At 37.2% G+C, this 71,306-nt stretch overlaps 6 protein-coding genes across 10 annotated transcripts in view; 5 read left to right on the top strand and 1 right to left on the bottom strand.

The window, feature by feature from the left end:
- Positions 1-615, bottom strand: part of flad1 (flavin adenine dinucleotide synthetase 1) — an 8,559-nt gene extending 7,944 nt beyond the window's left edge. The window contains exon 1 of one of the 3 annotated variants that reach the window (XM_089117638.1): positions 226-615. In XM_089117638.1, the coding sequence (XP_088973764.1) occupies positions 226-510 (285 nt within the window). In that variant the 5' untranslated portion in view covers positions 511-615. Of the gene's footprint in view, positions 1-207 lie in introns of all 3 variants that reach the window. The other 2 variants (XM_039679830.2, XM_039679832.2) reach the window with 2 other exon arrangements.
- Positions 616-17,262: 16,647 nt separating this feature from the next.
- On the top strand, positions 17,263-38,173 carry shc1 (SHC (Src homology 2 domain containing) transforming protein 1). The gene is made up of 12 exons (XM_039679470.2): positions 17,263-22,595; positions 24,519-24,589; positions 25,789-25,852; positions 27,044-27,163; positions 29,358-29,411; positions 30,625-30,676; positions 30,947-31,073; positions 32,255-32,414; positions 32,986-33,043; positions 33,405-33,527; positions 35,007-35,242; positions 35,339-38,173. Exons 1-12 carry the CDS (start codon positions 21,996-21,998, stop codon positions 35,465-35,467), a joined length of 1,794 nt encoding a protein of 597 aa, XP_039535404.1. The 5' UTR covers positions 17,263-21,995; the 3' UTR covers positions 35,468-38,173.
- A 138-nt stretch (positions 38,174-38,311) lies between these two features.
- lenep (lens epithelial protein) lies at positions 38,312-40,780 on the top strand. The gene is made up of 2 exons (XM_039679474.2): positions 38,312-39,302; positions 40,407-40,780. The coding sequence occupies exon 1, from the start codon at positions 39,102-39,104 to the stop codon at positions 39,291-39,293; it is 192 nt and encodes a 63-aa protein (XP_039535408.1). The 5' UTR covers positions 38,312-39,101; the 3' UTR covers positions 39,294-39,302; positions 40,407-40,780.
- A 1,539-nt stretch (positions 40,781-42,319) lies between these two features.
- pbxip1b (pre-B-cell leukemia homeobox interacting protein 1b) lies at positions 42,320-52,868 on the top strand. Of its 3 annotated transcripts, none has more exons than XM_039679652.2 (10): positions 42,320-42,459; positions 44,016-44,104; positions 45,072-45,284; positions 45,479-45,761; positions 47,162-47,386; positions 48,086-48,109; positions 49,617-49,660; positions 49,770-49,886; positions 51,069-51,333; positions 51,495-52,868. In XM_039679652.2, the coding sequence occupies exons 2-10, from the start codon at positions 44,042-44,044 to the stop codon at positions 52,811-52,813; spliced, it is 2,553 nt and encodes an 850-aa protein (XP_039535586.2). In that variant the 5' UTR covers positions 42,320-42,459; positions 44,016-44,041; the 3' UTR covers positions 52,814-52,868. The 3 variants fall into 3 exon arrangements, with proteins under 3 accessions (XP_039535586.2, XP_039535584.2, XP_039535587.2); XM_039679650.2 differs by having other exon boundaries at positions 51,066-51,333; XM_039679653.2 differs by lacking the exon at positions 48,086-48,109 and having other exon boundaries at positions 51,066-51,333.
- A 6,014-nt stretch (positions 52,869-58,882) lies between these two features.
- Positions 58,883-65,843, top strand: LOC120484479 (protein S100-A13). The gene is made up of 3 exons (XM_039679657.2): positions 58,883-59,021; positions 64,135-64,256; positions 65,179-65,843. The coding sequence occupies exons 2-3, from the start codon at positions 64,137-64,139 to the stop codon at positions 65,341-65,343; spliced, it is 285 nt and encodes a 94-aa protein (XP_039535591.1). The 5' UTR covers positions 58,883-59,021; positions 64,135-64,136; the 3' UTR covers positions 65,344-65,843.
- A 2,281-nt stretch (positions 65,844-68,124) lies between these two features.
- Positions 68,125-69,897, top strand: s100t (S100 calcium binding protein T). The gene is made up of 3 exons (XM_039679656.2): positions 68,125-68,442; positions 69,148-69,310; positions 69,391-69,897. Exons 1-3 carry the CDS (start codon positions 68,363-68,365, stop codon positions 69,565-69,567), a joined length of 420 nt encoding a protein of 139 aa, XP_039535590.1. The 5' UTR covers positions 68,125-68,362; the 3' UTR covers positions 69,568-69,897.
- The last annotated feature ends 1,409 nt before the right edge of the window (positions 69,898-71,306 follow it).

Raw genomic sequence — 71,306 nt, 5'->3', positions numbered from 1 at the left:
TTTCTGTCATTTTAACAGTAATGTGTAAATTTATATCAATAACGGGCAATCTACGTATACCAAACACTAAATGCAATGCATTATTGTACTGGGAATTTATGATGTAGCGTCCATTGCACCAGTTACATTTTTTAAACATAAACGAAAGTCGATCCCACTTGAGATGCTCCAAGTACGTTTATGCTAAATCTTTATTTACACACCTACCTTAGTTCGTTGCCGTACGAAATGCTTTGGTACAGCTGTTGATTTCAGTCGTCTTTTATTTCCTTTGGCTACACTGAAATCGACTGGTGAAAAATGTTCGCTGCACACCCTCAATCCACGGACAGACTGAATGGGTGATCCACTATCTCGACGCAGAGCGAGTAGCCACCGATTCAATCTCTTTGCATCATTAAGGGGCAATGTGTGAAAAGTCAAACTTTCCTCCTGCATCGATGCCCACTGGCGGAGTCTCAGGGATTTCTCTTGATTGAAGCATCCAGGAAAAGCACACACGCGCACCATTTTGAAAAATCTATCGCCACGGGCAACCAATAAAGTTTGCGTGCTCTTTCTTCTGTGTTGTGAAAAAACTATTCGGTTCCTTGTTCAGTTTGTAGTCCTCAAACCTAGAAAAGAAATAGCAGTTTCAAACCATGGGTTCCCTCTAGCGGTGGAGATTTTAAATCATTTTAGTAATTCGAATCTTTTGAATCGGTTCATCACAAAGATTCATTGTCTGATTTCTTCATTTCAGTCTGCATGTTACATCAGGAGGTGGCGGCACGACACGAGTGTGTTTCATTTGACGTATCTTTGAATTATTCATACCAACTATTTAAAATGCAGTTAAGCAGCATATGCATTTCATAGCAACTAGCAAAACATCAGATGTACAAAAAAAATCTCTTCATTTCTTCTCTAATAATTATCGCCCAAACCTGGCATTGCAAAAGCTATTAAAATATTGTTGGCTCACTGACTAATTGCTTGCTCCTCTCTTGTAGGCCACTTTGGATGCTGCTGAAGACCCCTGACCTACTTTATTCAGTTTGAGTTCTCAAAAAAGAAAAAAGAAAGTTATAGTGCTGTTGAAAATGTGGTTTTGACTGTACCACTTTCTTCAGCATATTAAACCAATGCTCCATCACATCCCTCACTCAAATGCTGGTATGACTCATCAGCGAATGATTCATTCCCATTGGCCACTTTTAGACTAGGCCTATTTGTTTTATAGTATTTTGTTTTATGTCCCCCGTAATTTAATTACAGCTAGTTCCTTGTCATTAATGAGTTAATGAACATAAACGCCCGGGAAAGTCCATGAATGAGTTCATATCCTCGTTTAGGGACATTTTAATTCTTCTTCAACTGTAAATCGCCGTCTTTTGAATGTAGAAAACAGGTCAAGGCCGGGCGCGCGCTGAGAGAACCAGGTGCGGGCGCTCTCGTGGACGACAAACCACATGATACAAGCAGCCATCAGATCGCGGAAGTGCGACTTTTTTTGGACCGTGGAAAAAGGGGGGGTTAGACTGGGTGAGGAAAGGAAGGCAGAGCCGAAAAGAAAAGTTTCATGACATTATTCGTGTAAATGAGCCTGGCGAGACCCGTTCCTTACCCGATATCTGGACTGACTTTGTTCCTCAAATGTGATATTTTCAGGAGTTGATCTGAAAAGTGCTTCGGAGCGCAGGACCGGAATCGAGCGGCCGAGAGGAAGCGAGAGGGTAAGTTCAGGCAAAAGTTTACCACAATCATGACTGTTTTATGCGGGACAGGAATCCATACTGCTCCGTTCTGGAACGAGCTCGAATGCCTGTGTCTCGTGAAATCAAGCAGTTTCAGTTTATTACAGCGTCTTAGGTTTTGAGTCAGACGTGACACTTTACTTTTGTTTGAACTCTATTTATCGCCCGTTCTATATCCTTTATTGAGGATCATTTTGTCTCATTATTACCCAGCGTGCTTACTGTAAGACCACATGAGAACTTTTTGACTTGAAACCAAATGCGATCAAGTACTTAATTTAGGCTTTTATGCATATTATGTATTAGAAATTACGTTACACCGATATGTTCTATTGTGGCTTATAAGTTAGATTACTCTGGTATCTAGTAACGTTATACAATATTAAAATTAATAGAATATATATATATATATATATATATATATATATATATATATAACAATGACAAAGTGTTGGACTGTGTCAAATGCTAGACACTTATTTTACTTAAGCTAAACCACGTATTGGCTCCATCATTAGACTGTTTATATATATATATATATATATATATATATATATATATATATATAGATTACTCTATATATATATATTGATCAGACCGATAATCTCTCTACCCCTGTTATGTTGTATTGTTACAGTGACAGACACTAATATATAACTCTTGTTGTGAAAAGCAGTTGTCCTTAACATTATGGCCGTTTATCATGGACTGATCTGACCAGCTGCGAATCCTACACCAACATCACCAACATGAGCTCTTATCGGCTGCATGAGCAGCTGTCGCAGACATTTGGAGCAACTGAATAATGATTCAGTCCAACACAAAGGACGATCCTATGTATTCCTATCAGATTCAGATGTCTGACTGCGACATCAGAACGAACACTGTACACGAGATCTAGATTGTGCAGTCATTTATGGAACAATGCCTATGATGTCAGTCTAAGGAAACTGAGTCAGTGTTTTTTTTGTTTTGTTTTGTTTTTTTCACTGATGGAATAGTATTCGAGATGAGTCTTTTTTTTTTTTTTTTTGAAGGCCTCTATTTCATCTTACATCATTATCAACAGGCCAGCTGGCCTCATTCAGTTATAATTTGCTTCATGGCCATATGCATAACTTAGGAGGAGCTCTTTGAGCGTTTATATTACTTTTTGCAGACTGTTTTGAGCTTCCGTGAGAAAAGCTGTGGGACAGTTAAAGTTCTGATTATTTAACTAGTAATTTTAGAACTTTGTAATCAGAAGGTTAATTTCTTCAAAATTAGAATCAGTTGATTTTGTTTTCCCCTTTTTAGAGCATGATATTTGTAGCAGGATGAATAACGGTGGTGTCATGACAGACCCATACAGGATTCATGATGAGCTGACAGGCTTTCTTTGTAACTTTCTCTTTTTTCTCTTGTCTTCTAAGTAGATATGTTATCAGATTGCCTATGAATGACACTAGCTTGTGAAGGAAGCAGTAGATGGCTAACAGTTTCACCTGATCAGAAGCAGGATGAACAGGCTGATAGTGAATATTATTATTACTGCTAAATTGACTTTTTGAGATGGCCTTATATCAACACACACATGCTCAATCTCAGATGAAAAAACCCTGTGCTCATTAAAGAGTCATTTTTGTTTCTGAGAAGTATTGATGTGCATCTGAGCCAATCTATGAAAACACAGTAAACTTTTATGTTGTCCCTTTTTTGAGGCCTCCTCCAGACTACTACTTTGTAAATTTGTGAACTTTAAATAAATTTGTGCACATTAAAAACTTGCTTCTGAAATAAATAATACACACTGAATGATGTTTTGCCAGTGAATTGCATTGATTAAGTGAGAGCAGGGCAGCAGACATTTTATGTAAGAATGTGAACAATTCATTCTGTTTGTATTTCATAACTAAGGCCCAATGTGTGTTTGGTTTTTGTGATGTTATTGATGTTTTCCACTGCCTGACTTCCTCTATTTTATATCAAGTTTAGAAATACGCCACTTTGAGCCACTGTCCCAAACTTCCCATCTATTCTCTGAGGAGCACGCGACAGGATATCATGTTCCTGTGCTATCACAATGTCCCACTGAGTAGTTTATGTTTTCGATGGCCCAGATGACGCAAGTGTTTGCTAGACAACAGAGAATTATAGTTGGTCTGGTCAAGTTGTTCCCAGATCTAGTCCTTTAGCCTGGGCATGGTAAAGGACTGTCAAATGGGGTTTTCCATGGGTTTCAGATTCATCTGTGGCATATCTGAAGGAGTATTCACCACTTTCAACTGCTGAAGGCAATGGCTTTATCCCAGCCTGCCCTCTGTCTCCTATCATAAGGCTTCAGTGTTGTGATCCTGAAGGTTTCTTTCTTTGTGAAAATAGTACCTTTGTGCACAATGTGCAGATGGTTGGTGAGAACTTTGGTCAGACCTAGGAGAACTACAGCGGCAGTGTGTAGGTGGTCAACTCTTGAGTCAACAGGATGTTGGTTTGGTTTGCAACAATGCGAGTAGTTCAGCTGTACTTAGAGGAACATGGTCAGGTACTGACGCCACATGGACGATAGACATCGATAATTCGTTACATGTGGTGTGTATAGTTGAAATGTCACGCAGCATGCATTGTCTTTTGCTTTTTTATCTTTCTCTTTCTCACCACTAGATTGGTTGTCGTAAAAGTGGGGAGGGGGCATTTCCTGTTCAATTCTTACCATGCCCTCCTCTATTGCCTTCAACACACACACACACTAGCTGTTTCCAACGTTGTAAACTTAATTTATGGCAAAATTCTAAAATTATTTGTTTAAAAATTCTGTAATTTTAAATAATGCACATCAATTTAGGCTATAATGTCCAGTATATTGAATTGATTTGATATTCATTTTGAAATAGTGTCTTTTTAAAGATTAACTTTAATTGGCCATGGTAATCAAAATATAAAAATATAAATTAGTATACGCAATTACAATCCAATATCAGTATTGGCATTTAGCTTACCTTTTTTTTTTTGTTGTTAAAAATGGATCATGCCTTTTCTCATACTTTTCTGATGCACAATCACATTTAGGAATTTATTTCAGTAAATGTGTTTTTATTGTAGTTTATGGACAGAAGTCGTTCACCTCAAGTAAGCATACAAGTTATTTATTTTTTATTTTTTTTTGGATAAATTTCTTGTTTTCATTCTAGCAATTTTGATTCGATATTTAGTTTTTTATGAAAATATTACATTATGACCCAATAATGTGTGACCTAACTCATCTACTGTCACAATACAGATACAACCACATTCTTTGTTTATTACCGAGTTATCTGTCTCTTTATGATCCACAAGTAGGTAGTAAAATAGACCAAAGGTTCTTTCCAGTCTGTCTGTCTCCCTTCGTGTCCGGCACATTAGTCAGCCTGTCTCTTCACAGACCAGCTTGTCTCCTCAATTCACACTCTGTCGCTCTTATTTGACATGTTATGTTTTGTTGTGGGGGTAGTGACAATATTGTCAGGTTTTTGCTAAAATTCACAAACTGTGAAATTTCACTCCTGAAAGTGAAGAAGATCAACTGAATCTCATCTTACATGATGGTAGACCTCTAAATTCCTTTTAGAGATGTTAGTTTACATAAATTCCCATAAGCGATCATTGTTTAAAGTAATGATCAGTTAATTGAATAATCATTAACCAACCTCTTCACCACTGCTAGTCATCATGTTTCTTAACCAACAGAAAATAGGTGTTAATTTAAAGCTTGAAGCGTGTCTTTACAGTTAATATAGGGAATACAACCATCACTTAACAAGTGTCTTCTTCACTTCTCTATATTTGTTTAAAAAACGTGTCCCTGCTTGATATACAACCACTAATAATAAACAATTGGCTTTGATGAGGAAAATAAACTATAGGCTACAACTATGCAGGTTAGAAGAACCTAGGACCTCTGACACACTTGCAGAAGTTCTGCAACTGGACCATTAAAGCACATGAAGATAATAGTCGGATCTATGTTTTCAATCACTTGAAAATTCTCACCACTAACAACATATATTAGATCTCATTAAATGAAAATTAAACACAATGTACTGTTGTATACTATGTAACACGTCACGCTCTGCGTGAGTGGTATTTATGACAGTAACGTTAAATAAAAGTACACCACAGCGACTCTGTTTAGTGCCCCTTTAAAAAGTGTACTGTTGATTAAAATGCTTACTTTGATATTACAGTGTGGGTTTAAATGAATAGGCTTGGACCAGAATAAAAATATTCATGATTCTGAAGCTGAAAATACAGAACTAATTTAGACTACGAATATTCTTGCACTTTTTCTGACTAGATATATTTAAAATAATGTTGGACACTTAAAAGTCATTTGGCATTATCAGGACCCACAAATATTGCCCCTTTGTATTATTATACACTATGCTCAACATTATATATAGTAGTTTAATGAAGTACTGACACTAAAACTTTTGTGAGAATTTTTTTTTTTACACAGTAATTTTTATTTTGGGGAACTATCCACGATACATATTGTCACACTATCCACGATACGTATTGTTGCATTTTTGTATTGCGATGTATATTGTGGCACGATTGATTGTTACACCCCTACTTTATTGCGGCAAGTTAGTAGCTCTTATGTTCAGTAAAATCACTTGTTTGTAAGCTTTTATTTGGACCCTTGGTTAATTATGTTTTGAAACGAATGGCTAGCCTATGTAATCCATTGCATGACTTGAAGACATTAGGTGTGTTTGACTAGAAGTGGCAGTGTTTGACATCAAAGTTCTGCGAGAGCAATTAGAGAGCAGATGGCTTAATAGAGACTATTTATTTTCCATGTGTGTCAGCTGCATGTGTTTGCTTATGAGTTGCACTCACCTAAAAAATATCCGCTCTCTAACGACGAGCTTTCGATTAAATGATTATCGACAATTAATCGATCGTCAATTAAGCATTAGCATCCCTAATTTCAATAATTTTTTACCCCGAATTTACAAATTTGTTATCATTTACAAACCCCAATTTCATTCCAGACCTTTTTTGTGGATAGTATAGTACTGAAAAGTTAATATAATATCTTCTGAAGCCCATTGTGAGAGGAACATGCTCGTATTTAAGATGTTATTCACTGATAATCTTCCAGTCTGACACAGTGCTCAAACATTTTATGAAAGAAAGAAAATAATACCTGCTCAGAAGGACATAAGGGTGACTAAATGAGCACGATGTTCATTTTCACCTAAACTATCCCTTTAAAATTCACTCTAAAAGTTTGGGTGTGTTGAGGAGTGTTATAATGACCCCTGACTACTTCCAGTAGTGGGATTTTCTCTGGTATCACAGATATCCTGCTCAGTCCTGATGATGCCACACACACACACACACACACCCTGCTGGGATGCGACAACCTTTTGTCCAAATGGTTTCACTCTGAGTAAACCCACACGTGGCATACCCAATGCGAGAGACACACAAGCTGTTTCTCAAATCCTGCACTTGTGTCGCTGATGGTCAGGCATTTGGTAATGTGAGCTTGCAAATGTTTTCCCCAATTGAGATTTTAACAATGGTCCAGGGATGACCGTTAAAATTTGGGAGATTTTTGACCCTAAAGAAATGATTTAATGCAAATCATGTATTTTGTTGCTCGTTTTAGCATGTGGTTAATTGGTCTAAGATCAATCCCACTTTTGGTCTGTTATAGTGTCACAATATTTGTGCTTGTTGTAGGTTTAAAGTAGCAAATTATTAAAACATACTTTGGTACTTATTCTTTTTAACTATATAAACTATACACAATGTTGTGGTTTACACACATTTTACTGAAAGGTGTTGCAGAAAGAAAGCCTGAAAAGTTTCAAAAGTTTGGTTTCAGTAAGTTTTTACAACACATTTCTGTTTAAAATAAATGCTGTTCTTTTGAGTTTTGTACTAATTAAAGAATCCCAAAAATATTCAGATTTGCATCAGAAATATTAAGCAGCACAACTGTTTTTTAACATGAATAATAATAACTAAGAAGAAATGTTTGTTGAGCTGCAAATCAGCATATAAGAATGATTTTTGAAGGATCATGTGATAATAATGAGTAATAATGCTGAAAATTCAGCTTTGCCATCACAGGAATATATGACATTTTAAGTAAAAAAACGGTTTTGAATTGTAATATTTCACAACATTACTATTTTGTCTGTATTTTTGATCCAATAAATGCATGTAAGCTTAAGAGACTTCTTTCTGAAATCTGACCCAAACTTTTGCATGGTATTATTGGGTAGTGTACCTTGTAGAGGACAGCTGATGAATTTAGGCAATATCATAAACGGGGTGATAAGCAGCTGTTAGTTTGTAGAATCAAACTCTGAATGAGAAGTTTGCGTGCTGCCAAGAAATGTTGCCATTTCTTATATATCTAGTTTTCCTGTTACAAAAGTTTACAAAAAAGTATACAAAAGTTTCTTGTAAAAGACTTTTTTTGTCTCATACGGGCTCCATAGTATATTATGGAAAATGTTTTGCCCTTTTGTTTGATCACAGCGGTTTCTTTAATGAAAAAGAACAAGATGTATTGTGTGATCGAGCAGTTCTTTAAGATTGGCTAAACAGAACAGTGAGTTTTTTTTTAGATCTATTTTCTGCTGAAAGAGAGGGGAAGTTGGTGTTCGGGGAAGTGTCAGCACTGTGTATTTGAGCAAGACAGACTGCAGTAGTAGTTGGAAAAGAGAGTAGAAGGGAGAGAGTCCTAAAATAGATAGCTCACACTTCTGTAGTCTAGAAGCCTGAGTGAATGCTAATCTAATGTCCACTCAGAAAAGCCATTGACAGATTCCCACAATTCATGCCATAATGGCTTTAATCTTGTAGACTTATTATGCCGTCACATAGCTGTGCATTGATAGATGTGCTGTATTTATCTTGGTAATTTTGTCAGTGTGTGACCGCGAGAACCATAGGGCTATTGTGTTTTATTTGGGATTGCTAATAGTTCTGGTATGTTGTTAAAATAGTATTGCATGTCATTTTTGTTGTCTTCAGTGAACAGGACACCTTTGTGTGTGAGTGTGAGAAAGATGGGCTTTTATAGTGTGCATGCCTGAAAGAATCAAAGATATCATAAGACCAATATGAAACCACATGTAAAAGTTCAATGGGGCTTTTTATGTTGGTTTCCTGTTTCACTTGAAAACCTTCTGTTTTTTTTGTTTTTTGTTTTTTTTTAGGCGATAATTTTTCTCCTGTCATTATTTGCTTTGGATCCCGCAGAGGTCACACCTGGGTCAGAGGACTCCAGTTCGGTCTGCATGTATATATGGGTGTGAGTCAGACAGAAAGTGGCATTACTTGCATATCCAGGCCTTTACCTAATGTTTTATGACTAAGACTTGTGGTTTCAAGTGCATGTATGGGCTGCTAAGTCTGAAACATTGAGCTTCAGTGTACTTCAGCTCAGTCCTCCGGTCAACCCTGTTATTATGGAATGCGAAGAAAAAAACCTGAGGCTATGTTGGGTCTCTGTCCACTCCCAGAAAGAGAAATGCAAACATGAACACCTTCCCCTAATATCAACAGTCGACCTCGGGCTGATGCAGAACTGTGTGCCTGTGGGACTGGCAAAACAAGTGGCTTGTCACTGCAGGATTATTATAGTTTTAAATTTAGAATTTCTGTTTATTTTTAGGTTTAGTTTGTCCTTTTAAAATAGCTAAGTTTTGGTTAAAGTCACACTTTGGAACTTTTCGACCTTTATAATATATTACCAAAACCCATTGAGATGGTGCGTCGACTTACAATAGGTTGAATGTCACATCTGCCGTATCCTGAATGTGTCTGTATCGCTTTTACTAGCACTTTGTAACTTCGGGTTTCGGGTAGGAGCCCGAGCACAAAAATAACTACAAAATTCGACCGCTTTACGGCATATGTCACTTCCCCCACCACCCACAACTTCCTCAGATTCTGACATTAGTGCTCAACTCGCGTCTGATTGGCGTCTGTATGTTTTCGTCATGGCCGAACAACAGCTACAAGGAAGAAGGCAACGGTTTTATCAGAGGAAACTAAAAAAGAAAAGGGGAGAGTGACAAATTAAAAATTAAAAGCTAGGACGAGGATTAACATTGCTCCCGCTGGCGCGAGCTAAAAGAGGAAGGGTGCTCGACCGATGCGGATGCTTGCCTGCACACAAATGCCGTTTCCAAGGTAACCCAGATAAATTCATATCCACAAGTTTCCGAGGGGTGCTCCTGTAAAAAATAAAGTGGGTGAAACTTCCGGTGAGGCGGCGGAAGTAGCATTCCAATGGTATTTTGTGTGTAAGTTAGCGAAGAGGCTAGCTGTTTTTCTGAGAATTTTTTTAGTATTTAAAGACGCAAATCTTTATGAGAAATGTCGTTACGGAGCTCAGGGACAGCGTGCTGTTCACGGTTGTATGTATAACCGGACTAAACTAAATGTGATTGTTTTGAACATAAGCTGAAAACGAAATCAGAGTGATCCTGACTTAGCCCGTCTCTGCCAACGACTGTAGTTTCCATCACCTCCCAAAAGACGACGAATCTTCCTGTGTACATTTGTTTAAATTCTTAATATTCTATAAACTCTATCAGCATGTGATACTGTTCGCTACTGATGTTACACCTAAACTCAGGATCAAAGCCTGTGTTGACAGAATACCAAATGTGCCAGTAATGTATTCAAGTAGCACATTCATTTATAATTTTGAATAAACTCCAAAGCACAATGACTAAGTATTTTTTTATTAATTGTTTGTCAGCTCGCACAACTGTCTGCCACCATGCCTTGTCTTGATGAGTATTGATTATTAATGTTATTATAATACTCCCAATCAACTACTGCGGAGGGTAAAGGTACTGTTATTTCACCCTTTTGAATTTCGTTGAGGTTGTGTTTCCACATCGTTAGCTAGTTTGGATCGCTATAACTTGAATGACCGTCAACTGTTGAATGAACGAGTGTCAAGCATGTCAAATCACGCTTTGTTTACTTCCAACCGGAAGTCGCGCCCACTTTTGACACAAGGCCTCATGGGGCGTAGGAAACTTGTGGATAAGCAGTGTAGCATTTTCTTGCATTCCGGCCACAGCCGATGGTGTTATGAGTGTAATAACCATAGCCCAGTGTTCATTTCTACACACATACACAGCCCCCCCTCAGTGCAGGGCTCGCACAAATAAAATCGACTCGTGTCAAATGTAACGTTACATTAAATCTAGTGAACGTTACCACGACTCAGTAGCACTCACAAACACTACACACCACACATCCCACGGTTTCTGTAAAAATAAACCAACAACATAACGTTACAGTCAGCTCAGGCCGACGGTGTTTTCAGTGCAGTGAATGTGCCCGCTGTCCCGCACCCACATTCACTCACAGACATGATAAGCTCCACGGGGCTCACCCTACTCGCTCTCTCTCAGCAGACTGCTATAAGGGAATCGAGCAGGGCAAGGCTGCCCGGCCCGCCTCAAACACTGCAAGCACACACAATCTAAAGACACGGGAGGCTGACTGGTTGACTGTTTGTTGACTTTAATTTGCGACATTGCTACAGAGCATGTGGCCTCTAGGGACGCTAGACGTCACACAGAGTCTTCACACGGACTCGACTTTAATCCGTTGCGGAGACACTATACGTTTCGGTGAAATCCCAAAGTAAAATGCACACAAACGTGTCCCTGCTTGATATACAACCACTGATAAACAGACCTATACGACCTAAAAAAAACATCCTATACGAGTAGGATTGGAAACCAGAACCTCTGACACGCTTGGCAAAAGTTCTGCCACTGGACCATTAAAGTACATGCATGTAAAACTCGGATCTATGTTTTTCTTCACTTGAAAATTCTCAGCACCAACAAATATTAGATCTCATTAAATGACAAAATAAACACAATGTACTGTTATTTAAATTGATTGCTGGACATCGAAATGGCATTGTACATACATAGGTACATCTGATTTATGATTTAGCATTGTATTTAATGTAGTTAATTGAATAATTTCACATTTCAAACTAAACTAATGCCTATGTCCCTGACTACAATTAAAAAAAAAAATTTAACTAAAAGCATAGAAAAACAATTGTCATCAAACTGACATTTTCTGTGAAATCCAACCCAACAGCTCAAATTCTAAATTATTATTATTATTATTATCATCTTATCATGGTTTTGTGCACTCTGCAGGGCAGTATCATTGATAAGCAAAGAGTGCATTGTTACCAAAGTAACACAAAGTGTTCCAGAGGAGTTGCTATTGGTTACTTGCCACAGGAACAGTTCTATTCTGGGTGGCTGCTTTAAGAAAAAGTTACCTGCTCTGACCAACTCCCAGCAGGCTGGAACATGTGCGCACTGTCAACGATTCAATCTGCTGTATATTGGAGACACAAGCATACATGCCCATTACCCGTCCGGCCTGATCATTCCTTTCATTCCATGGTTTGTCTGAGCACGACCGCAGACATTCTTTAATGTGATTTTCTCTTTTTTTGAGAAGTATATTTTAATCTTGAACGCACATGCATGCGTGCACAGTATGAGTTGTAGCCAGATGCACTTGGGAATTGGCTCAAATTAATTCGGTTTAATGCCATGTGATGTTTTTCTCCCAGGTGCTACAAAGAAGAGCAACTAATTTAGAAAGTCGTTTGTAATAATCCTCGATTGAATAATGCATAAACGCTTACCTGACCCAACTGAATGTTTTAATGGCAATATTTATTTATTATGATTTTACCTCTCAGGCTAATCAAAGGCTTGCTGTGATTGGTGGCTTTGCTGATGTGTCATGTGATTTCGTGTGAACATGCTAATATACGTTTACATGCACTTTCTAGGAAAAGTGGCACACAAAAGAGTGTTTTCCCATGGAGTATGTGGTAAGCGTTCCCAAACACACCTGCACGTACATATCCTGAGGCATGGAGGCTGGTCATACATTACCGAAGAAAAACCTGACACATTTCGGCCACTTCTGAATTTGTAAGCCAGTGGGTTAACTTCTAAACCTTGCCGTATGCTATTACTTAGTCGGAGACCCAACTGACAGGAATTTTTGTCATTGAACATTTAGGTGAAATTACATTAATTTGTTGGGTGTGCCTTGATGAACTAGTTGTTAATTAGTTATAAGCCTCGTGCTGATTCTGAATAATGCTGCACTGTTGCTGTGTACCCTGTAGTCTATTATAGTTAAAATAGGCTTTGGTTATTTTAATCTAGGAGTCTGTTCTTTGCAGTTACATGGCAACAAAAGTTAGTTTAAAAGTTTTAGTACAGCGAGCCAGGTCAGGAGAGAACATCTAGTGCCTTCTATGAATATCTTTTACTGCATTCCGCACATGCACGCGCACTGTGCTTTATACACAACATTATGTTTCTGCAGGGAGTTAAAAATGTAGGTCATTAGATTTACCATAATGCCTGGCTCTGCATTGCCTTGTGTTAGCTCACTTCCTGTCCTTCCCTTCTGTGGGTATCTCTAGGAGGTAAAAAGCCTTCATGTTGTCATTTAATGAGAATCATCAGCCTCTATGCCAAGGGATACACTCCCAAAATGCACCAGGTGATGGGATGGGTTTCTGGATCTTCACTTCCCCACACGTGTACTCGCCTATTCCTTTCTTTCTTATTTATTCGTTCTGAGGCATGAATTTGCTTTTTCATATCTGAATGTGTTAGAGATCTTCATGGCACTAGAATTGTAAATTAAAGGGGGAGTTTGTTCTTCAAGCTTGGATTTATTGTATTTCTTCTATCTGGGTTCCTCTTGGGTTTCTCTTTGGAGAGATACATATTCAGTATCTTTTTTTTAGAAGCTTGCATTATGATGAAAAGTCTTGAAATCTTTTTAGTGTGGTTCTTGTTTATCTCTCACATTTAATATTTGCAGCTCTCACAAGATGGTTCTCAATGCAGAACACGAAATCCACCTTACATATACATATACACCTAAACCTACCAATCTCCACCCCCTCATTCCTAACCCCACCCCTAATCCTACGCATCTCCACCCCTTAAACCTGGAACACACCAAGCCGTCGAACTAGCGCTGATGAAAGCCGACTGTGTTGTCGCCTCGCATCGGGGTAGAGAAAGCTGCACTTGAACACACCGACAGAACTACTGCCGACGGTCAGCTAGAATACGCGTTCTGCACCTGACTGAGTGTAAATGAGACAACTGTCTATTTCTTCTGCAGATATATTCGTCTATATTCGTCATTCAAAAAGGAGAAACTGACGCTGCCCCCTGCAGATACACAAACCATAAACAAAGCACTGCATGCTTACCGTTTTAAATATCAATCCTGCTAAACACTTTCTTTATTCCACTCCGCTCGTGTCAATATTGAAATATTCGCCTAGGAACACTCAGGTAAGAAGACGTAACATAATAACAGCCTACTATCTGTAGAGTTTTAACTTCTTTGCTCGCTGTTTTGGTATTATTCTCGTGCATTGATTCTTTCACTAAGCTGAACAGCCAATCAGAGTTCCCTCTTTCACCAACGGCCCGACACCGATTCAACATGTCGAATCGGCTGAAAACAAAGCTAACGAGGACTATTTTCAGCCGACCACACCGAGGAAACTTAGTCGGCCGATGCACAAAAACTGCCCGACCATTAGCTTGGTGTGTTCCAGGCTTTAGATCTGGATCTAACTCTCCCCTGGATCTCGTGTACTGCAATGAGGTGCTACTGGCTCTCACATGGCTCAACAATAAGATTTTTTTTTTTTTTTGCTTACCTCACCCCAAGTTTTTAATATATATAAACATTTTTTGTGTCAGGAAAAAAATATTTGGACTTTTCACATTGGGAATTCTGTTTTGAACTTTTCACATTGGGAATTCTGGCCAATACCGACAAGCTGTATTATCATCTTATGGCTCATAATCGATAAATGACTGATATAAAAATTCTGTTGTATTTTATCTAAATAAACTAAAAATAAAGCACTATTTATGCCTCATAACTTTTAAATGTACAGTATGAAAAATGTATATTTGTTTAGAAATATGCTAAAGATTTTAAGTTTTTTGATAAATTAGTGTTTTTAAATACTCATTTATTAAATGATGGCAAAGGTAAACTAAATTACTTTTAAAGTAGTTGGTTCACCATAAAATGAAAGTTACTCACCCTCATGTCGTTCCAAATCTATAAAATCTTCGGAACACGCATAGATAATATTGTTTTATGCATGAGCGATTTCTGTTCCTTAAATGATTGCCACCCAACTACAACTACAAAAGTTCATAAAGAGTCAAGTGATTGTAAAATTAATCTATATGGATTTTATGAAGAGACACGATCACTTTATATGATGAAGCGATTTTAATTTATGCTTTTATCCACATATAAACATTCATCAACAAACTTACACATTTGTTATAATAAATAAAAACTCAAGCATGTTTGCTTAACGTGCGAGAACCAATGAGGTTTGTTCTTGTTATGCAGCACGTCGGAGCTTCCAGAAGAACCAATGAGGGTTGTTCCCGCGCGTCAAGCAAGTTCATTTGAGCTTCTGTGTATGTCCGCTGATCAGTGTTTATATATGAATAAAAGCCTAAAGCCTTAAATCTGTTCATCATATAAAGCATTTGATACTCTTTTGGAGTTTTTTAATGATCAAAGTGGTAATTACATGGACTGTCAATGGAGGGACAGAAAGCTCTCAATGTGATGATACATTTTGAGCAATGTTGCTGGGCAATCTTGCAGGGTGATTGCTGCTTGGTCACTTATCCATTGAAAATAGGCTATACTGTACATTTCTATCTGGATAATTTAGATTGGTCATGGGCCCTGTGACTCGTCTGCTTGTTTGTTGACGGCAACATTGCCCAGCAACATTGCTCAGAAAGTTGCCCTGTGTATCATCACCTTCAGATTTTATTTAAAATATCTTAATTTGTGTTTCGAAGATGAACGGAAGTCTAATGGGTTTGGAACGACATGAGTTTGAATAGTTGATGACTGAGTTTTTTTTTTTTTTTTTTTCATTTTTGGGTGAATTAACCCTTACAAAAAAAGACACTAATTTCAAAATTGATCATTACGTTATACCTATAAAGAAATCATTTGTAATATTGGCTCATAAGATCGATATATTGTTCATCCCTAACTTTCACCAATGATTGTTGCAATTTAGACAATTCCTCATCTATGTTAAGAATCTATAAAAAAAACCTTTACCCTTTTTACATCAGCACAAGAACAGTTTTCAAAGCTTAAATCATGCACATCACCAATAAACATAATATGTATTAGCTCGAGATTGCACTTGAAAGTTTAATTAGTTCACTTGAAAACACTTCCTTATTGAGCCCTTGCCATGTTTGTCCGTCTGTTCTCTTAAAATTTAAATGTGTGAAATTCAATCTGTCCTTTTGATGTGATCATGTTTGATTACCCTGTTGTCTGCAATAATTATTTTCTTGTGATTTGTCTAGCTGTGTCTCTTTCCTATATTTGTGTTTTGCATACTCTCTCTTTCTCTCTCTCTCCCTCCCCCTCTGCCTGTCTGTCTGCTCCGAGTGTGTGCGCTTGCCAGACATGCCCATGCCCTGGAGCCAAGGACCATGATGCAACCGTGTTTAAGCTCGAATATTCCCTCCCTCCAGACGTTACTGACGGACATTTTGGCACAGAGAAGTGACAGGAAAGAAGCAGCAGAAAGAAAAAAAAAATGAATCGATGCACCTTTGCAGCATTTGCAGTCCCCTGTGTTTTTTAGAAAGCAAGAATACGAACAGAGTGCACTCTGGGATTTGTAGTTCAGCTGACTCTTCCCCATAACCCTGAATTCAGGTCACTCGACTGAATGAATAACAAATCAACCCTCTAGTTATTTGCACACATCGATTAGACACTTATTGGACGGATGATCTGAACGTCTAAACGAGTACACTAAGATAACCTTGAGGATGTACCATATGACCTGCGTTTTGTTTTTGCATTGGTTTATTGACGTGATTGAGGTTGGTTCCCACAAACATGAAAAGTCTTTCATCATTTGCTCATCCTCATGTCATTTCAAATTAATTTTGGGAAATGTTTCAGTTTTTGTTTTTCACACAATGAAAGCCAATGGGGCCCAATGTTGTTTTTGTTTTGGACCCCATTGACTTTCAGTGTATGGATGAAAACAGTTCTTCAGAATATCTTCTTTTTTTTCCACAAAAGAAAGGTAGTCTTACACATTTGGACAGACATGAGGGTGAATAAATAATAAGGGGTTTTGGGGGGATAAATGTTAAATTGTCATGAAGATGAGGAAAAGTGGTGGTCTCCGTTGAGGGCAGACTTTTTCACTCCATCCATGAATTCTCTCTCTCTCTCTCTCTCTCTCTCTCTCTCTCTCTCAGCCCCATCATAATTGTGTGCATTACAGAGAGAGGTGCTCAGCTGCTTGTGCATGCATGCACACTCTCATAAATGCATAGATGACTGATGCTGCCAAGGAGAGAGGAAGGGAGGGAGGGAGAGGGCAGGAAGGCAAAGGGAATCAGCGCTAGCATCAGTGAGAGAGAGAGAGAGAGTGAGAGCGATAGACCAGACAGGGAGGAGAGGAGAATAGAGGACAGTCGGCTGCATTGCTCCTCACACACAGACGGAGGTGGAGAGAGGAGAGGATGAGAGACTGTGGGGGAAGGAGAGGACAAAAGAAGACCGCTGTGCCATTCATCACGACGTTCCACAGAAGTGAGGCTGGACGAGACTCACTCTAAACGAGGGAACTGGCGTGCCTTGGTGATTTTGAAGAAAACGGATAAGAGAAAAGAGCGTGTTTTTGTCTTTCAGGGAGGGGACTGAGCCAGAAAGCGAGTGAGGGAGAAAGAGGAGAAGGAGGAGGATTGTGTGACACTGTTTAAATATTAACGTGATTATGATTTGAACATGGAGGTCATTCGGTTTTACCTAAAATGTGGCACTCGCACTCTCTTTTTCTAATCCAAGGACTTGGGGGATAAAACATTACTTTTTCATTCTGCAACAACTAAACCGTGAGGACAAAAAAAGCTCTTTAAAGCTCCTTAAATTCTTTCACTTTTACTTTTTTGGATGGCAGCTCACAAACTCTTATATTTCTAATGTACATAGTGCTGTCTGTTATCGAACCAATGTTTTTGGTCTTACTTAAGAGTTATGCAGACAAAAATCAGGTTTTTTTTATGCAAAACATTTAGATGTCTTCATTTGTAGTGTATAGAAAAAGGTGCTTTTGAATATATAGATAGATATTTCATAGATTTCAGGTGGACATTTTTTAGCGTTTGCTAGTTCTGCTGTCTTTAACCCGGAAGCGTGCACGAGTCTGTCTTAAGTGTGTGTGTACTCTTGAGTAATATTTGATTTCCTCATTGGACTGGTGCCACAACTGCACTCTGTGCATGTGCGGATGTGTGTCTGGTTCATTTTACGTTCTGGTGTCAACACCAATCACCAGTGAGGTGTTGGTGGCGGCAGCAGCTGAACTTTCCCGTCCTGTGCCAGCGCTGGCTGCAGAACACCGATTCTTGCTGGCTCTGAGCGCTCGTGATTGGACACGGAGAGAGTCGACAGGTTTTGTGTTGGCGAAACTTGTTGGCTTTTGTTTAGGTTATTTTATGACACTGTCTCGCACACTTTTTCCTCAGTCTGTTACCATGGCAACAGTTTCATTGGCATGTTAAGTTCTCACGCTTTGTCTTGTGTAACTTCAGTGCAAGTGTGTTGCAGTGTCCCAGGTTAAGCTTTAAATCGGACTTTAAGTTCAATCGAGTCAAAGAGTCGAACCTTCGGATCTTATGAGGGTTCAAGGTGCTTTCTCTGAAACTTTTTGTGCATTCAGTCGATCTCTGAATCAGATTTGCCATATCTAACATTGGCTTTTTTCACTAACCATCAATATCATTGAATTATCATGTTATAATTTGAAAATGGTGTAGTTTAATTCAGGTTTTGCCATTTGTGCTGGAGCTCAACTGCACTAATTCAACGTCCAATTTACCTTTATGATTATGTGAGCAAAACGGCTAATCTCAATGTCTTAAAGACAAGGAAGCCTGTTAGCTACTGTACATATGTGATTGACAATAGTCTCTCTATGTGGCTGGTTTACTTGCCTTTGGTTTTACTTCAGACGAACAGGAACCTCTCACCTCCCTTTAGATACAGTTCAGCCAGTGTTTGATTTTACTGGATTCTGAAACAACTCGTCATATCAAAACAGGGATTTTGCCATATTCCTAACCGACAGGTGCTACACCTATGCTAGGTTACCATTGTGTGTTAAACTGTTACTGATATTATTTAAATGTTTATATATATATTTATAGTCCTACTTCTCTGTACAGGTTCTCCTAAACACTGTGCTACTTCTGTGCCATGTGGTGTTAACGTCAATAAAGTTCATGACACGATGAGCAACTCTTAAATACAGCTTGGACACTTCTGTGTAAGTGCACAAAGAAAAGAGCTCTGCAGTGCTGAAGTACTGATTCTGTGCCATGTCGTTGTGATACAGTTTACGAACTTGCAGCACAGGCCCGTAACTTATTGTGCTTTGTCAATCGGGTCCGAGCGGTTCTCTTTACAGGTGCTCTGAGAAATTTCACTGCAAGAATGGCCTGATAGCACCACTAACGTGATGCTTTGTTGAGAGAATTGTGCACATAAATGCCCCGGCCAGGTCCTTGTTGTACTCCAGCTGAGATAATTGGGACCACCTTGTTGTCTTTGACTGCCAGTCACATCTGTTGGAACAACTTCAAGTGTTGCATTTGTTCATGCACAACCGAGGCAAGAGACGCTTTCCCTTTGCAGCCCTGAGGCTTCTTTGTGGTCACACACTGGTGCTAAAAAGACAAAAAATAAAAACAAAAAAACACCCGAATGGACAAAGTAAGCCACGACAATAGAAGTTCAAATTGTTTTGTGGTAGCTTGTGTAAAATATATGCTGTAAAAACCATTGTAAAAAGAGCAAGACTGGATTTGACCAAAGTTGGCTGGACTTTGCTACAAACTGGTGTTCTTGGCAACATGGTCTTCAAATGCTAATCATTTGTGCGTTTTAGAGTTAGCCTGGTGTGTTGGCTCAGAACCGTAGGAGGTTACTAGACTGTTACCTCTCTATCAGAGGTTTTTAAAGTGCTTTACACTGGGGAAGTGCATTGGTGCGGTTTGACTTTGCTAAGTGACATTTAGAGGGTAGGTTTTCACTCAGGAAACAGATCTATAAAGAGCTGCTCCATCTAACACTGTTTGCCTGATTTTGAGGTGTCATTTAGGCTAATGAGCGACTGATTGATTTTCCAGTTAGCATCTAATGAGCATATCTCTGGAGGCGGTACTTCAGATTTGGCCAATCAGGTCTCATTATCATCACCCTGACAGTGCTGGAACGTGCTTGTTTTAGGAGCATCGTAGTTCCCTTGCATCACTTCTTCACAGATCACACCAAACAATCAGTGGTTCTCTAAATGGTGCTCGAACCCATGTTGTCTTCTATACAGCCATATTTATCTTTGACTTAACTGTTTCAGGGTCTCTTTTGTCCTTTTCTGAATCATATTTCTACACATTGTTGTTTATCAGGGTTAATTATCTGTGTATAGTATAAAACTTGTTTGTCGATTCAGTGAATTATCGCGAGGTTACAAAGAGGCGCAGGCGTTTTTTAAAGGCAAAAAGGAGAAGCAGGACAGCCTGGAGAACGGGAAAGAAGACGAGGGAGGGGGCGTGGAGGAGAGAGAGATTATTTGGAAGAAGAGAGCGAGTGTGGTGGAGAGGGAGAGAGAGCTGGAGAGGCAGAAGCTGGAGGAGGAGAGGAGGAACGCTGTGCAGTACACGGTGTGGAGGCTGAGGGAGGGATTCCAGGAGAGGAAGGATAGAGAGGAGGATAGACTCAAAGAGACGAGTGCAGAGGGTGCAAAAGCAGAGCAGCCTGAGGTGATCTGGAAAAAACGAGAGGAAGAGGAGGAGAAAGATAAGGATAGAGCTCGGCTTGGCGACAGAGGTCCCAAAATCATCTGGAAGAGGAGGGAAAGGTAGTGACGGGAAAAGATGGGTATGTGTCAGCGCTAAGCGTTCGTAGATGTGACAGGAAGTGAGGTGGTAGATTTATAGACTTGCAGTATAAGTAAACCTGCATGTACTCGGATTTCCTGTAATCGAGGTGCTGAATAGCACATATCAGGGGTCGTCAAACTTTTTAGCCCCTCTATTGTTTAATTTAAGCCTGGCCTATAATAACGTGTATAGTTTCATATTAATATACCTTGTTTATTGAAACCCATAAAAATCATCACTATTAAGGTGTGATATACTTGTATAGTACTTTATATATTTACTTAATACATTTTAATGTTATAAGAAAAATGAAACATTTAACTGCACTTTAGCTGAATATTGTATGCATATTTGCATTTTTATTTTCACTAAAATAGGATTGTTTCAAATCACTCTGTAGTTAGCGGACATCCGCTTAGTGACTGTAGTCAACGACTATAGTCGGACTGGCTATAGAAGATCCCTGGTGTACATCTTTTTAACACATGGACTAAATTAAGTCTCTAAACCAAACGAAGAGGATTATGTTGATTGTTGCCGGTCTAATCGTCAGTGAGCAAAGCAGTTTGAATCATCATTAAATGATCCACATTCGCTGGATCAGTACTTTAGCATTTTCCATCCATCTCTTCCCGCTCTCTTCCTCTCACTCTATCGATCCGTCTGTCTGACGGAAGCCTCCTCTCTCAAAGTCTCAGCTGCAGCTAATAGGCTTTTTATGGGACTCTGTCAGACAAGAGCTTGTAAAGTGGAGCCCAGCGTATGCAAAGACAATGAACACACACATAAACACAATTGCATGCATATAAAACACATCTTTTGAGATGGATAGTATTTACGACACTTTTATAAATATACCAATAACTTCATGACAATCATACTATATTTAGTGATTCATAATGTCCTAAGAAGCTCTATGCAGACTTGAGATCTGATGCAAAACCTTCTACATGCTGTGTATGACGACAGCAGAAAACTTTACTTTTTCGCGCCATTCGTCTTTTCACGTCCTGTTTTTGATACTTTCCGAACCAAACGGTCATCTCTCTGGTGCGATGATGAAGGAATCAGTGGATGCAGAGAAAAAGAGGACTATAAAAGACAAGGGAAGACAAGTTATTGATTGGGATAGAGCAACGTAGAAAGACATTTAAAGACGTTTAGTGGACACTGAGACGGCTGAGACGCCATGGAGCTCGTCCCCAAAACCAAATACACGCCCTTCAGGAGCGACTCCTTCAGCTCAACAGACGAGACGGCGTCCAATCCCTCCCTCCCTTCTTCTGCTCCTCTCACTCCTCTCACCCCTCCTGGCATCCCTCCTTCTCTCTCCTCGTCTTCCCTCACCCCCATCCTCCCTCCTTCGTCTCCGCGGCAGGCTGAGAACAGCCCCACCACCCTCTGCTCCTTCTTCCCCAAGATGGGAGCCCTGCGGCTGGGCGTGTCTTCCACTCTGCTCCCAGGCCTGAAGGCCTCCAGCAGGCCGGCGAGCATGCCAGGCGGTCAGGGAGGTTTGGGAGAGTCTCCGGAAGACACTAGGACCTCCGCCGCCAGCTCTTCTCTTCCTCCTCCTCTTCCTCTCCTTTCTCTAACAGCCCCATCTCCTCCTCCTCGTCCCCCACAGGATATGAACCGGCTGGGCGTGGCCTCGCGGAGGGCCCGTGTGGAAGGGGGCCAGCTCGGCGGAGACGAGTGGACGCGGCACGGCTCCTTTGTCAACAAGCCCACCCGAGGTTGGCTGCACTCGGACAATGTGGTCAGCACCAGCGGGGTCTCTTACTCTGTCAGGGTAAGATACATGTGTTGGGTTGGGTTTCCCTCCCCCCCCCCCCCCTTTTCTCTTGATTTAATTAGTGGTGAATATGCTAGAACAAACTCCTAAACTTAAGTATTAATCTTTTCCAATTCAATTGTTTACCTCAAAAGCAACTGTGTGACAAGTGGTTGATTATGAAACGGACAAAGAAATCTCATATACTTAACACACACTAAACAAGTGACCTGAATTACATCTGAGATATACTGTTGGATGTCATAGACTACATCCAGTGCTTAATATTGATTAAAGTTAAGATTTAAGTGTGAACTGTTCACAGCCCCAAACAGACCCACACAAAATAAAAGTAAAAAGATTGCACAAAGCATGTAAGTTATATGCAAGTAATATGTACGTAATCATGGAAGCATGCTCCCAAAGACAATGTTAGAGGGCGATTTCAGACACAGCCCAGAACATCCTACCTAGTATCATGGCGGTGAGATTTCCATAGGCAAACTGTGGTTATATTTTCTTTATCTCTAATTTACACTTTAATTATCTCATATTGTTATACTATTACTATTGTACTGTTAAAATCGATTCCTCCTCCTCTTAATAATAATAATAATAATAACAACAACAATATTAACCCTTGTATGGTGTTTGGGTCTGCTGACCCATTTCATTTTTTATCAAAAGAAAAATGATACGATTAATTATTTTTTCAAACTCAGACTCATTGGCCTTGGCTCATTTTATGTGAAGAATATATATCTGAACACATTTTCAATTAAAACACACTGTACACCCACCCTTCACATTTACATTACACACAAGATGTTCGGGTCCACTTGACCCGAGGTTAATAAAAGTGTGGAAACTGTAATTCATGACTGTGTACCTTTACTCTGTCGTCCTCCTCCTGTCTTTGTGTTTGTGTGTGTGAGTGTGAATTTTGTGTTTCTACACTTGACTTTCCCACAAAAGGTCACAACATTGCTGCAAAATTCATGCACGGCCACCGCCTGCTCTACCAGTCCCACACATTTTACCCTCTGCCATTAATTCTTAAATGTGATCTAACAAAGGTAAAGAGAAAATATTAACCATATATGCTGTTTGTATTGCTCGTAATTGGGATGAAGGAAACATCTGTTGAGTATTTTAACATGAAATTGTTTGATTGTGTTGAATTAAAACCCCCAAAATTAAAAACCCACAAACACTGGCTGAATAACAAGAATATGAACACCATACAAGGGTTAATTTATTAAAACAAACAGGAATGTAAAGTGGACTTTTGAAAAAATAAAGTGAAATAATTTGTATTTACTTAACACTTATATTTTAAACTTTTGGTTAAAGAAAGAAGCCTTACTTGGTTGGTTCTTTTAATGATCATACAGAAATGTAAAAATCTTTGAAGAGTGTGGGCAAAACATTAATTTCAAGACAAAGGGCATTGTCTTTAAGATTGTAGTTTTTGCAATTTCTCTGTGGAAATGTATTATTATTATTGATATTTTGCCTTGATGTCTAAACTGCAATGTTTTTTTCTTTATATATATATATATAATGCAAACCTAATTTTGATAAAGGTTGGTTAACAGTTTGTAGTTCTTTTGCTTTTCAATTCTCTCAGCAAAACAGTCTGTTTTATATGCTTAATGTATTGTTTTGTTTAATGTGTGGCATTTCCAGTCTATCGGCAGGAACTACATTGAGAACTTCTTTATTTGATTAGCGCTTCATAATTAGAGCATCAGTTCTCATAAACTGCACACACACACACACTCTTAACCACATGCACTACAGATATGTTGCCAAGTCAATAATCTTGACACAAGGCAACTGGGCAACACTCAACTGTATTCTGTGCTTTGAATTGTGGTTGGAGATATTGCACAGTAAGTGCATTTAGTCAAGGTTTTGTCTTCTTTGTCTTTGCTGCAGTATATGGGCTGCGTGGAGGTGCTGCAGTCAATGAGAGCACTTGACTTCAACACCAGAACTCAGGTTACCAGGTAACACACACACTCGCACTTCCTCTCATATTCTCTCAAATATCCAGTGTATGTATATCCACTGCGTCCCACAGGAGTGATTTAGTCGTACATTCTCCTCATATCCTAATGCACATGTGCACAAACATACACTCTCCCACACTGGTCCGGATAAAAGCCGCCCCTCTGATGAAAAATTAATGTCTCTCTCTCAAAGAGTGTGACAGAAAAAGAACGCAGTAGATGAATGTTAAATAATGACATACACAGCCATTTTCTTACTCTCACAACAATCACAAAAATAATCTGTATGTATATGGGAATGTCACTATGAAGCTGCAAAACATTTGCCATATTAAACCACATTATTTGATGGTCCATTTTCTAACATGCAGCACATTCTCCAATTAAATGTTGCGCTTTTGTTTGGGAGAAAGAGATCGGGGAAGAAGGGAGGCATTATAATAGCATCAGCCCTGCTGTGTAACCACAAAGTCTTTTAATAGAATCCTCTGGAACCCTCATAGTTTCCTCCCTTTTCTCTGTGTTGATGGGTGTGTTTGTTAATGGATGTTACACACATTTGCTTCTCAATATTCACAGTAGCAGCTGCTCGATAAACTATTTTAACTTTTCGGTAAACATTTCATGCATAATCCTTGATTCTCGCTGGAGGGTTAAATGTTGAAAAAAGCATTAAGAGGGTGTCTATTGAGTTATTGTATTCTGGACAAAGTAACTCATTTTTTATTTATTTATTTATTTCATACTTTAATTGTAATTTTCTCTTGGTTGTATATGTTTTATTTGTAGTTATGTAGCCTATACAACAGACTTGCTCTGCACATTTTGCACTTGACTATTTTCCTTTTTGAAGGGATTTTCTCAAATATGTATTTTGGATCATTTTTAACCCCCAAAAAGCTGCAGACTGCAACTTCAAGTTTTTATTTATTTATTTACTATTTAGTTTTTGTTGACAATAGTGATATTAATAATAAGTGAATAAGAACATTGGTGTATTTGTTTGCATGTGTGAGATGACAGGAAGTGGAATGACTGGACCATTTGTTTAATGTAATAATTGTCCCTCAGCCATATGAAAATTGGGAATGCATGAAAAGGAGTGTGATGGAAACTCTCATCTAACAATCTGATTATGTTCTCCTCACTATATATGTAGTCAGCATATGCATATAACCGTATGTTTTGTATTTCAGGGAGGCAATATCAGTGGTGTGTGAGGCAGTACCAGGTGCCAAAGGAGCTCAGCGAAGAAGAAAGGTATTCAACACTTTATCTTATCTTACTTCCTCAGAGACAGACTTTCACACTTTTGTTAGTTAACAGTTGCAGCTCACAAACCTCATAGTGTTCTTCTGTTCTGCGACCTAACCAGTTTCCAGTAAAAATGATACTGTTGCATTATGTTCAACAACCCACACACGTTTGATCAAGTGTTGTCTCTAGGCTGGACAGACTGGTGTTTCAGAGGTTGTTGAGTGTTACACCACACAGGGTTGTGATCAAGTTGTGTTCAAGAGTAATGATCAAGACAGGCCTGTTTCACACAACATGCGTAAATAGTGTGAAAGCAGAGCATCTGTGTAATTGTAGCAGGCGGCTTGTGTTGTGTTCTACTGCAGCTCTGTACAGAAAATAAAGTGATTTCTGGGTTATCACATTTATTTATTTATTTTTTACTTTAATAACAGTTGTTCATTTCAAATGGTTCTAAGTTGTATGCCACTCAGTCTAAACCAGACATTATCGTCATGAAATTTAATGTGGAAGAGGTTCGTATTCATATCCAAATGGTAATTAATTTACACAAAACTGAAACTAAACCCCAAATCTGGCAGATTTACTGAATAGTGTTTGTTACTGCATGCAGAACTAGTTCATTCTCTTATTTCTCAATTCTTTTTGTAAAGCCCATATCACAAAAGATTGCATTTGTAGTTGTATTTATTTATATAAAGCATCAAAAATACAGTAAAAACTGTAATATTGTGAAATATTACCCTTAAAATATTATACTTGTGATTACAAAACTACCATTTTTATCATTAATTTATTTGGTTTTCAGTGTCACATGATCCCTCAGAAATGTTTCTAATATGCTAATGTGGCTCTCAAGAAGATTTTTTTTTTTTTTTTTTTGCTGCTTAATATTTCAGTTGAAACAATGATAGATTTTTTTCAGGATTAAAAGTTCAAAGGAGCAGTATTTATTTGAAATAGAAACATTATAAATGTCTTCGTCACCTTTGATCAATTTAATGCACCATTGCTGAATAAAAGGATTCATTTCTTTAAAAGAACTGTGCGAGTTAAAACAGGCCATGTTTCCCATTAAAATCTCTTTTCATGAATTATTTAGTTTTCATCATTTTTGTCTTGAAATTTTTAGCTGAACTTTTTTTAATCTGGCGAGTGGTGTAAATAATGAAGTCTGTTTCTGTCTCTCTCCAGCCCTCCTCTCGTTGTCTCTCCTCCATCTTAGGGAAGAGTAATCTCCAGTTTGCTGGAATGACAATCAACCTCACCGTGTCGACCAGCAGTCTGAACCTACTGGCAGCCGACTGCAAACAGGTTAGACGTCACGTATGCACACAGACATTAATATGGTGCCTACTTTCCTGTATGAAATTCACTGATACCTTCATCTAATGATAAAAGCGTCTTGCGTCATGTAGACGGTCTTCACAGCAGGACGGGTTGGATTGAATTATGCTATCTCTTCCGAATATAAATGTTTCTCTGTATGTTCTTAAAGTGAAGTCTGCCATTTTTGCGATGTTAAAATACTTTCTCATATCCTGGTTGTGCTAGTATGTGCAGAGACCGCTATAAGCAAGCCATTCAAGTAGATGGATTTCCTTGAAAAGGGTAAAACTAGTTTGGCTCTGATCGCAAATTGTGAGTGCTCAATAACCTAAGCAAACAAACTTGTCAATCATCCTTTGCACTAAAATACAGGTTTTAAATGAGATTTTTCTGTGTGGATTGAAAAGAGAAAATCCAAGACTGTGGAGTAATTATTTTTGTTTTATGAACATTTTTGCACTTTATCAACGTACATAGACACTTGTTGCAAGTGGTCACAGAAGACACATTTGAGATGCATGTTAAAATAATGATTTGTCTCGCCTAGAGCTACACAATTCTGGCTAAATTGAGAATCACATTTTTTGGCTAAAAATAGAGATGACGGTTCTCCCATGATTCTGAGTAGTCAACTAAACAAAAAACGTAATTTACTAGAGGTTCTGACAAAAATGTTCTTGCTGCAGACTTAATATATAAAAAGTTAAATTAATTTTGAAATATATATATATATTTTTAACATTTTTCAGTTCATTGACTCATAAAGACTTCACTTGTTTCATTACTGGATGAATCATCTTTTTTTTTTAAAGCTACACTATGTAACTCTTTTAGTTTATTCTTAGCTAAAAACACATAGTTCTTTCAAAAATATATGTGCTCATTAATGTATATTTACTTCGTTCAAGTAATAAAGTATTGTCGTGAGTGTATAATATGCCATTGAAAATACACATGGCTAAGGGGTTCTACTGTCGGGCGCCATGTTGCCCCTCCATCTTGAAAGTAAATTAGCCAAAGAGGGACATACCCGTTAATTCAAGCTTCGCCTTTCACGTTTACATTTGAGTTAACAACCATGGACGAGGTCGAACTGGAAGCCATGTTAATCTTGGACTACATTGGCCACCGTAGGAGTTAAAACAAAATCGGAATTGAGAGGAACAGAAACTAATATTCACTGGATGGTCATATACCTTTTCACCGCTAGATGGGGGTAAAAATCACACAGTGTAGTCCGAATGTTCGCTGTTGTCATAAAAGGATTAATAGACACAGGCGAATTGTTGACGTTTAGTGATAAGATCACGTGGGTGAATAAAGATCACGATTTTTTTTAGTGATTAATCTTGATCTTTTCTAGTGATTAATCTTAATCCTGATTAATTAGCCTTAGTCTTGCCTGACCTTCAGTTGTTTTTGATAAGTAAATCTAAGTGTTAAAACATTTTGTTGATTGAAGTTAAATGTGAATATTAGATGAAACATGTAGACTAAATGAGATTTTTAAAATGTTGCCTTGGCAACTGACTGAAATAAGTTTAAAGCACTGAAATAACCTAGTAATAGTAAAAAGCACGTCAAAACTACTAAAATTAAAATGGAAAATGAAGGGAAAAAAGAAAGAAAAAAATATATATATAGTTAGAAGTATTCTGCATTAGGTCTTCCAAGGGTCTAATCTTCATATATTTGTCGACGTTTAACTAAATAAGTGTGATACCCGGAGGCCTTATAGATTATGTAAAGTTGGCGTATTCGGCAGGAGCAGATATCCTTTGGCTTGTTTACAGCTGCACCACAGGACTTTCTTTTCCTCGCTAATAATTGTTCAGTTTTACGCCAGTGTGTTTGGCATTAGCGCAGTGAGGTTTATCAGCGTTCGGGCTGCTCAGCAGGCAGCTGACTGGAGCCCAGAATAGGGCCTGGAGTAATTGCCCTGCTTATATGTGTTTATCTTAATGAATCTAAACCATGCAGAATTACTGCACACAACTGCTCTGTTCCTCTATGTTGGACCGCATTCTCACCACATCGTTTCTCCCCTTGTCTGTCCATCCTTTGCTTTCACTCGTCCTCTGTCGCTTGCAATGTTTGCTTATTCTTCATCTCATGCCCACTGCACTCTTTTTTTGTTTTTTGTCACATTGTCTTCATCTCCATCCCTCTCTCCCTACAGATTATCGCCAACCATCACATGCAGTCCATCTCTTTTGCATCAGGAGGCGATCCAGTGAGTCAGACCCTGTCTCTCGATTTCTTTCTACTTGTCTTTCTGTCTTTACTAGGGATGTTCATCAGTAGTCGATGACCCTCATTGTTAATTTCATTGATTAAACTCATCAGTTGTTGATTTAATAAACTGCAGCACAAATCAATTTAGTAATTAGCCGAGCTGATGGCCATGCAAAGCCAGAGTCCACAACACACACACACACACACACGGATCGCTTTTTAAAAATAAAATGTCTCAATGTGGCCATTGTTAATGCATTTCTCTTTAAATAACACTTGAAGTCACTGCGAAGACCTTGAAAGTGTATTGTAGTACAGCATGAAGGATGTTTTATAAGACAAAAATATTATTGTTTTTTAATAATAAGGCAATATAATTGTTTTCAAATGGTTTATTTTTGAAATAATGAAGTATAATTTTTGTTTTAGAATACATATATATATATATATATATAGAGAGAGAGAGAGAGAGATGAAATGTTATATGAAAATGTTTAATTTAATTAGAAATAATTAATTTAGAATAATTATTTAACTTGATAATCGATAATTATTTAATATTTAAATCAAATATTTAAAAAAATAATATTAATAAATACTATATTATATTGATAAATATAATTTTAAAAAAAAATTGTATTTTAAATAGTAGTAGGATTATTTATTTACCTTTATTTTACCAGGAAAAAAGACTCACTGAGATTAAAATCTCTTTTTCGGGAGTGTCCTGGCCAAGATAAGCAGCTTAGTTTACATGGACATTTAACATCAAAGTTATAACACACAGACATAAACAAATCTCATTAAAAAAAAAAAAAAAAAAAAAAAGAGTAGTAGTTTTATAATAATCATTATTTAATGGTTAATTTTAAATTATTTACATCTTTCTTTAATCATTTAGTCGGTTATCTGATGCATCCCGACAGTTCATTTCCTCATTTTTATCTCGCTCAAGGATCTATCAGCTTCAGTCTCATTCTGTCATTTCTCGCTCATTTGTCTTATTCATCTCATCCATCTTGCTGTCTGTAGTCATCTGTTCTTTTTCTCCCACTGTTTCCTCTTCTGCTTCCTGCCCTTTAGTGAATAGACTGCTTCAACTCTTTCTTCTGCTTATCATTTTGTTCTGTGTGTCTATTCTCTAATTTTTCTTAATGTCCTCCTGTTCATTCTTTTCTTCTTCTCCATCCCCTTTTTCCATTTCTCCCCAGGACACAGCAGAGTATGTTGCCTACGTTGCCAAAGACCCCGTCAATCAAAGAGGTAAAAACACTTTCACATTGAATTCTGTAATATCCTGAAATAAAATGTAAATTACTGCTTTCATGTACAATTTATTTGAAGTGATGTTAAATACTGTTTTACTTTTATGTGGCAGTATTTATTAGGGCTTTAATTAAAGAAATCGTTAATCCCAAAAGATTTGGAATGAAATGATGTTTAATTTTGGGGTGAACTCTACCTTTAAGGAATGACTACATGATGTCTCGATTTATAATATCTAATGTTTGATGATCACTTCCTGCCTTGTAGCATGTCATATCCTGGAATGCTCAGAGGGCTTGGCTCAGGAGGTCATCAGCACCATTGGTCAGGCTTTTGAACTGCGCTTTAAACAGTACCTGAAGAACCCCCCCAAACTGGTTACCCCTCATGATCGGTAAGTGTGTGTGTGTGCTCCGGATCAAACAAATAGTGCAAACATTTACATTTATGTCAGTGTATTTACATGAGTGTATGTAAATTAATTTAAACATAGTACCTCCCTAGGGTCACAAGAAACCCCCTTAATATCAGACGTGTTGGTTTACACCATGTATTGACAGCGCTAACATGATTATCGAACACAAGCTTTCGGTCTTTTGTTTACATAGGGAATTAAACACACACTTAAAAGCCTGAAAAATATGTTGGTATAGATATGTTGACTATGTATGCTGAAACTCAATGCCATTGTGTCTATTTGCACTGCTTACCCACATCATACACTGTGAAACATCCTAACAAATGAGTTTTGTCCAGTAAAAATTAAAAATCTGCCAGATATACCAAATGTACTTTATTTTCAACATACTATCTATGGAAACTAGTATTAATATCCTATGCAGTGTTGTATCTGAAGAACAGTGTTGATATTGCTACCTATTTATAAGCTAAAACTATTACAAATCTTTGCATTAATTAAAGATTAAATAAAATGCAATAGACTATCCCCGTTCCGCAGACAATCTGTGTAAGTTAGTAACTAGTTTAGTTAGCTAGTCCCAGACTGAAATGAATGTTTGAGCTGTTTTAACTGAAAGCAACTTAAAATATACCAGTGCCATTGATTTGTCTTAAGATGCACATCAGTCCTGTTTTTTTTTTTTAGGCACAGTTATAAAAGCTACTTAAATGTCCTAATTTAACTATGACCCTAAGCCTATAAGTATTAGGTGCAATATTTAAGCTTAAATGAAAATATGTTGCATTAACAACTATCTGAAATAAGTTTTAGTTGAGGAACTAAAATTCAACTTAAAACTAAAACTGAAATAATTTAATGAATGCTTAATAGAAATTAAAAAAATGTCAAAAGCACATCAAATTACTAAAACCTAAAATAAAATTTAAATGAACTTAAAAACAAAAGCTTTCAACTCTTTAATTGGTATATATAATCCTAAAATAACACTGCTCAATAAATGATGTGTGTTGTTTTAAGGATTTGTAGACATCTTGACTAGAAATGTCAAAAAAGTTCAGTTATTTTTGTGTGTTTTTTTTAATAATTTGTTGTTCCTACTGCTGGTTATAAACAGCATGCCCATGTAAATATAATAATGCTTATCTCTCTCTTAGGATGGCTCCTTTCGATGGGTCAGCCTGGGAGGAAGAGGAAGAGGACATGGCTCCACCCCCAGAGGTTCCATATTACAATAACTTCCCGGGTAAACAGCCTCCTCCTGGAGGCCTGGTTGATATGAGAAACCGTCCTGGACACAGTACAGGAGCCACGCTGGTGAGACACAATTCTATGACCATGTGTTAGTCAGTTAGTTTGATTTGATCTTGAGGCTTTTAAACCTGTGCACAGATAAATTGTTGTTCAGTGACCATTAAATTACAACAAATCAGTGTCCTTTATGTGTAATGAGTAAATCATTGAGTCATTGAATTTGGTAAATAGAACGTTTTTCGAAACAAATCTAAATTTTGTGTATTTACAAATCTATGAAGATTTTCATTTTCTTTACAAATGACGACTGCTACGCAAGTTTTGTTAAGGTATACAAAAATACAATTATTAGTACTATTTCATTTTAAATACTAATTCAAGATATGTAATGAATGCTATTAGCTGATGCTACAGTAAGTCTTCACAGGCTGAAAAGCCACCGAAGCCGTCACACATTTCAAACTAGACCTTGTCGTCTTATAAAAAGAGAGACTTCAGTGAACAAGAACTTTGATTAAGTATGTAAACATGATTTGGTTTATAAAATGGATTTTCATTAACTTATATTTAATATTTAATACTTGTGACTTAATATTTATTCAAAAACACACTCTAATGCGATATGTCTCCACAGCCCTATGGACAGCCCAGCCAGAATGATATTCACAAGCAGCCTCTACCTCCTCTACCAGGTCAGGTTTACACACACACACACACACACACACGCACGCTTCATCCTAATAATCCCTGCTCTGTTCCTTTCATTGTACCACATAGTATTTGTAAGTCTTAGATTGTCACACTTCCCTACATTTCATTTTCCTCTCAGCTGAGACTGTCATTGTGCAGAGTGAGTCAGCGGTTTTTCTGTCACTGTCCATTGCTCTCTGTTGGACGCTGCCCAAACCTATTACACAGCTCCTTTGAGAGGTGGCTTCTGGATCGACGGCCTTGCTGACAATAGAACTCAGAATGGCGCGGCTTAAGCACACTCACCTGAAGGTTAACTCAGTTTAACCTCACTGTTAGCCTCTCTTTTTCTCTCCTTTTCAGTGGGTGTTAAGGAGGGAGGCCTGTTTGATGACCCCTCATACGTCAATGTGGATAAACCCCGCCTCCCAGCTGGGGCGGCAGCAGCAGCCAATGGAAATGCTCATAGAGATGCGTTTGACATGAGTGAGTAACACTTGCTGGATGATATAATGTAACAAAAAGACATTTTGATGATATTTGATGTGTATGTATCTGCTCTAAAATCGCTTAAAGTAGCATTTTTTTTTTTATAATTTTTAAATGTTCTATATACTTTTTCAGTAAATGAACACAAGGTTTTTTAAAAAAAATTTGTATGTATCACTATAACAATAAAATACAGCAAAATATATTTAAAAGATCATAAAAGATTCTGTCATCTGATGGAGATCTGGTTCCTTGCTACTGTCTATTTTATAACAATAACAATATTATTAAAACATTATTTTTTCATTATATTTAAAACAATCTGTATTGTGAAAAAAGCGCTATATAAATAAAGGTGACTTGACTTGATGTTAGAATGTTATAGCTTGATGCTTAACAATCAACAACCATTTGAGACTCGTAATTGCTTGCTTTGGACAGTCACAGAAACAGCGCATAGCATATAAACAGTAAATTCAGAATTTGAGAGAAGACATTAAATACTGATAGAAATAGACGATTTAGGGCTTTTCGCACTTGAAATAGTGGATTATTTTAAACCCCACTAAACAGAATCCTGGGTTATCTTGATTTACTTATTTCAAGTTTCACACTGGTCATACTGGTCACACTATACCCAAGGTTAAGAGTTAATCCTGGGTATTCATAAACAGCCGTTTCACACTGCACATTCCTAAACCCCGGGTTAAAGTCCTTATCTGCAGTGTCGGTGTTACTAACTCACTGGACTGGACAAACGCAGCTCGTGATCTGCTTACTTAAAGGCTCTTGCATTGTGCGTCCTAATATTGTGAACTATTCAAACTATACAGATAAGAATGAAACGGTCTCTTCTTCACTCAAATTGTCGAGTTTTTGATCGCCGTTTGACATTTTTCTTATCAAACGTAGAGACAACTGTTTATATACATCGTGCAGTGTTTCCGTGACTTTCCAAAGCGTGTGAACATAAGGCACACGGTTGGTTATCACCACAAAAACGGTGCTGACCCTGCATGTCAATTAGAAGTGTGAAACTCTCCTTTACCTGGGTTTAAAAGCTGTTTTTAGAACAACGATAACCCGGGGTTAAGAGCAGTGTGAAAAGCCCTGTGACTGAAGACACTTGAAATGTTCAAAATTTCCATTCAATATAAATTCCATAGTACGGTCGGCAATAATGCTAGAGCTTATGTAAACAGGTCACGTGCTGCATTCATCCAATCAATACAACGATAACGCAAAAAATGCAAATAAGACTGTTAACCCAGGGTTTAGGAATGCGAAACATCAGCTTATGAATACACAGAATTAATTCTTAACCCCTGGTAAATTAAGAAGCAGGATAATCCAGGATTCCGTTTACCCGGGGTTTAGAATGACCCAGGGTTAACTATTTCAAGTGTAAAAGACCTTTTTAGTAGTACAGTTATAGAAAAACTGAAAGGAAATTCACCAAAGATTTCGGTCTTTTAGAGCCATTTGATGCTGCTTTAGGGGTGTCAGGAGCAGTGGCGCCCCCTCTGGCAGAGCAGTTGCAGAACGAGCCCTGGTTCCACGGACCTCTAAGCCGCAGGCAGGCCGAAAGACTCCTGACCAAGGATGGAGACTTCCTGGTGCGGGAGTCAGGCACCACACCAGGCCAGTACGTCCTTACAGGACAGCAGGGCAGCCAAGCCAAACACCTGCTTCTGGTGGATCCTGAGGGAGTGGTGAGTAAGATGAAGGTCCTTATTAAAACGTTTTGTAATTCTATAACATTAATATGACTTTTTAAATTCTGTATCTTTCCTTTCACAATTTTATAGGTGCGCACCAAAGATCACCGCTTTGAGAGTGTCAGTCACTTGATTAGCTATCACATGGACAACCGCCTGCCAATCATCTCAGCAGGAAGCGAGGTGTGTCTGCAGCAGCCAGTCGATCGCCGAGCTTGAGAAAAAAGGCAGATTTTTCTCCACCATCCTTTTTAGAGAAAAAAAACTCCTCCCTTTCCCTCTCCCTTTTTTTTTTTGCCAGACTCTTTTAGAGGAAGACTTTTTTTTTCCAAAATGGGAGCGTAAGCTAATCATATCTTCACAGAAACACAGAATTTGTTCCGCATCAACCACCAGCCATGAAATTAAGGAGCGATGCAATCATTCTACTTGAAATAACCGATTACAAAAACCCAAACGATAAGGTGTCTGAAAGAGAAGCTGAAGCGTAATGGATATGACATCACTTCCCCAACACAATACCATGAATTAAGACTGGGGTGCACCTGTAACCATGGCAACAGCCCCAGGCGTTTTTAGAGTCGAGAGTTGATGTGAAAGTACTAAAACTGCAGAACCTTTGTAGCACTCTAAAGATTCACATCTAGTGTATTGGGCGAAATCCAAAGACTTAAGCTTCATATCGATCGTTCGTTTGGTTGTGGTCGGTTTTTAAATCCTTGCATTGCCGTGGTCTCAAGACTGTTTGATGAATATGCAAAACTTTAAAGAGAATACAGCACTCACACTCCCATCACAGATGTCACCGTCCACATCAAATTAATCTCCTCCTTTCTAATTCCTACCTGAATTTCCAGTGTTCCCATCAAGGGATAACACTCAAAATGCCTCTTTTTCTCACCCTCACAAAACCCATATAGAATTCCGAACATGATCCCCTAGGAAAAATTGGGAATTTTGGCTTTTTTTGGGAACACCCCTGAACATAATGTGAAAGCTTTAGCAGCAAGGGAGCTGTGTGGATTTTTCCTTATGCAATTAAGCAGACGCTGTGAGGAACTTATGCTGTCCGTTATGAGGTATTACGAACTAGTATGTGGAAAAAGGGAACATTCCCTTTCTACATAACATATATCAGACTGGGAGAAAAGGGACGGGAAAAAAAAATAATGAAGTGCAATCTGTCAACATGGATGAGTAAGCCGGAATAGGACTGAGGGACTGCGGTTTGATATCAAACAGTTTAAAGCCTAAATATGATGTCATTTTAACCCGGAATTTATATATTTGTTGCAATGATGTATCTGGTTGATCAGCTGACGACATTAGCGTCCGGATGGTTTTATTCTGGGAAATGGAGGTTCTGTTTTCCTTTGTCTTTTCCTCTATTCGCATTGACTATCAATTTTCACGTGTATCGGAAGTTTCAGCTGCTTCAGTATGTTCAGAGCCTTGTTACAAGAGATGATGTGTATTGTGAAATATGCATCTTTTTTTTAAGGTTCACTGTAATTACTCTGTATTTGAATATTGCAAGTATCCATCCAGGAAGAGGAAGAGCACTCCAAACGAAATCTGAACGTGTCTTTGCAGCCACAAGTGCAGTTTTTTTTGTTGAAGCCACAAACAGGAAACCACTTTTTTCATTGTTTGTTCTGAAATTGATTGTGCCTTTTTACCAAACACAGACACAACGATAAAACACAGTCGCCTTTTGTGGTCCTATGGGTAATTATGACACTTTCTTTTCTGAAAAAAAAAAAAAAATCAACTGCAAAAATGACACAAGTTAAGTGAGGCTTAGTTAGAACAGATTTTGGGAAAGCAGTCTTCATTTTCTTCCGCACGTTAATTCTGCTATGCTGTTTTTACTGTGCTTAGTTTAGTGCTGTACTGTGGGTTAAATACATTCGGTTAGTATCGTTACTTAAACTTGCGTTTGTGAATAAACACCTTGTCTCTTTTTCGGAGACCAACATTAGATGCCCTGTAAGACATGTAAATAAGCTTCGCCTATGCTAATAGCTATGTCTAAAACCAGTCATTTACTTTGTGGATCTGTGTCAAATGTATCCCTTGGGAATTTGCAAACTCACAGGATTGTGCTGGTTGAAAAAAAATGTGTAAGATTTGACTAGCTCTCCTGAAGACAACGCCATCACATTGTGTTTGTCACACATGTCTATGTAAATGATGAGGATTTGCTTAGTCAGAAATGCAAAGGCCCTTTATCTGGATGCTTTATGAATCTGAAATGGGCAACTTTTTTTATTTTTAGCCTTTTTAGTGGATGTAAGTTGTGTATATTGAGTCACTGGTCAACATTCATTCCACATTATAAAATCCAGATGGATTCCAGCTGCAGCTGTATGTGACCAGCTCTCACGCTTAAGTGATTTCTAGCCTGTTCTAATTCAAAGTTATGCATTGAATGTTTTTTTTTTTTTAATCATTTGACGTCAGTTTTTATGTGCTGATGGCACCGCAGATCTGGTGACTCTGGTAATGGAGTTTAAACAAAGTGTGTTTATGAGTCTGTGTGTGTGCGTGGACGTGTACACATACACATACACAGGGCTGGAATGGTCTGGAATAATCTGACTATTACAACTCTGACTCGCCACTCAACAGTTTGCTCATTTTCATATTTCTCAGTGGCCTTTTGTTGCATGGAAACCCTTCCTGTTATTGTGGTAATGGTGACTTTTGTGTTGTGGTTGGTTGTTTGCCATTTTTCGAAGCCAAAGGCTATCTTTTTCTTATTTCCTTATATAATTGTTGCCTCTTCTTTTCTTTTTTAAACGAAATACATGTTTTTGATTGTTTTAATAATTCGTTTTATGTTGTTGTTCTTTGGGGAAAACATAAATGTTTACACCTGTATCAAACGATAGATTACATATATAAATACATATATATCATTCACCTTTCTGCCTTTAATTTTTACCCATTGCCTTGTTTAGCATAAAATCCTTTTAAATGATAAAACGGATATTTATTTGAGCGGCTCTGGACTAGAACCCTTTTATATACCAGACAAATCGATTGGCCCTAAATGTGTCAGATCTCAGATTCTTATTTCTGGAATGGCCGTGACATTATTTTTTTTAACACTTTACATTAAGTTTTCATTTGTTAAAATTGGTAAACTATGCGAGTTAACATGAACAATACTTCTACAACATTTTACGTTAATGGTAACCAATACATTTACTACACTCTTAATAATAAAGGTTTTTCTAATGCAACAAACAAGAACCAGAAATGAACAAATAGATTTTTACTAACTTTAACAAAGATTAATAAATACTTTGAAACATATATTGCTCATTGTTAGTTTATGTTAGCTAATGCGTTTACATGTTAACAAATAAGATCTTATTGTAAAGTGCTACCAATAGTTTACAATTAATTGCCTACATCAATCATAATTTGTGACATTATTGCTGAATAAATAACTCAGACTATCTGTATTTGTGTGTGCCCTAAGGAGAAATATTTTGACAGTCATTCAGGACCTTTCAGTGAACAGTAGAGGAATTAGAGATGAACAATAGGTAGATGAGAGATGTTGTTGTGAGGCCATTGTGTAATGGCAGGCGAACAGTTAGCTGGCATTTTCCACAGCTGAATAAAACCCATTTTACTGGGGGCACTGGGGTGTATCTCTGTCATAGCATAGAGTGGGAAGGCAGTTCACTTCAGGGTTTCTTCAGAAGAGAGGTTACGGTTGAAGGAAAAAGTGGAGACCCACAACGCGCAGCGGCGTACAAGGACCTGGCCCGCTCACCTCCAATCCCTCCCTGCAAGTATTGCTCGCGCTCTCCTGTCGGCCGTGGAGCGTTGGAGAGAGATGCACCCAGAGCGCCCTCTGCCCCAGGCCATGCCCTCCTCTCTGGGCCGAGACCTGGGAGATGCAGCCACGAGGATGGGCCGTGACAAAGGCATGCTGGGAGGAAATATGGCGTACGGAACTATCCAGTCTCTTAAAGACTGCCTCTACTTCCTGCTCTGCTGCTGGTGCATCAAAGAGATCCTGGACTGAGAATGAATGGTAAAACAATTTATTTTTTAAGAAAATGATTGAATAGCATACATTCAATGTTATTTCAGTATTTATATAGGCTACTACTATTTATATTTTATACATATTTTAAAATTGGCTACCAGTTTTATATTTTCAGTCATTTCAAGGAGCCCTCAAACCGTATTCACTTAGCCCTTTCCTGTAATTGTGGACAAATGTGGGCACAGAGGACTCAGGTGTGATTCAAAAAGTATGATATTTTCTATGTAAATTATTTCTATGCAAATTCATTACTATGTAGTTTTATTTTGTATTTTTTTAACTACATTAAAATATCATTCCAATAAGTTCTTATAGCTAAAACTTAAAGATGAAGTGACTTTGCTGTCACCTGGTGTCTTATTTTGGCTTATTTTAGAATGCTCTAAAGTTTTTCCCATTTCCCATTCTATGGGTGCCCATTTTTGACCCAAATACAAGATTAAGGAGTTTTGTTTTTGTTTTTTTTTTCACCCACTTAACATTGTAGAATTGAGTCAAAAAAATTGTGTGTGTTCAGGAGGCAAACTTAGGAAAAGTAGCCAAGTCTTGTAACGCTTGGATCAAGGGAAGTATTTTTTTTAAAAACTATTTTGCTCACATTTGTCCAGAATACGGTTTTAGGGTTGAGTTTTTGTATATATTTTTTTATCTTTAATTTCTTTTAGAGCTTTAGTCATTTTAGTTGGCATATTTCAAATGTAATATTTCTGTTGTCACGTTGCAACATTTCTAATTGTCATTCAAGTTTTTCATAAAATATATAATTCGTTATGTCAACTAAACGGTTTTATAGTTTTAAATTTTGTTTTAATACCAATATGACTACAAAAAAGGAAGTAATTTTAATGTCAGGTTTCAAGTCTGTTTTTAACAGATTAAGCAATTTGTAATGCTCATTTATGTCGTCGATTCAAACATTTATTGAAACAAAGCGTGGGCTCACAAACATTTAGCCTTGACCTGGTTTAATTGTGTGCAGTCTACTGAATGTTCTGAATACTTACCATTGCACTAAACCAGCATATTAATTGCCAGTTCATATCTAAAGCAGATATGTAGTGTTATTTATTATGTCTTTTTCTTTTTTAGAGTTTTTGAGTCAATGGATGATTCATCACAGCTGTGTTGATGCGTTGGCCTGAATCCAGATCTCTTTACACATGCATAAACACACATAACAAGCATCAGAGGCTTTTGTATTAATGCGATCTAAAGCAGTATTGTTAAATTGTGCAATAAATAAAAATAATATAGAGAAAAACTGATTGTGTATAAACAGAAAAGGGTGTTTTTTTAATGGTTTAAAATGGTACAAAGTACAAACTGTTAATGTGTAATGACATATACAAAAAAAAAACATATGCAAATACAAGTTGAACAAATACAGTATGCCATAAATCTCATGAAAACACATACTAAACTTATTACATAAATGTTTAGAAAATGTGTCAGTTTTTTATACAGTAGCCTATATATATATATATATATGTATAAATATATATATATTCAACAATATTATTGATCTGCCTTACTTAAGGTGGACATTGACGCAATTTTCTTCTAGAAACAAACTTTTGTATTATTTTCATGTTATGACTGTAAAGCTGCTTTGATACAATCTGTATGGTAAAAATCACTATAAATAAAGGTGACTTGACTTAGCATAAGTAGCATAGCATATACTGTAAAGAAGTAGCATATGCTTTATCAGAATAAATAAAATAAACTGACGTATTACACTCAAGGTCAATGTAGAATCACTTACAGTGTCACACTATAAAATAATATTGTTGGTTTAACTTAAAGTAAGTAACCTGGTTTCCTAGATTTTGAGTTCATTGGAATGAGTTAAAACTATAATGCAAAACCTGTCACAGGTACAATGCCTGGGTGTTTTGAGTGGTTGATGTGGCTGGCATCATATTTGTTCAGTTGCTAATGATGTAGCTAGCTGTAGCAAGCAGATGTTGGGGTAGAGGTTGATAACTTAAAGTAAGTAACCTGGTTTCCTAGATTTTGAGTTCATTGGAATGAGTTAAAACTATAATGCAAAACCTGTCACAGGTACAATGCCTGGGTGTTTTGAGTGGTTGATGTGGCTGGCATCATATTTGTTCAGTTGCTAATGATGTAGCTAGCTGTAGCAAGCAGATGTTGGGGTAGAGGTTGATAACTTAAAGTAAGTAACCTGGTTTCCTAGATTTTGAGTTCATTGGAATGAGTTAAAACTATAATGCAAAACCTGTCACAGGTACAATGCCTGGGTGTTTTGAGTGGTTGATGTGGCTGGCATCATATTTGTTCAGTTGCTAATGATGTAGCTAGCTGTAGCAAGCAGATGTTGGGGTAGAGGTTGATTGCTTACTAAAGTCAAAAAGTGAAATAAACACATGCACAGTGATATTAGGTTGCTCAGATCTCTTTCAAATGTCCAGGGCTATAGATTTGTGTTGTTGTTGTTGTTGTTTTTTTTTTTTAAATGTTATTGTATATTTTTTCATTTTTGTTTTAAATCAGTAGCTTTTCGAGACAAACAACATGAATCCAAATAAGCAAACAATAGTAACTAGCTACATCAAAATAAACTATTAAAATGAAAGCATCACAAAGATGAAATTATTTTTTTAGAGACATATGTTGTTCATCTGTTTTTCTTATTAGGAAAATATTATTCATTAGATCATGACTCAAACCACTATTTTGCTCCAAATAGCCTTTGAATCTATGAAATTGTCAAATTCGTTTTGAATCTATGAAATTGTCAACATCAAAAGACACCTCTATGATTTTACTTAACCGTACGTATACAGCAAGTCTAATACATACGGATGGAGGGTTGTTCGCATCCCTTTCCCGTTTGTTTTAGCATCTTCACTTTCACCATGTCACCTGTGTTTGTCAGTCACGAAAAAAAAGGTGTGCTTTGAAGGACGGAGGAGAAAGTATGCTGTCATTGGTGGAGAATGCAGCATGTGGGCGGGATATAGCTGAACGGCAAGCGCTGATTGGCAGAAAACTTTACAGACAAAGCCGTGTCCAAGACAAAACTGCACACTGGAGTTTGAAACTTTGCACAAGACAGGAGAAAGTGGGGGAAATTAAACGTTTATTAAAGAAAGGAAAGGTGCCTCAGAGTTACCAGGTATGCTTCTGTTTGATATTTTTTTTCATTTTAACCAAACTCACATTTGTGAAACCCGTCGGCTTGTTTTTGTTTCTGTATTTCCGGCATGTGCTTGTATGTAGGCTACAGTGCGCCTCGGACATTTGCTTGAGGGTTTTATACTGAACACTCCCATTTTGACAGCTGCCTCTGCTTAAAATGTACACCGAAGTGTAGCTTGTAACAAACAAACACACAGAGAACATACGATGGCGTGCAGTATATTATTCTTGAAGTACGAAAGTTATAATAGTTATGCGGATGTTTTCATATCGTCAAGATGTGTCCTTGTATGGGCATTTGGACGACGTGATGTGAGAGATAAGAATGAGAGGCGAACAGATGAACGACGTTTTTCCTTTCATATCTGGGCTAATATGGTTAAACTCGGGGATTATCTAATAGTTCAAACATTTACCATGGTACTCATATTTCCACAAAATGCCATTGTATAGTTATTGTTAGTCCTGTAAAATGGTAATCAGTAATTGTTATTCACAATTGCAGAGTATAATTTCTTTAATTGTGTTACATTAATATTTTAAGAAGCCTGTGAAAGTTAAGCTTTGTGAACTTAAAATGTAATACTGGTGCACTTTGTGCTTCTTTCTGTGTTATTTTTAGCTGTTACCATCTATTTCAGACATTCTTCTATATCCTCAACAACTCTCATGGCTCATGGCTACATTGAAAAAAAAAACTCTCATGGGAGTCACATTATTAGCAGACCCAAATTACTGCGAAAGGAAAAAGATCCTTATTAAAGAGTGAAGTGTGTCACAAAATGGTTCGACTGTGGTTGGACTCATTCATTTTTTAAATTTGCTTTGAAGATTCACCATTTTGTCTTTAACAGGGTCCCATTCTTGCTCAGTCTTTGCCAGATCTGAAAAATCCGATTACTGAATATTCATAAGATTTAGCTCAAATGGAAAATGTTTGAAAAAGTTGCTGTAAATGATTGTTAGACTTTGGCCCACTTGGAAAAGTAGAACGCATCAGCCTTGGTTTTCTCACTGGTATTCTGATATAGTGACAGTAGGTCCATTGCTTTGTTTTTGTCGGTGCTGTCAGCAGGAGTATAACTCCACCATTCTCTTCTTGCATTAATGCCTTTAGTGCTGTTTCTCTTGACATCCTTAGTTACACAGTTCTGTGCCAAGATATTTGCCAGCAAGGGAACCGGTGGTGCAACCAATGGGAAAACGCAAGGATAATACTAATGAAGTGAAACTCTTTCACTGCACCTCCAGCTTTTCATTGTTTCCATCTCTACTTTTTTCACTCATAGAGGCCTGTAGTGGAATCACCGTCCTCATTGAACTTGCTCACCACCATCTCTATTATATAAACGTGTGCAAAACAGCAGTATAATACATGTTCAAAGTCCTTTACATATCCTTTAAGTATGGTATAGTTTTGGACTAATATTAAAGTTAACCCTTACATTTTATTATATTGTCTGTTGATTTGTCACTGAAATACAGCTGATGACTTCCTGAAGTGTTTAAGAACGCTTACTGTGTGTTTTGCAGTTGCTGGACGGAGCCGCTAGGGGGCGATGTCTGAAAACAGCAACAGTGCCAGTGGCAACAGCGGGACTCTACTTACCCCAGGGTTAAAGGTGCGTTTCAGTGTTAGAAGCAGGGGCAGAAGTCTCTATCGTGATCGTGAAAATTATCGTGATGTTGCATGTCTTGATACATGGGTCAGTGACGTTACGTTAAATCTATCGGTTTATTCAAAAATAAAATGCAAATCATACAAGCAGTGAACTTAAAGTCGTGTCCCGTCAAGTCGAGACTCATGAACCTCTGTCAAGTCTAAGTTAGTCACGGACGTGGAGCTCTCGGCATCTCGAAACGCTGTGCCGATATTGATCCTCGTTTTATTTCTCCTTTTGTCCCAAAGTCTGCTTATCAAAAAAGTCTGCTACTTCTCTCGTGAGAAATTCATTTCAATGAGTTTTGAATGAGTTTCTCAGCATGTGATTGGCTGTTCACTGCTAATGTCACACCTAAACTCCTAAACTCAGGATCAAAGCCTGAGTTGACAGAGAAAGTTGGTGATCTGCATCATGGTACCAACAAAGCCTGGTTGGATTGGTTTGGTTTTGTCAACTCGAAACTAATCCTGCAACCCTGAGTTTGTTCAACTACCGTCATGGTACAGGCCCCAGGGATAACGTGGATATTACGTCATTAACAGGCGACAAGTTACAAGGGACGGACACTATTTCAAATTGTGAATTTCTCTGAATTTACAAATTCTCGGAAACATTTAGTATAATGTAAGCAGTAAGCACACAATTGAAATAAATAACACTGTGCGCAAGTGGTTTTAAGATATTATGATTCTGTCTTCTGCTGAACACAAAGGAAGATATTTTTAGAATGTTGGCAACCAGACAGTTGTTGGGCCTCTTTTTGACTTTTATAATAGGAAAATAATACTATGGAAGTCAATAGTCAACTGTTTGGTTGCAGAAGAAATTCATATAGATTTGAAACCAGTAAATGATGACAGAATTTTCATTTTAAACTATCCTTTAGAGATTAGGTTTGTTTGACAGAGACACTTTTCATGTGCAGGAGTCTGGAGCTGAGAATGTCGGTCCGGTAGCTGAAGGTCATAAGGTCGAGGGGCAGCTTTCTAAAACACCTGAGCCCTCATCGGAGGCCAACCATGACCTGGAGAAGCACTCCTCTGAAGCATCTGCTCACCAGCCAGAGACTGAGACATCGTCACAGTTGCAGTCTGACCCAGCTCTCACCCATGGGTCAGAGCAAGCTCAGGAAACTCAGGTGTCCTTCCTTGAATAAATGCTTGAGATGAATAAATTTGAGATGATCTCAAATCCTGATGGCCATAATAAATTTTACTATATGACTTTTAGGTCGCCCAAAAAATAAATTTAGGTTATTTCCTCATGCGCTTTTCCTATTTCTTTAATGTCAAATAGTAACAGAATTTTGTTGTTCTACCAAATGTTTGCTAGGTAACATCTCCAGACACGAATGATGGTCGGGCCCAGCTGAATGCAGCACATGTCAATGAAGACACCAGCTCTGTCAGTGCCAATGTTGAGGATGTCAGCTCCTGGACCCCTGACCATGAGGAACGAGAGGCCCTTACAGGCCACTCGGCGAGCCCAGTTTCTCCTGTTACTGATGTAGATTCATTCTCTGACTCGCACACTCACATAGATCTGACCTCTGGATCAAGTCCACTTCCTGCTTCAGTTTGTCAAGAGAGAGAGTCTCTGAGGAAAACCACTGAAGGTGAGTTATGTACAACATAAAGTAGTTGTGCCACATACTTTTTCCTCAGTGTATTTATATTTGATGTCTCTCTTTTGTGTATGTGTACATTTGAAAGTGTTGGTGGTGGTCAAAAAACAGAGCTTAACTACAGTTGGCAGGTCTGATATGGAATGATGATGGACTTGCATGATGACTGGTGGCAGCTTGACAGCTTGATTTGTTTAATTTTTTTCTTTATATATATATACACACAGCGTGTCAGCTCTGATTACATTTCGGATGCATCATTGTCTAAGCTTTTTCCCTCTGGGTTATGTTTGCTTATAGTGAATGTTTGCTTGTTCCTGCATCCCGAAAACACTACAGACTTCATTCTGTATTGATTGGCCAAATCTTTTTAAATGGTCTCAGATGGTGCATCAGTGTTTGTCTTTAGTTTTAAGTCATTGAAAGGAAGGATAAGGCTACAAAAAAGGCATTGGCTGTGATGCTTTAAGCAGCTTGTGTAACACAACATGCATTATCACTACCTTTCAAAAGGTTGATTTTGAGTTTAAAAAAAAAAAAAAACTTCCCAAGGCTGCATTTATTTGTTTCAAAATACAGAAAAAATAGTAATATTGTGAAATATTATTACAATTGAAAATGAATATTTTCTATTGTAAAACATTTTAAATTGTACTTTATTCCTGTGATGTCAAAGCAGATTTTTTTTTTACAGTTTCACACCTTATTGTAACACTTTACAATAAGGTCTCATTTGTTATCATTAGTTGATGTATTGAACTAACAACGAGCAAATCGTTTTTTACAGTATTTAATTTATTCATTTTTGTTAATGTTAGTTAATAAAAATACAGTTGTTCACAGTGTATTAACTAATGTGAACAAAAACTTCTTTTGATTTTAGTAGATGTTTAAATTAACATTAACTAATTTTATACTTATTAAACAGATGTGCTGGTGGAAATGTAAAAAAGGTATTGTAAATGTATGATAATCTGGTTTGGAAATGCTTCAGTATGGCGAGTTTTAATCGTCTTGCTAATGTGCAGTGCCTGAAGCTGCAGACCAGACTGATGAAGTGACTGTGGGGAGTTCCAGAAATAGAGCCTTCGCCTCAGTACACGAGTAGAGCCTCGATTCACTAGACATCCCTAACCCTACAATCAGAGGACAGTGAATAGTTAATCATATGTTCCAAGGCCAAAAAAAAAGGATGTTCATGTCCTACTTGTTTAAATAACGTTAGCTATTTTACATGCACAAATGGCACATCCATAAAGGCCCCCCGAAAAAACAGACATGGCTGCTGTACTAACCAGCTGTATAAAGATTGATTTTTTTTGTGTATGTTTAGAAAAAAATTATGTTTTTAAAATGTACTGAATTTAATTGTATGCCCTGTTTTTGTGTAGAGTCTAAAGGAGTGTTGGAAACAAACAGGAAGGATGGGGATGGTTTACGAAAGAGAAAAATCTCCCACCTGGGCTCTTTGGACAAGACCGAGGCAGAGGATGATGAAGAAGGAGAGGAGGAAGACTTTCAGCTCCCTCAAAGAGAAGAGGAAACCGTCTTTTCCTTGAATAAGTGCATCCTTGCATCTGTCATTCTTCTAGGACTAGGAACCATTTTTTTCTCGGGTGAGCATGAAGCTTTTTTTTTTTTTGGTCTAAAGATTTTGGATTATCTGGATTCATTATAAATGCAGTACATAGCATGTTCAGATAATCAATTAAAAATGAATGTATATTATTTTTAATAATACTTATTAAGTCTAATTCTCACCACATGGACAAATGGCAACATACACGTTTTGGGGGTTTTGTTGGATCATTGTGTTTCCCCTGTCGGCATCTGTTGGCATTGGTCAGGGTTTGTTCCCACCCCACTGAACATGATCAGTCGACGTATGTTATGCCTGTTGGGGCTGTGTGAACTTGAGAGTTATTTTTCAGAAAATACTAAATCTAATGGCCGACTTGGTTGTTACCGTTTGTGCGGTGTGAATCGGCCTTTAGAAACTTATTTAATTACCATATTCAGCTCTAAAATGTTTAATTAAATGTATCATTGCAAATTATATATCATCAACTTAACAATTTGTGTGACTTTTCTTTTTTTCTTTTTTTTTCATATATTGGATCATCTAGTAAAGATAGAGATTAGTTGTCAGTCACTAAATACCACACATTCATAATGATGGTTCTAGTCAAATTCTCCTCCTGAATATGGTTTTCATAAGGGCTCATGTGACCATAATGTACCTATGCAGTGGCCTACATCAGATAGTGAATTTGAATATGTTCCTGTGTCTGAGGCTGAGGTGTGTTGTTCCACAGGTGTTCTCATGGACCTGGATGATGGTAGGAAGAGAGAGTGTGCATGTGTGCGTACGTGTGCGTGCACGCCTGGTATTCCCTGTATTATTGGGACCAACCAGGATAGTAATACTATACCAGTAAATTTTGAGCTTATGGGGAATTTTTTGGTGCCCATGAGGAAAGCTGCTTATAAATCATACTAAAATGCAGAAGGTTTCTGTAATGGGTAGGCTTAGGGATATGGTTAGTGTGAGAGGGTTGAATATACAGTTTGTACTGTATAAAAACCATTATGTCTATGGGAAGTCCCCATAAAACATGGAAACGTATGAGTGTTGAGCTAAGAGATCATTTAGATCAAAGTAATTTGCTGTTGCTGCTTTTGTGCTATAATGAAGATGTGCTATATATATAAACCACTGGTTCTCAACCTTTTTGACTCTAAGCCTCCCCCATCAGATTAAGGATAAGGAATTTATTTATTTATTTATTTATTTATTTATTTGTATTATTATTATAGGCAAATTTAAACCTGATAAAATATTTTAGAGCTTAGCAAATCTAGAAAGCTACAGTATATATTCCTGTTGTGCATTAAAATGCCCAGAATCTGATTTCTAGACATTAAAAAGTCATGTACAATCTGTACATGACTTTTTAATGTTTAGAAATCAGATATTTTAACTTAGGCTGCCTCGTACTGTACTGTACCTGTCAAGACAAAAAGATGCTTAATTTCTTATTGTGTTTTTAGCTTATTTTAATGATTGTTTTGTCTTATTTTCCATCATTTTGAGATATCTTGAAGCACCATAGTGTACTCCTGCACCCTGGTTGAGAACCACTGATACACGCTCATTGTATCATATATATTACATCATTATGTCATATATATTATTTGTATGTGACTCAAAATGTTTTATAGCTTGAAATATTTTCAACACCCCACAAAACTAATAACTGACTAAATTTTTTGATTTCAGACATTTAATAAAACATTTGAATGCTTCATTACATCTAATAATAAGTGCATTACTTATTGTAATGATATTATTTAACATAATAATTTAAAATATAAATTATTTTTGTGTACTTAATTCTTATTTTGAATAATACTTAATGTAAAATTGAGAGATTTTTTTTTTTTTGGCACAAAAGAATGTTTCCATTTTAAGTGTCTCTTTTTTTTTTTTTACCGTAACGCCTGACAGTTGGGTTTGAAATTGTTTGTGCAGCATTTTAATATCCTGCGACGCCAGTGGATGCACAACAAGTCTGAACAACTTTTGAAAGATTGACATGCCATATCAGATTAGAGAAATGAATGCATACATTTAGAAAACTAATCGAAAATTGTAAGATTAAATTCAATTCTGAACATTGCATGCAGTGCTGCAACCGCATGCTTTCTGTGTTATCCTTCTATCCCTATTGTTTGAGTGTTACGGTTTCATGTTTCCTTCCTCATTTTATTCACATTGACATGTTGCTTTTTTTGTTACGATGATGCATTTTCAAGTGAGCTTTGGTCATGTTATTCTCCTCCCAGAAGCAGACATGGATGTTAAAGACCTGAAGAATCCAACAAATCAGGTCTGATCATTTGCTCTTCTGTTTTATGTGTGATTTTTCAGACCTACAATTTATATCTTAGTCTGTATTATATTGCCTTTTGAATTGTAGATGTATTTGTGTGTGATAGGAGTGGTTGAACCCTGAAGTCTCCAGAGACACGCCTGTTGATCTTCAGCCTCCAGATATTTTAAGCAAACTGGCAAAGGAAGATAAGCAAATATTGATACTACAGGCACAACTTCAGGTACAGACATGTGCAGATCTGCACTAAATAAAGTTTTTTGAACCAACAACAGTTCTAAGTTTGTCTTACATGAATGTTGTTTTTTTCCTTTTCTTTGACCCTTACATGTAAATAAACTGTATTAAAGGAGTAGTTCACTTAACTTCAAACAGATCATTTGTCATCCAATGTCATCCAAGATATCCATGTCATTCTTTCTTCAGTCAAAAAGAAATTACTCAGTCCACAGTATTTTTTGGGTCACTCTAGTAAATACTTCAGTTTACTGGCATTTATATTATATTTGCACACAAGTTTAAGGTTTTTGAAGAAAACATTACAGAATGTTTCTCAATATAATGGACTTTACTGGGCACCAAACGGTTCAAGGTCCAAAAGACAGTTTCAGTGCAAACTGCGAACTGTTCAAATGGCTTTAAACGATTCCAGACGATGAATAAGGGTCTTATCAAGCGAAACAATCAGTCTTTAAAAAAAAAAAAAAACGTTTAAGCTTTATAAGCTTAAATGCTCGCCTTGCTCTGTTCTGTGACTCTCCTGTTCAAACTCGTTCATCAAAATGAACAAATCTTTTTCCGAGTCAATTCGTTCATTTCGTTGAATGAACCAAATGACTCGAAAAAAGAACGCGCATCACAGAACAGAGCAAGGCGAGCATTTGAGCTTATAAAACTTAAACTTTGTTATTTATTTTTTAAATGATTGATCGTTTCGCTTGATAAGACCCTTATTCATTGTCTGGAATCGTTTACTGAAAGTGTCTTTTGGACCTTGAACCGTTTGGTGCCCAAGAAAGTGCATTATATAGAGAAAAATGCAGGAATGTTTTCATCAAAAACCTTAATTTCTTTTCGACTGAAGAAAGAATGACATGGATATCTTGGATGACATGGGGTTGAGTAAATTATCAGGAAAATTGAAAGGCTACTTTAAGTGCACTAATATGTATACTACAGTATATGTAAAATCATCTCTTATTCTGTTCCTCAAGGTCTCTGGGTATAAACGCTGTTGCAATTTACTTTTGAATGACTGTTGCATGCAATAAGGCTATTTCTGTATTACATCATTCTCTTTTATAATTCAAAGGAACAGGGAAACTTTAGATTTCCAATGTTTGACCCCATTAAAGTGTTTCAGTTGTTCACTATTCATCATTTGCCCTATTTGTAAACTCAGCAGCATCAAGGTGAACTGAAAGCAGCGCAGCTTCAGGTAGAGGATGGAGAGAAAGAGCGTGTGAGGAGAGAAGAGCTGGAGAAGGAGTACCAGAGGATAAAAGCAGAACTACACAGGCGACCTGCTCTTCAGAAGGAGCTGGAGCGAGAGAACGAGAGAATGAAAGAAGAAAATGTGAGAGCAAAGAAAGAGCTGGAGGCCCTGCCATCACTGCAGAGTGAACTGGAGCATCTGAGAGCAAAAGTTTCACAGCTCACACAGAGCACAGGTGCGGTAAACGCACATCAGCAACGATCCATCACTGAAACGCATGTGCTCTGTGCATTTGCTATCCAGTAGCATATGAATCTCTTTAACTTGATGCACTTCTTAAAAATGCAATGCTCGAGAAATATTTAATCCAACATATTAATATTAACTCTCTTTCAGAAAGCGCAAAACCCGTGCATCCCGTTGCAGCCTCTCGAGCTCCCCCTGCTGGAGACAAAAGAGATGCACTGCCCATAGACAGACAAGACATGAAGTACAGGAAGACTTGGGACAAAAAGAGTGAGGAGAAAGAACAAAGCAAAGGAGACAAAGAAAGGAAAAAGAAGAAAAGTGGAAAAAATGAAGATGACAAAGAAAGGAGCAAGAGAGAACAAACTAAGGAACAGAAAGACTGGAAAAAAGATAAAAGCCACCAGGAAGAAGGTAAAGCCGGGAAGAGAACAGAGTGGATGAAGGACAAAAAACGAGGTGATGGTAAAATAGGGAAAGAAAGTGAAGACAAGAGAAAATTTAAAGAGTGGGAGGAGAAAAAAGAATGGAAGGAAGATAAAAAGGGGAAAAAAGACAAACATGTAGGACAGGATGAGAGGAGGGGAGACAAAAAAGACTGGAAGGATACTGGGAAAAAGAAAGGGAAAGAGGAAAAGGAATGGAAAGGGGAACGGAAGGAGGACAAAGAGCGGAAAAATGACAAACAGAGTGGTGGGAATGACCATGAAGAATGGAAAGAGAAAAAGAAAGGTCAAAAGGAGTGGAGAAAGGAAAAGAGTGAGGGAAAACACAATGATAAAACAGAGAAAAAGCGGAAAGGAGAGAGAGAGTTTCCCAAAGAGGATGGCGGAAAAGATAAGGAAAAGCATTGGAGGGAGAAAGAAAGAGAGTCAAAAGATGAAGTCTGGAAAAAAGAGGGAGTAAAAGAGGAGAAAAAAAACAAAGCATTCTACCACCAAAATGAGGGGAAAAAGAGTCCTAGTGAAAAGGAGAAACCAGACGAGACAACCTCCCATCACCACTCCGAGCATGAGAACTACTGGAGCAAGCAGAGAGAGCGGATCCAGCACTTCAACGGCCAGCGGGACACGTGCAGCGGCGTGGCAGACTGCGCTCGAGTCGAGGGACTCGCTCCTGTCGGCCTGCGGGACTTCCAAACACTTCTCCAATCCTACATGAACAAGCTCCCCGATCCCCAGGACCAGACCTCCAGGGAAGAAGAGCTCCACAAGCTGGTGAAGGAGTTCTTCACGGATGGAGTGTTCGCTCATGATCAGATTCCGTTCAGTGAGTTCGTGGACGACGTGGGGGACATCTTAGAAGACCTGGCGGAAGGAGAAGAGAGCGACAGCGAGGGAGAGGAGAGCGATGAAGACGATGACGATGAGATGGAGGAATTTGAAAGGGAGGCGATGGAGAAATTTGCACTTCCAGACGAATTGAGGAAGGGAGAGCAGAAGAAAGAGAGCGGAAGAGTGAAAGGTTGAAGGTGATTTTGGAGGTTTCAAAAAAGGTACATCTGGAAACCATCAGGCCTGATTTAATCGTGTGGAGTGTCATTTCTAAAGAGCATGTTCATTTTGATCAGTTAGGCTTTGCCCTTTCTTTTAATAGATACAGTAAAGCAATACTGTAATGCCTTCTTCACAACATGACAGCTGTTTCTGCTCACTTTCCTTTTTTTTACCTTTATTTGAACGTACATAATGCCCTTTTGACCATTAAATAAAGACTCTTGAGTCATCGCAGTCATCTAAAGATCCGGGGCTGGATTCACGATTCTTCCTTAATAAAACTCCTTACTTTTATTTTCTCCTTATTTTCTGTTTTAAGAAATGTTAAGAATATTGTTGGTCTTACCACCAAGAATTAGAAAAAAACTGATGAAGAATTCAAATATTTGTAATACAACTGCACAAAATTGTATATGTCATCTTCAAATTATGATATAGGCTATATAGATGTTTAACAAATTAATTGGACCATTCAAATATTAAAATACTAGATACAGAATACATATTACTACTATATTTTACTTTTATAGTCTAGCATTGTAAATTTGTTGGATGTTTGTTTTAAATTATAAAACCTTGGGTTATCAGTGGAAAAAGAGACCGAAACCCGTTTTAGAGACGATGAGGTGCTTGCTACATAGATGAATACATTTATCTGTAAGAGTTATTGTATTATATTTGTAGTAATATGTTAGTATACAATCAGTCAAATCATTTTATCATTAAAGTGATTGATATTTTATCAAGATATTCCTGAATCCAGCTCCAGGAAAACATTCTGACAGAGGGAACAGAGTTTTTTTGGGACTGATCAACTGTTATGGCACATCAGGTTTATGTTTAAGACTTGGCACATTTCACACACATATAATATTTGTCATAAGAATGAATATTCATCAGAATGTAGTTCAGTGTTGAGTGTGAGAGTTACAGTCAAAGCTCATTTGTTATAATATTCTTATTTTGTCTATCTTTTAAAATAGTCATGTAACTATCCATTTGCATTTTAAGATCATACTTGACTTAAACACTGTAAACTGAGTTGTACTGATAGACTAGTTGTATTAATGCTCATCATTTTTGTTATGCTCTGCTTTTTTAAAGTCTTTAAATTATTTTGTTTGTCATTAGGGTTAGGACTCTTGGCCTATTGTTTCTGATTTGTTTGAGAGTTTCACTGTTATTTATACATTTTAATGGAGGATAGCGTTCGTATATAACATGCCTGTATTGTTTGTAATTCTTAAAGTGTTGCAATAGCCAACAAAAATATAAGCAAATCCTTAAAAGTGCAGGCCATCTTAGTTGAATGTAATGGTAAGGTGAGTGAAGGTTTCACATTTTAAGCAGTGTAATATGTGTTTTTGACCTGAATCATATTGCAATTGTGTCAAACTGTATACTGTCAGGCAAAACTGCTTGCACATTTACAGTTTTCACAGACTTGTGCTTTTTTGAACTGTCCAATGCAAAAACTCTACACTTAACTAAGGCAGAGTGCAGAAGTTTGTCACAGACCACTAAATTGTAACAAAAAGTGCAACAGATAAATGTAGTAATTAATTTATTTTGCAATTTTTTTTTAAGTTTTAATGGCTGAAGTTCAGATGGTAATGGTAGTGGGAAATGTTTTTGCTGTAAAACTGTTTACAGAATAAAGAGGTGCATACGGTTATGCTTTAAGTGTTTCTTTTTGTTATTTGCCATACGATTCGTACATTTTTAGGGAACCGTCTAAATGAGGCCTGCTACAGTGACACTATCGCAGTTCACAGCTGGTAAAACTACCTCTATCTCTGCATCGCGTCACTTTGTAGTTCCTAAATGTAGTTTTCTTGCTTCCTCCTGTGCTGCACAGCACTATATTTGAATATACAGAGCCCGAATTTCTGCTTAAATGTCAAATGAACTGATTCTTTGTTGTGGAATTTTATTAATTTTATAAAATAGTCATTTTATTAATTTATTTATTTATTAATGTCTTCTGCTGTTGGCAGCCGTTGGATAACGCTTTGCTCGCTGGCCTTCCATAGTCCTCTTCTTCCGCCTGAGAGGATGGGTGGAGAGAAGGTCTGCAATGGCATAGGAGGAGGAGAGTCGAGGAGATGCAGTATTATGCCTTTGTGTCTTTTTGTAGAAGAGATGAGGCCTGGGTTCTGGGAGAGATGGCTCCTTGGCTGGAGGAACAAGGGATCCGCGAACAAGGCTCTGTTTGCACAACATAGACTTTGAGGTGAGGTTATAAATCAAATGACTTTCTTTGTGAATTTAAATGCAATAAAAAAGTAGTTTTTGAGGTACCTGCATTGAACCGACTTTTCCTCATCTTCCGGCTCGAACACATCTCACCACCCTTTGAGCTCTCTGCTTTCCATCGGTAGGTAGGGGAAGATGGAAAATGCCCCCTTAAGGACAATGTGCGAAACTGCAAAATGTATTAGCCAACTCAAAGTTTTGAGGCCCATAAAAAAGAAATTGGTAACACTTTACAAAAAAGTCTAATTTTAACATTAATTTAAAATGAGCGATACATTTGTTCCAGTGTTTATTAATCTTTGTTACTCTTATCATCCTTCCCTCGCAGTCGCACTTTGTAACAAATCCTTCCCTCAAGAGTCAAAATGACCGGAAGCTCTATGACTGGGAGATTTTTTTAATTCATCATTGTATTTACCTTTAAATAACTATTTGTTTATTAATATTGTATCAATAAAATATTACATAGGCTAAATTATAATTTAAGCACATCCTTTACATTCTTAACTTAAATTCAAAATAACACAATTTTAAGCATAACCCTTTTAATTCAGCTCAAAACATCTTACATTTGGTGTTTTTGCAGACCACTTGTGGAAAAACTAATATAACATGACAACTCTTGCCACTAGATGGCCTTATAGCTTTTCTCTGTGTACTGAAGCATTTTTCACATTCCATTCATTCCTAAGGCCAAGGGGTTCAAATTCACCCCTGAGGGAATAATGTGTTACTTTTTAAAATTTCAAACACAAAACTCCTAATTTCCTAATGAAACCTTATTGTAAAGTGTTACCATAAATTAATACTTTTATCCAACAAAAACCCATTAAATTGACCAAAAATTACAGTATTAAGAAAAAAAAACGTTTTCAAATAAATGCTCTTTCTATTCGTTCAAAAATCTTGGAAAAAAAAAAAAAACTTATCATGGTTTCCACAAAAATATCACAGCTCACCAGTTCCAAGGAGGAACAGAAGAAGACACTGTGTGATCATGACTATAATATAAACTGAAGCTTCAAAAAAGAATCATGTTACAAGTGTTAAAAACTATATTTGAAATAATATATTAATTGTTTTACAGCAAGCTTCTTAAAACTTCAACATCTTGTGTGTTCCTACTTATTGAATGAACAAAAAGACTGTAGTCATGTTATGCTATCAGTGCCAATTCATGAGTATATTGAGCTTGACATATGGAGCATATTTGTAGATTCATGCTTTTTTAAAAGTTTTCACTGTTTGAGTCTAATCCTACCTTAGTTATTAATTTAAAAAATGAATACATTGCTCTTATCACAATCTTGTTCCTCAATGTCTGCACATAAATTTACATTCTACACAGAGTGCACAGCTTTCGCAAGTTACAACAGAAGAGATACTCTTGCAAATAACGGTAACACTTTACAAGGTTCATTAATGAACTAACACTTACTGACTATGAGCAATACATTTGTTACAGTAAGCCTATTTATTAATCTTTGTTAATCGTTTAGTTCACAATGCATTAACTAATGCTAACAAAATACAACCTTTGATTTTAATAATGTATTAATAAATGTTGAAATTAATATTAACTAAAATGAATAAATGCTGAAGAATTATTGTTCATTCATGTTAACTCATTTTAATGAACCTTATAAAGTGATACCCAAATAACTTTATTGCCATTGTCACTTAAAGCTGTTTTCCTGTTTATTCATTTTTAGACCAGTCAAAACATGCTTGAAATTAGTTTTTTAGACAAACATATTGTACCTATGAATTAATTTATTTAGGCTACAGAACTTAAGTTTCATTGTCAAAGCCTGCACTCAAAAGATGTGCGCTCTTTTTTTACTGCAATACCTCAGCAAAAAAAAAAAAAAAAATGTAAACCTGACAACGACTTCTTTCAAACACTAAAGGGCGCTGTTACACAGAGAGTTTTTATGGGGGACTTTCCATAGACATAAATTGTCTTTTAAAACCGCATATTCCATCTACTAACGCTACCCCTAACCTACCCATAAAAAAAAAAAAAAAAAAACTTTCTGCATTATACAGCTGTTTTCCTCATGGGTTCAAAAACATGGACAAGGATTTTGGATATTGCGCGTACACACGCACACACGCATGGGTGGTTTAAATTATCTGGCTATGCAAAGAATTGGCATGTTAACATAGGTCAGTTTATATTTAAGTCTTTACATCATTGACATTTTAGATGAGATTTCCAAATCCACGTGCTTGAAACATCAACAGCTGTCTTCGTTTAATTGCCACTTAACTGATCAATCTCAGCTGCAGCAGATAACACACACAACTACTTCAAGCTGTTCACACACAGCCCTCATGTAGGCGGAATGCATGCAGTCCTGCATCAGAATCAAAAGAAGCCCCACAATCAATCAGTCCATCATGTCATTACTGATTGAAGCTAATCTGCAAACCAGTTCTGAAAGCTTCAGTCTGAAATGTTCTTTTCACATCTGCGTTTGCACAATGCATTCATTTCTGAAGATAGCCTACGCCTATGAAGTTGAGCAACCTTCTTTACCTTGACAACTGATAGAAAATATTAACTAAATTAATATCTAAAATATAAATAAAACATTGCCTTCAAAATATTTTAACAGGTTATGTTACATGTTTATTACTACTATTATTTAATTTTTGCAATTCCAATGCGATACAGCTCATGTAGAGGTAGGATTAAGATTTGGACGTGTCCTGCTTTACAACATGTGCTACTCATTGTTTTAACATACAGTGATACTTTTGACATTTTATGCCTTTCAAGATTTATCTTGATCCCAAAATACAACCTATGATGCCACCCGTGTTTTAAAAATGGTGTATATGTGTTTTCTAACTAAGAATTGATACCATGGTCTTGCATTGGAAACAGAAGGTCTGATTTTTTAATTTGAGGGTCTCCAATTAGTATTTACATTTAAATTATAATGGGTAAACTCTAAATCATGTTTATACTGTAAATTTTATACTTTTGACATTAGAAATTTTGCATTGTAATTAAAGTTTTAATGCAGTGACAGCAATAAATGATGTTGTATTGTACCATAATTATGGCAAACAATGCTACTCAAAGGCAAACAAAACCTACATTAATGTTGCATACACCAAACAAACAGAGAGTGTGGGCTTAGAGAACAGGGTGGAGGAGAATCACTGGACTGTGAGGGTTTTGTCTTGGTAATTGGAAAGCACATGTTCCTGATAATTGTCTATGCTGTGCTTTCTCTCTCACATAGCTGCATTCTTTCTCTCTTCCTCCCTCCCTCAGACACATACACTGCAGAAAGAAAGTTACCCAGTAAAGAAGACTTCTTAAATGTATATTTTGATGAATGTGGCAAAAACGTGTTGGCTGAAAACTTGGAAAACGGTATGACTAAACTCTCAAGGTGTGGCTATGATGATCTCACTATGCTAGTGTCTCACTAAGCCTTTGTGCAACAACCAAATACATGCTCCTACTTGTGATAGGTACTCTCTCTCAGCTCATTTAGATGTGGGCCATGCAGTTGGAACAGAACATAATAAACCAGAAAGCAGAAAATGTGGTTGGTACCTACCACAAAAAACTATCTACAAATAAAAAATTAAAATAAAAAACGATTGGAAGTGGTATTATTCACTTCCTAAATCCTCTTCTCACCTCTCACCTCATTTTCCAGCTAGGTTATGACTGTAGTAGACAAAACTTTCTGGGGAGTTATGTCCACACAACACCTCTCTTGAGTAATATATCCTGTTTTCCCCACCCATAAAGTTCTGGGTATACGCCCAGTGATTTGATGGGAAAAAAAAGCAACTTGGGAAGATTGGAATTCACAGAAGAGGCATTGTATAGGCATTGCACTGGTTTAACTTAGAAGAGGCAAGAATCAGCAGAAGAAAAGTTTTGTTTCAAAACTAGGTAAGCATTCCTATTTGATCCTAAGAGGACAAACTCTATTGTTTTATTTGACAATACTAAGTCAGTTTAGAACAAAATGAGATGGCTTTGTGGGTATTATAACACATCTGTTTCTATGTTTAGAATATTCATCATTTATTTAACTTGCTTTGTCTGGATACCTTGCTAGTAGTTTTCTGGTCGTAGTTTGGCCCAGCCTTGTTTTAGGGAAGTTTGGGGCATTTTTCAGCTTGTGTAACTGGCCAGTTAGCTGGTTGGAAGACACGAATACAAATCTTTGACAACAGGGTTCCATAAATAAGGTTTCGTGCCCAGAGCAAATGTGTCACTTTCCGTTGGCGTTTATACGCTGCCTAAATATTTCAGTCCTTACGCGCGACCGTAGGCTCACTTGTCCGGTGTCTTAAAAGTAGCCGATCCAATTCCCTGTAGATGTAACGCAAGCCCTTCTCCCTTTACACCAAATAAGAAACCAGAAACCATCCTTTTATTAATTCAGAGCGTTTTCTGCCGCAAATCCTCCGCGTTAGGTGAATAGATTCGCTCATTATTATGCGTCATTTGCAGTCGACTTTACGAGCGTTAGGGGGAAAGGCTCTCGGTCATCTCAACCGTGCTGAGCACGACCTCAATGTGTCAGCGACGACACGGCCACCAGAACGGCTTTAATAATTAATATGTAGTATAGATAAGACAGCGATGGTTGGAGCTGTCCGATAACCCAGAGCTCGAGACTTCCTCAACATTGCCTTCAAGAGCTGACAACCTGGTACACGATAAGGAAACAATTTACACCTCACGGATAGACAGCTTCAACATTTAGGCACTGCAAAAACACCACCACTTAAATGAATAAACTGCCCTTCTTTCTGGACAGTTCACCCCAAGATTACACCCACCCGTTGATCAAAATCATTCACTTCATTCTAGACCTATAGAAAAATATTATTAATATTACGTAGCCTATTAATATTACAAAGTATAAATTCTTTAACATAACACTTTAGTAAGCTAGCTGCAATTACCAGAGTATACTTTACAGCATGCATGTTTGTTTGTTTGTTTTTAAAGAATATTTATTAGAAAATACATTTAAGTCTATGATGTGTCCTTTATCCGCTCAGTTATTTTAGGAATCAGATCATTCCATTCATGTTAGGGCAATGAGTTAAGTGTATTGTGCCCTTGCAGGAACAAGAAAACCTTGAAGAAATGCCTGCTCAAGTGTTTACAAGTTGGCCTATTATGTGTTTTGTGAGCTGAGCATGATAAATGTGAACAGTCTTATTCATTTACTCACTTTCTAATCCACATTCTTTACATTTTCAACTAGTGAAGCAAGTTTGGCATTTTTTTAGTCATCATCAGGAAACAAGGGTAAATCACAAGTAGCCTGGAGGGACATCTAGAGGAGCAAGAATGGAATGCAGTTCAATAAAGAAAACTGGGAGGAAGGCACACTGAGACTTAGTTTTGCCACTATTGTTTTTTTTTTTTAATTGTCCTTGCGAACAAAAAAAAATCTTTCCATTGACCTTATTTAGAGTAGATGCTGTATTTATTTATTGAAAAATAAAAACAAACAGTCTGTTTAATTGGTTGTAGCTATAATGTTGTATATGGTGTCAAGATGTTGAGCCTATTGAACAGAGTATATGTCCATTCTTCAAAATTTCATATGCAAAAAAAAAAAATGAAATATTGTCAATACTGACTAAAGACTTTTGCTATTCACAGTTTCACCACAGAGCAATTTGGGGAAGCTACTTTGAAAGTGTCGCTTGCCAAGCTACAAGCTTAATAACTTGAAGTAGCTACAAAAAAAATTATGTCTATCCAATTATAATATATAATATTATGCAATTTATAATGTAATCATAGACACGTTTTTCTGGCACAAACACAATGAGTGATTTTAAATGAATGAACAATTAATAAATGAATGAATTACAATTAATAATAATAAAATTTATTCTAAGGTGCAGTTACATTTTATTTAAATAAGTACTGAGTAATATTATTAACTACATGTACTTACTATAGAGTTAAGGTTAGTTAGGGTTAGTTACTTGTAATTGTGCATCATCATGCGTACATGTAGCAACGTGTCCGTCACCTTAAAATAAAGTGTTACCTAAAACTTGAACAGGTAAATTTAGAAATAAAAGTAAAATTAGCATAAGTGAGTCAAATAATATATATATATATATATATATATATATATATATATATATATATATATATATATTTGTAAATCTGTTAATTTACAAGAAACTTCTGAACAAATCGATTCACTATAATGAATCACACTTCACTGCATCCATCAGAATCCAGCACTTCAAAAATAATGGAGGACTGTTTAGGACAAATCGAATCGCAGTAATGATTATCAAACTGTATATGAGACAGTTTGTTTATTTCTTCAGCTCAGCATTTAGTTGCCCTATATCATTTTGCTAAAGTAACTTATTAGTGGAAAAGCTTCACTACTGTCACGCTTCTGAATGTAATAAATGTAATAATAAAATGAGTTGCTCCTCAACAATGGAGCTATTATGTTGAGAATTTTGTGGCACTCACTGAAGTCTGTAGTCTGTTGCTGTGCTTTCCAGCGAGCTATTATTGCTCATTTCCTTTTGGCAACTGCCATGTTTTGCAAGGCTAAATGGGTTTTGTTGACTTCTGAATTTCACAGCATCTCATTACATGACAGTTTGTTTAGGTCATTTGGGACTAATCACTAGGAGCACCTATCCATCATCCTGCCTGATGCTTCTTTCTGTCCCAGTCTGAGCTTGAGTATCACTCCTAATGAATAGCGTCCCATTTAAAACAATGACAACATATTTAAAGACAAAGACACTTCTCTCTGCAACAATCAGCAGATTCTCTCCTCCACTTGCGTGACCTTATTCAAAGAATCCATCTTTCCACGTCTGTAACTACAGTAATGCAATGCCACCTTGGTTGCACAGAAGAGAAGGCAATAATAACCTATATTCCACCAGGTCTACCTCCAGTCATTTTCACCCAAGCCCTGCCCAGGCTTCTCTGTCTAATTAGGTTAATAGAGGTCCATCAGTAATTGGGAAGACGACAGGGCAGTGGTGTAATGTACTAATGTTAGTGGTGTAGTGTAAGTATTCAGGTGTGACGTCTGTCAGATGGAAGATTTAGACTACTTGAAAGGGATGGCCTATAGAATTACACACACGTATCACCCACATTAAAATCAAATTCATTTTTTTGTGTGCATGTGTGCGTTGTACTTGTCTCAAAGGAAAATGCAGGCCTTGTTCAGTCAGTTTTTAGTTTAGTTTTTTTAGTCCAGAAAAAAGGAACTAATGCATGATATTATCAAATATTAGTTTTTTTTTCTACATATTTTTTATTGTGCATTGTCATTTTTACATTTAGATTTCATTTGCACTTTTTAAGCTAGTCTGTAAAAACACTAATAATTTAATAAAATTGTAATCTTTAGCATCGTATCGTGTATTTTGTGGGATTGTGGCCTCCTTCATAGGTGTTTTACCGTACCTTGTGTCTGTTATGGACTAGCCAGCTAAATGTCACTGGATGGAAACCCAAATTAGATCATTAATTATTTGTAAGTCAAATGTGTGATGGGATCTTATACAATAATTTGAAATGCAGTAGGATACACTATATTGCTTCACTTTGTGTGTTCGTAAGGACAGGTTTAAAGGAGTACTCATCCAAGAGGAAAGGCCTGTAAGAGTGTGTATGTGCTTTTGTGTATTTTCGTTGTTGGATGAGATAGAGAGAGTGTAACAGACATGTAGCAGGCAACCCCAATGGTAATGCGAACCTGAGGATTGAATGTCCGTTAAAGATCACAGGTTCCATTGTCTTGGTATATACTACAGCTCTACACACTCCTCTGCTCCTTTCTCTCGCCTCTCTTCTTCATGCTCTTTGATTATTCTAACATCATTCCTCTCCTCAGGTCACTCATTTTCCAGTACCTGCCCTTCCCTTTTTGTTATCCCAGCTGCTAAAACATCACTAACTAAAGAAACAACTGAAAATGATTTATCATTATACAGGGTACGTTTACACAACAATGATGTACTAAAAACAGAAACGATTTCCTTTGCTTTTTTCCACGTATGACAATAAAGTTGTCAAAACGATCCCGTTCACACATACAGTATATCCGAGAAATTGCTAAAATGCTGCATAATGCATTCAAGGCCAGCATTTTGATAAAGAAAAACGAATATGTGATGTCGCCACTTTCAAAAGTGTGCATTTTCAGGTCACCAAAACTTTGTCATATAAATGAATGGCCAAAATGCATACATTTTTTCCATTTTTAGTTGAAAACGGTGTTGAGTAAACAGCCACTCAGTGAAGGGAGATCAATTAACTAATGAGTAACTATGGAAACAACTTGGAGCTTAGAAACCATGACTAACACTAGGAGATATAAACAAAGGGCGGGCCATTTACAGAACAACATTGTGGCTTAAAACAGAAACCTCATGTACTTCAAGTCTAGCCTGACTACTTCCGCTAATTTCATTTCGCTCCAAAGTGAAGTAGCAGAGTCTGGTATTACCAGGAACCAAAATTAATTCCAAAGAGCCTACTACTACTGGAAGAAATTGCTTTCCAAACTGACCTTAAAATGATATTCAGCATCTTGATCAAGTCTTGCTTTTGATGTCAAATTGATATCAAGGTGGGTGAAACAAGTAAAAGCCATAACTTTTTACTTATATATTGCCATAGCGTGGACATCCAACGCACATGGCACCCTTTAGCGTCAAATGAGACACAGATATGTGGCAGAAGGCGCCTCCTAGTAGTCTAAGCCTAACCCTACCCCATACCTAAACCTACCATAAGCGAAGCGTCTCATTTAACGCTAAAGGGTGCCATGTGCTTTGGATGTATATATATATATTTTTTATAATATTATATAATAAAATAAGTCACGCTTACTGTTTTACAGGCTAGATTTAACAAAGCTAGATCAAAATACCAAGTACCCCCTGGAATTATCCCATGCACATATTGTCAGAGGATGAATCAGTTTGTGTTCTGTATATTTACGTATGTTGTCCTCTCCTTTCTATGGTTACAGATATGGAAGGTGCCATTAAAACAGTTGTTATGCAGTACCTGTCTTCAGCACGGGGAAAGGAGAATCTAAGTGGGAAGAACTTCCAGAAGTTAGTCCAGAGTCAGATGGGCAGCATCCTGAGTGTAAGGAGCTGAGTTCCAACATGTGACCAGCTTTTAACAAATCTCTCATTTTGCTCCATTTAGTTGACGCATAACATGTACATCTTAAAGATTTTATGTTAAAAAATGTTAATTAAAAAAATAATCATCTTTTTGCCTTCACAGACATATCTGTGGATTCATTGTGCAGTGTAGAGAGCTTTACTGATTATAATGGATTTGAGATGTTTAGTGATTATAAAGGGAGCTCTTGTCGTGTGCTTTATAGGTTGTATATAATCCATTCAGGATTTGAATAAAAGCCTTTTTTTATGCTGCTAAGAGGACCAACAGCCACACATGCTGAAAAGCGTCAGGAATGACATCCGCATATAAATGTCAAAACTAGACTACCCTCACCGATTTTAGAAGCCCTCTTAGTGTTTTGATTCTGGAACAGGGCCTGCAAGTAAATTCCACAGAATTCATTATAAATAACAAAATTATTATAAAAAAAACTAAATGATTAAATGTTTAGTTTTAAATTTGTAAACTGAGATAAAGCTTACTCAACTTTATTTGTTCGTGGGACAACTGTCTAACTCTCAGAGAGATATTCACCTCAGAAAAGAAAGTATAAATCAGGCTCATAGGCATTCTTCTTTTATGATCTAATATAAAAAAAGTAATACAGCTTTAGAACAACTTCAAGTTGACTAATTATTTACTGAATTCAGCAACACGATCCTTTAGACCCCACACAAATACAGTTAGATAATTGTTACAAAAGTAAAAGAGCACAGTTGGTGTGTTGGGGCCCATACCTGGAATTTGCTTTGGGCCACCAAATCACTAAGTCCGCCCCTACTATGCCTCATTACACGTGTCCATTCCTGACTGGGCTAAGCTCGATTGAGTAATGCTGAATAGTTGAGGATTGACACATTCTATCTCTCTCTCTCAGGACACTGACAGTTCCTCAGCAGTGAAGGATATGATGAAAGGACTGGACGACAACCAGGATGGGAAAGTGAGTTTCCAGGAGTACCTGACGCTGGTGGGCTACCTGGCGAACTCAATGAGTGAACAGAAAACTACAGCTAGTGGTGCAGACGCCCCAAAACACTGATGACAGTTGATTACACTGACACTAATTTGTAAATGCTGGAGTATTACACCAGTAATCGTGGTAGGGAGAGTAGGGCTAGTTGTCACACTTTTTACTTGTAAAAGTCTGTATTTGCACATGTGTGTTTTGGCCAACACACAATGTATTAAAGGTACTTTCCTGTTATCCGGACCCCATGATGGCCTACTCCTAACCCCGCCCCTAAACCTATCCGTCACTGGGGTTAAGACCAATCAGGGATGACTATAGTTCCGAAATGGTATATGGTGGGGTCTGGATAACAGGATAATACCGTATTGGAAATTACAATATATGAAATACATAGCAAAACAAACGTTTAGCTGTACTTTTGACTCAAAACCACACAGTTGCCGAGATTGAGCCCTTGTGACTCCCCAGTGTAAGAACTAGCCTCAAACTCTCTCTAATGCACTATACAATCTGCTATTAAACTACAACGATATAAAAGGCTTTTGCATTTTAAATATATTACATTGAAATTATAATACTGTTTTCATGTATTCACATTTTATGAAAATATGAAACAATGACCTGTGGCCAATTACAAGTGCTAAAAAAACCTTTTGTACAAGTTCCTGCTTTTTTTTATTTTTTTTATTTGCCTTTGCCTAAATTCCAGGCAACAGGTTTTTGTAACAGGTTTTCATTTCAACACTCATAAACGATTTAAAGGTAGGGTAGACAATGTTTTTCAGTAACACTTTTTGTTGGCAATAAAAAAAAACAGATAAATAATTAAATAAAATAATGCTAAAGATGTACAATATATCTTCTGAGGAAGTCTCAGGGCCAAAAAATATTCGCCCAATCATTGCATTTGTTCTAAATGCAATAACAGAATGTCATACCTGTCTGTCAATGTATGTATTTACACCTCCGCACACCCTGCTCGCGCAGACATCACACGTCATCAAAACAACAAGCTTTTGCTGCGTTCACGCTGTAACTATACCGAAATTAAGAGATGGCAAGCACAGTCAAGTTGTACAAGTCAAAGCTCTTTAAGTTGTTTATGTTCATTATTATTGTAATGTTATGTGCTTTGAGTCACGAGGTCATTTAAAGCCATCTTTCACGAAGCTTCTGCTCTGGCTGTACGTATTCATGTATTTTTGGAGGAGACGTGGCTTTGGAGACACTCTGAAGAGAGGGTGGGATCTTATGCTTGATACAGCTAGCCTTTCCAAAATTGCCTACCCTACCTTTAATTGTGTTTTTACGCAATGATTAGTGCTTTTTATGCTTGATAAACAAAACAAGGCATACGAATTTAAGCCATACTGCATTTATAGATTTACTCTTCAGCTTTGTCTATTTGGAAGAACGATGAGGTAAAATAGAACATGTTACACTACTTGAGGAATGTTTTGTATAATCTTTCAATAAAAATATGGAAATAATGACAAAATATTCTTTTAAGTCATTTTCAGACATGTAATACATGCTAAACATCATGCTTTAGGGACATTCTGAGCACTAGCATGAGTACGTGTTTTAATGTGTTAGTTTTCTTTAATTTTGCCTATTTGTGTGTGTGTGAGTTCTTATATGCGGAATTGTGTATGTGTGATTTGTGTTTTATGAAAACACAAATGTGTATTATGACATGGGTATTACAATTTAAACATGGTTCCTGTGTTCGCGTTAACCAACAACATACTAAACAGTGTTTAGATTTCTGTGATGAAAGGTATACAGTATAAAAACCTGTTACGCCAATGGAATGGCCCCGTAAACCGCATGTAAAAGTGTGTGTGTGTGTTTTCTCATTTGGCTGCCATATGTGTATGGACACTGTTTGCTTAATGATGAATTAACACCTGTGAAACAGGACCAAATGTGGTCAGATGTTCACTCAACACACACACACACCTGAGAGTAAAACACCTCTAAAGACCCCTGGGCTGTTAGTAACCACATTTGTGCCATGTATGCTTGGTTGGCCTGTAACATAATCAGTCCTCAGGCACCTGACCCCGTTTCATCTTGTTGCATATGCCATTATGTTCATAAATTGTATAATTAAATTATTTTAATTTTAATTATTTTTTAGGGTATCAATATATATATATATATATATATATATATATATATTGATAATATGTATATGATTGATATAATTGTATATAATTGCCTTTACGTTAATTCTAATTATAGACTTACATACTAACATATAATAATAATAATAATAATAATAATAATGCATTACATTTATATAGCCCTTTTCTAGGTCAAAGCGCTACATATGGAAGGGTGAATCTTAATGTGTATTTTATGTATTAATATAGCCATACTCAAATACTTAAGTGTAAAATTTGACTTAAAATAAAACAAAATGATTACAGTATATATATATATATATATATAGAGAGAGAGAGAGAGAGAGAGAGAGAGAGAGAGAGAGAGAGAGAGAGAGAAAACCCATATTTTACAGCATAACTACAAATACTGTAGTATTTCTAGAGCTGACTGTTTTTTGGGACCGCGATGTTTGTGTCTAAGTCATCAATTACAGGAGATAAATGATTTAGTTCGGGGTGCTGAACTTAACTATCACGTCTCTAAAAGTTTAATGTGACAAGCACAAGAACATATAACTAACCTTTAGGATCAAACATATCTATTTACCCAAAAGCTCTTCTTTCAGTAAAGTCTTCAGAGCATGTTTATTGACATGAATTTCATGTAGTTCCATTCAATAAGTAGGAAAGTAAATCAACAAAACAAAACAGAGTATATCTGGCTTATTTTCAATTGCTCAAGTTTCCATCCGAAGTAGAAAACTTTCACTCTTTCAATTACGTCACTGAGTGTCAACATCACGTTTACTCTTTTATGCAACACTGTTTTTATAATTTTTTTCCTTAACATTGTGAATGTGTAAACAGAGAAAGCAAAAGGTTGGAAATAGGTTGGCAGAAATAAATGAAGGATGGATGGAAGGGAGGGAGGGAGGAGTGTAAGGTATAATGGGAGGAGGACCAAGTAGGTATATAAGATGCTGGCCATCGCCTCCTGTCTTCACCAGCATTCATCTCTCCTCAAGGAACAGAAGAGCAACAATCATCTAACAGCAAGGTAAGGGAAAGCAACAGATGGATGGAAGAACAGATTTTAATTGTGCATTTTAGTGCTAGGTGGATTTTGTGCTGCCTCATGCTCCTTTTGAGCTTTTGGACCAGACTGGAAAATAAAGACCTTGGCGTCTTTGCACAAAGAAAATCATGTGCTAAATAAAAGTTTGATGTAAAAATCGGCCATGTTTTAACATTAGCTTTTCTGAGGCTCCCCCCTCAAGTTTTGCATGGCTTGTGACATCTCTGTAGAGGAAGTTATTTTTTCCAACCCAGTAAATGTATCAGTTCATCCATCAGGACAGGGCACAGATCAAACCCAGGGCAGTGTTATGTGTGTGTGTGTGTGTAGCTGGCTCGGATTACACTTGGCCGAGTAACTTCCTCCCCAGGTTCGGAGTGTGTTCTCCGGTTTAGGATTTCACTCTTATCTGGCGAGTCACATTTCCCTTCTGTAGTTAAGTTAAGCCCCTTGTAGGATGATCTGGAAGGGGAAGTCATTGCGTTTTATGCAGAGAATCTATGACTGCTTATTTTGCAATGTTTTTACTGTTGCGGTCTAAGAATATAAGCCTGCCTCGTGCTTTTAAATATTTAACACAAGCCAGAAATACTCCCCCTAAAGAAAACCTATTTTGCATCGTTGAGTGCATTTCATAAGTCTAAATAGAGTCACTTGCTACAGTGACCTATAAATGTTTTTCTCCAGAATGTCCGCTATAAACTCAGAGAATCCCTCCACGCTGGAGAACGCCATGCAGCTGATGATCCAGACGTTTCACAAGTACTCTGGGAACGAGGGCGACAAATATACTCTCAGTAGGCAGGAACTCAAAGAGATGCTAACGCAGGAGCTGGGCAACTACCTTGGGGTGAGAAGAAAGAGTTTTTTTTTCCTTACGAATGTCAGATGTTTATAATAATCTTTATCTGCATCTCTCTTGCTCCACAGAATGCACAGGATAAGGATGCGGTAGATAAAGTTATGGGAGACTTGGATTCAAACAATGATGGTGAGGTGGACTTCACAGAGTTCGTCATCCTCGTGGGCGCCCTCACTGTCGCCTGCAATGACTTCTTCCTCGAGTATCACGAAAAGGATGAAAAGAAGGGTGGCAAGAAAGAGTAGAGCTGGATTTCTCTGAACAAAAGCCAACACATGACCAGTAAATGATGATGAGGGGGAAATGGGGGGGAGAAAGGGAATATTTATGTGTATGAATCTTGCTTACTGAAAAAACTTCCACATCATCTCTTCATCCATGTTCAGTGCAATCCTTGGTTCACAAAATGCTCCATCACGAGGTGATGTTTCCAACCCCTATTTTAAATAAAAGCATAAGGAATGAGATTGTTGAATATGTGAATATGTGTTTCTTCCTTCATTGATTTATTTATTTTTAACAATTGGAGTTGTTCATTTTAAAATAATCTCTCGATATTACAATAAACTGCAGATTTAAAAAAAATATCTGAGGTTGGTTTGGTTTTTCAGTTTTGAATGAAGCGGTAATTTTACCACTGGATTAATCTTTTAAAGTTTTTTTTAATTTATTTTTATTTTCGTCAATGTAAGTTTCACGTTTGAGGGGGTTAAACCGTGACATCTACACATTTTTCAAAGTGGACTATTTGGCTGCTTCATTAAAAATGTGACATTTAGACGTTTTCTTCGGCGTGGATCCAGGCAAATGAATCCTTTTCACCTTGAAAATAATATATATATATATATATATATATATATATATATATATATAATATATATATATTTAAATAATAGAACATTTCTCAGTGATCGTCAATAAAAGAAAATTCAATTTTTCTCAGTTTAATGAAAACCAATAGGTGGTAAGTTTTAAGTGTAAGTTTCACGTTTGAGGGGGTTTAAACCCTGACATCTACACGTTTTCAAAAGTGGACCAACGTGTCTTGTCACGATACCGGGTTGAAGTAATATTGTTTATGCCACTTTGTTTGATATAATCACAATAATTTAACACATGTGGGAATTAAACTCAGGTCTTCTTGATTAAAGCTCAATGCTTTATCAACTGAGCCACTGCATCTGTTGAGTTCAAGGGTGTATTGGACGGGGTTGTATTGCAGGTTTGGTTTTATTTGTTGGAAAAATAAATATAGAAATATAATTTGACACAAGAGGGTATCACACAGTATAGCCCTATTTCTGAGTTTAAACTAAGCCACGTGACATCTACATGTTTTCCAAATTGGACCAACGTGATTATTTCACGTCTTGTCGTGATACGGGTTGGGCACTGAAGTTTCAGGAATTTCTTCCCGTTGCTAAGCAATGGAACTAGGTCGAGTATTTAAAAGGTTATGGTTAACACGGTTAACGTGGTTTAAGTAAGGGTTAATGCCCGACGAGGTGTCCATTGTCAGGTTTTAATGGACGACGGCGAGGCGTAAACCGGCCGACGCGCAGCGGAGGACGGTTGCCTCCGCCGAAGCCCGAAAGCGCCGAAAGCCCGCGATGTAATAATTTATTACAGGTAGCTAAACTTAACATTTCATATTTGACATAATTTTTTAGGTCATGAATGTTAAACGAATGACAAAAAATAATCAGGCAAACTAATAGCCATTTTGAACTGAAAATTAGTATAAAAATAGTAACGTGTAATGTAATAATTAGTTTACTGTCATTGTTGTGAGGGGACAAGAAACATTAACAAAGCCGTTTTCATCATTTTAGGCACATGAGTAATAATGAATGTATACATATTGAGAATATAATACAAATTGTAGCCTTTAGTACAAAGCTAAGTCTTCAGAGGGGAAGAGAAAGTGATTAAGAGACTGAGGAAAAGAGTGAGATGAGAGGTGAGGCTCTCCTCTCCTTTGACA

Source organism: Pimephales promelas, chromosome 12, assembly GCF_988280905.1.
Source record: "Pimephales promelas chromosome 12, fPimPro1.hap1.1, whole genome shotgun sequence".
Taxonomy (NCBI): domain Eukaryota; kingdom Metazoa; phylum Chordata; class Actinopteri; order Cypriniformes; family Leuciscidae; genus Pimephales; species Pimephales promelas.
The sequence above is the reverse complement of the archived record's forward strand: the minus strand, read 5'-3'. Positions and strand labels throughout refer to the sequence as shown.

What these genes read in the sequence shown, in the direction of transcription:
- lenep (XM_039679474.2), top strand. Translation starts at nt 39,102, where the DNA reads ATGCACCCAGAGCGCCCTCTGCCCCAGGCCATGCCCTCCTCTCTGGGC.
- shc1 (XM_039679470.2), top strand. Translation starts at nt 21,996, where the DNA reads ATGGAGCTCGTCCCCAAAACCAAATACACGCCCTTCAGGAGCGACTCC. An exon ending in ACCAGAACTCAGGTTACCAG is followed by an intron (nt 24,590 to 25,788) that starts GTAACACACACA and finishes TTTGTATTTCAG; the next exon opens with GGAGGCAATATCAGTGGTGT. An exon ending in CTGGTTACCCCTCATGATCG is followed by an intron (nt 31,074 to 32,254) that starts GTAAGTGTGTGT and finishes TCTCTCTCTTAG; the next exon opens with GATGGCTCCTTTCGATGGGT.
- pbxip1b (XM_039679650.2), top strand. Translation starts at nt 44,042, where the DNA reads ATGTCTGAAAACAGCAACAGTGCCAGTGGCAACAGCGGGACTCTACTT. An exon ending in TCTCATGGACCTGGATGATG is followed by an intron (nt 48,110 to 49,616) that starts GTAGGAAGAGAG and finishes TTCTCCTCCCAG; the next exon opens with AAGCAGACATGGATGTTAAA. An exon ending in ACAGCTCACACAGAGCACAG is followed by an intron (nt 51,334 to 51,494) that starts GTGCGGTAAACG and finishes ACTCTCTTTCAG; the next exon opens with AAAGCGCAAAACCCGTGCAT.
- s100t (XM_039679656.2), top strand. Translation starts at nt 68,363, where the DNA reads ATGCTGGCCATCGCCTCCTGTCTTCACCAGCATTCATCTCTCCTCAAG. An exon ending in AACAATCATCTAACAGCAAG is followed by an intron (nt 68,443 to 69,147) that starts GTAAGGGAAAGC and finishes GTTTTTCTCCAG; the next exon opens with AATGTCCGCTATAAACTCAG. An exon ending in AGCTGGGCAACTACCTTGGG is followed by an intron (nt 69,311 to 69,390) that starts GTGAGAAGAAAG and finishes CTTGCTCCACAG; the next exon opens with AATGCACAGGATAAGGATGC.
- LOC120484479 (XM_039679657.2), top strand. Translation starts at nt 64,137, where the DNA reads ATGGAAGGTGCCATTAAAACAGTTGTTATGCAGTACCTGTCTTCAGCA. An exon ending in AGATGGGCAGCATCCTGAGT is followed by an intron (nt 64,257 to 65,178) that starts GTAAGGAGCTGA and finishes TCTCTCTCTCAG; the next exon opens with GACACTGACAGTTCCTCAGC.